Here is a 72,089-nt window from a genome sequence, read left to right on the forward strand (position 1 = left end):
ACTTATCTCATCTCCGCCAAGTATTCTTTACCCTTTAGAAAGAGAAGTTTTATGTCAAATTTCTCAAGTGCTCTTTTCTATATAAGCAAGTTATTTTCTTAGGGTTCATTGTTTCTAGAAAAGGATTAGCTACCAATCTTGAAAAAGTCAAGGCTATCTGTGAGTAGCTTGAACCTAGATTTCTTCAAAAAGTTTTCATGGATTAGCATCTTTCTATAGGCACTTTATTAAGAATTTTAATGCTATTATGAGCCCTATCACCGAATGTCTTAAGAATGATAAATTCCATTAGACCCTTACTACATCACGAGCCTTTTATGAACATTAAACATAAATTATCTAAAGCCCTTATTCTAGCCCTCTATAATTTCTCCAAGTGCTTTAAAGTGGCTTGTGACGCTTCTAGAGTAGGAATTGGAGGCGTCCTCAATCAAGATAGTCATCCTGTAGCTTTCTCTAATGAAAAGCTTAATGAAGCTAAGTAAAAGTATTCCATGTATGATAAGGAATTTTATGCCATAGTAAGATCCTTTGAGTATTGGAAATACTATCTTCTTCCTCAATAATTTGTTGTGTATTCTGACCATCAAGGTCTTAAGTTCATAAACTCTCAACACCATCTAAACCCCAAACATGCCAAATGTGTTAAATTCCTTTAAGAGTTTACTTTTATTGTTAAGCACCATGCAAGAATTGAGAATAAAGTTATAGATGCTCTAAGTCATAGACTTAACTTTTACACACCATAAGTGTCAGTGTTATAGGCTTTGAAAGGTTGAAGGATGACTACAACTTATGCCCTGACTTTAAAGTCATTTATCAAGAAGTTGGTAATGGAGCTCATTATAACCACACATCTTTCCTTATTAAAGATGATTTCCTTTTTCATGTTACTAAGTTGTGTATTCCTCAAACATCTATAAGAGACTTCCTCATTTAAGAACTCTATGCGAGAGGATTAGCTAGCCACTTTGGTAGAGATAAAAATGTCGCTTTAGTTGAGGATAGATTTTATTGGTCTTCTCTTGGACATGACGTTGCTCAAATTTTGTCACAATGTCATACTTGTCACACTTCCAAGGCTAGGAAACAAAATACTAGTTGGTACACTCCTTTACCTATCCCTCATGCACCCTGGAAGGATCTTAGCATGGACTTTGTCCTATGATTTCCCCGCACTGCTTAATAGTATGACTCTATTCTAATTGTCATGGATAGGTTTTCAAAGATGGCCCACTTCATTCCTTTCCATGAAACCACTTATGCTTCCCATTTAGCCAAGCTCTTCTTTAAAGAAGTTGTACGCTTACATGGGTTACCTATTCCATTGTCTCTGATAGATATGTTAAATTTGTTAGCTATTTTTAAAAGACACTTTGAAAACTTTTTAGAACCTAATTAAAATTCTCTTTTTCCTTCCATCGTCAAACTGATGGCTAAATTGAGGTGACTAATCGCAATCTAGGTAACTTACTTCAAAGCTTAATTGGAGATAAGCTAGGGAATTAGGATTTATTCTTACCTACAGCTGAGTTTGCATATAATAGTTCAATTAATCGGTCTAAAAGAAAAAGCCCTTTTGAAATAGTCCATGGTTTTAACCCAAAACAACCTATTGATCTAGTACCCCTTCCTGTAACAACCCATACTTCTAAATCTACAAAATCCCTAACGCAATGCTTTCATGAATTACATGCGAAAATTAAGCGCAAGTTAACACTTAGTAATGATCAATATGAATTATCAGTTGATGCTCATCGTCGCGCTCAAAATTTTAATAAAGGTGACTATGTTATGGCTCGTATTTGCCCTGAGCATTATTCTAAAAATTCTTTGAAAAAGTTGCATGCTCGAGCCTCTGGACCATTTCGCATCCTCAAGAAACTTGGTCCCAATGCTTTTGTACTTGAATTACCTCCTGATATGTCTATTAGTCTAGTTTTTAATTTTAAGGATCTTGTTTCTTATCAAGGCACTTTTGACCCCTTTACTGTTTAGTGATAATTCTGTAGGTACACAGCCTCAAAATGCCCCAATTCCTTTATTGCCAACTGTTCCACCTGCTAAGGACAAGATTGATGTGGTCATGGATGTACAAACTATATTAACTACTAATGGTCCTATACACTGTTACTTTATTCTTTAGAAAGACTTCTTAGACTCAGATGCTACTTGGATTGCTGAAGAGGAGTTTCACCAGATTGATCCCACCTTGCTCAAGTCTTACCTACTCTATACCTTTCCAAAGGAGAGTTCTTTTGAGTCGGGAGGAAATGATGGGAAGAAAATTAAAAAGAAATAAGTGAAAATATTATAAGGATATTGTAGATTTGAAGATCGAAGATATTTTGCTCTCATATTAATTTCGTATATTTTGTTTTAATTTAAATTGATTTGAATTATTATTATCTTTCAACATCTATCATTATCTTTTCAGTTATTGTTATCTTTTTATTTAATTTTAGAATTTCTAGGATTTCATGCACTTATCTCTAGGGTTGGGTTGAGGCCTATAAATAGCATCTCAACTCATTTGATTTGTATGCACATTTGATTAAATAAGAATTACTATTATCTCGACTCTCCTCTGAGTTTTCTTTTCTCTATATTCTCTCTATTAATCCCTTTCTTTCTTTTCTATATTCTCTTCCCCTTCTCCTTCCCCATTCTACATCAATAAAACTCTCTAAAATAATGAATAAATCATTCCCATAAAAATAACCAAAGGACATTGATAGAAAAGGTAGAAAACATGAAAAAAAAACCTTCAAAGAAAATGGATTGAAACGCAATGGCACACTCACGACACAGCAAATGATGGTAGAATCATGGCAGAGGTAAGGGATGACAATCGATTATGGAGATGAAGTCACTTTATGAGTTTACTTGTGATTTCATATGAAAGTGAAGAGAAGAGAGGGAGAGTTCATCGGGTGTGTGAGAGAGAATATGAAATGAAAATGAGATGAACAATTTTAAAATAAGAATAAATGACAAGCTTTTAAAAGCCCATCATTCATTCATATCATATAAAGCGATCCTCATAAATGATAGGTGTTTCAAACACCCATTGTTTATTGTTCAACCATCACTCGCCTCTTTTTTAAATGATGGATTTCCTTAAAACCATTATTTTTAATGGTATCTTATATCAAGAATTTTACAATAGTGATTGTTAAAATAAGAAAGCAAACATAAGATAACAAAAATACTCTTAAACTTTTTATCTATGAGTTTTCTAGTATTTTTAAGTCAACAATGTTGTATAAGTACCTATTAACTTTATAACAGAGGCTATATAGCCAAGCTTGACCTCAACAACTTGGGTTTTTGAGGTTATCAAGTTAGTCTGGATATCTAAATTGTAAAATATTATTTTATTTGTTTCTTTTTTAGTCAATTTCAATTTTTATATGGGAAAATGATAATTAAGGACCTTCTAAGAATGTTAATCTCAATTAAGGACCATAACATTTTGAAATCCTAGCTAAGGACCATGGTCTTTAATTGAGATAAAAAAAATATAGTTTATGAGGTGGGATTTATTAACGCCACTTGAAAATTCACTAACCCAACTTGAAAAAATTGCTAACGTATATTATGAAAACATGAAACTCTACTTAAAAATCGATTGTTTAACAGAAAGTACCACTTGAGAATTCACTAACACAACTTGAAAAAAATTTTAATGTATATTGTGAAAACATGAAACCCACTTAGGAATCGATTGTTTAACAAAAAATTCCAATTTGAACAAGTCACTTTTTGTTAAACAATCGATTCTCAAGTGAGATTTCATTCTTTCAAAATATACATTAGAAAAGGTTTTCAAGTCTGGTTAATGAATGTTCAAGTGGCACTTTTTGTTAAAAAATTAATTTCCAAGTGGAGTTTCATTTTTTCAAAATATACATTAGAAAATTTTTTTAAATCAGGTTAGTGAATTATTAAGTGGTGCTTTTTGTTAAACAATTCATTTTCAAGTGGAGTTTTATATTTTCTCAATATACGTTAGCAATTTTCTCAAGTTGGGTTAGTGATTCATCAAGTGGTGTTAGTGAATCCTACCTCACAAACTATATTTTTTATCCCAATTAAGGACTATGGTCCTTAACTAAGATTTTAAAATGTTATGATTATTAATTAGAATTAATGTTCTTAGAGGGTCCTTAATTGTCATTGTCGCACCCAAAAAAATGTGACGCGGACGGCGCGCAAGCGGAGGTCCCGGCCTTCGCGGTGGGAACCGAATCGAACGAGGAGTCGCCACCAAGATTTTGAGGTAAATCTCGGGAAACCATTTAAAAGGAGGATAAGGGTGGTCTGCAGAATCAGAGAATGGGTTCGGGAGTCGGTTGAGTGTGGGGAAGGTGTTAGGCACCCCACAACACCCATTCGTCAGAATGGTTACCTGAAGTTTGCTGTGCTTTATTAATATGGTTTTATAATTATTTTAATTATTCCTTTTATATTTATGTGTTTGATAAACATGATAAGAATCAGGTGAGAAATATTTATTTATTTACGAGGGAGGACGGACTTGACTCAGAATCTGACTCTGAGGCCTACGTACCCTGTGATGGGGATCAAAGTCCACGTAATTTGGGCTTAAAAGTTTGTTAGCAAAAATGTTTTTTTTTTGAAGAGAAATTAATTAGAAATAATTCATCATTTTGCAAATAAAATAATTTCTAAAATTTTGATATGTCTGTTTTAAATTGCAAAAGATAATTTAATTTTAATTATTTTCTCCATTTTTGAATTTTTGGAATAAAGAAAGAAAAGGGTTTAAAATTATTTTTCTTTATGTTTTATGATTGGGAATTTTAATCGTAGTACCTGTAAAACCTTATTGGTTCATACGATAATGCAATTGCTCTAAATATCTGCGGAGATTCTGAAATCTCACACGATAAAAGAGTTTGGCAATTTAATTTATTTATTTATATTCTCATGTACATTTTTAAGTGTTGATAATAATTTTTTTTAGCATGTAGATACATGTTTTGAAGAATTTTAATCATCATACCTGCATAGCCTTATTGGCTTATACGGTAATATGATTATCTTGAATATCTGCGGAGATTTTAAAATCTCACATGATAAAGGAATCAAATTTAAATACATTTTTAATGTGATTATATTAATATATAATTTATATATATTTTAAAAACTTAATCATTATATCTACAGAGTCTTATTAACTCATACGATAATACGATTATCTTATAAGTCTACGGAGATTCAAAAATCTCACATGACTGAAAGATATAATTGGTAAATATGATTTCCATTTAAATACATTAATTTGGTTAATTAATTTTCTAAATTGTTTATTATATGATTATTTACAAATATCATTTATTATATACATTGAGAACCATTATATCTGCGAGGACTTATTATCCCACACGATAATGTGATTCATTTAAGTCTCTATGAAGATTCTTGAAATCTCATATGGGACTTAAATAAATTATTGATTTAGATTATAAAAGAGAGTTAATATTAATGATGAGCCTTTAAAACTCATATAAATATGTACAAGATTGATCCTCACGCCCGTAAAACCTTGTTGATTCATACGATATGAAATCACTTTAATTAGTCATGGAGACCCATACGATTTTCACACAACCAATTTTTATTTGAGACATTTGAAGCTATGTCTATTAAACATACATGGTTTAACCCATACGATTTTCACACAACCAATTTTTATTTGAGACATTTGAAGCTATGTCTATTAAAAATACATGGTTACATTCATGCATATTTAAATTTTAATTTAAAATGACCTAGCAATTTTTATAATTATAGCTTAAGAAACAACCAAGCGTAATTTAAAAATGCCTTCCCCATAAGTTACCAACAACATAAGCGATATTAATTTAAGCTATCATTGTCAAACATCATAAAGTGAATTTTTTTTTAGGATTAATCACAAAGATTAATTTTTGAATGGTTACAAAACAAGCACATACTTGATTTTTAAAGAGAATAAACTCAAATCACTTTTTACTATCTAGAGCCACATATATGGTAATTAGATTGAAAGGTTTCATGTAAGACACGAACATCAAATGTTTTCAACCATTTAATCCATCCAACTCATGACCAGAGAAGAATAACTACTACAGCCAAGCCATATAAGAACAACATATAAAACCTTTGCAGTGTTCATAAGCAGCAACTAATCCCATATATTTACAAAATGCAAGCTGAAATGAAATCAACTATGAAACATTTCAGATCCAAATGCAAATAAATCCTAAAACCTGTGTAATGGCTCTTCCTCTTTCACTTTTTAAAAATTGTAGGTACGCTTTCAATTCTTTCTTCGTTGATCTCAGGCTCCTTTTTTCAAAACTCCTCCCTCTGATCATACTTGTCTCTCTCTCTCTTCCTCTTTCTCTCTCAGCCTCTTCCTCTTTCTCTCTCAGCCTCTTCCTCTTTCTCTCTCAGTCTCTTTTATTCCCAGAAAACACTCATTATCGTTGCCTCTCGGTTTCTCTCTTTTTTCTCCAGTAAGAGCAGTTCTTTCTCTCTGTTTTTTGTTTCTTTTTTTTAGCCATAACAACCCTCTCCTCTCGATTTCTCCCTCTAGTAAGAACCACTCCTCCTCTCTCGGTCTTGTTTTTTAGAAAACACGCACTCTCCCCCCTCTCCTGCTTGTTTCAATCATAGGCATTATATAGAGTAGTAAGGAAGAATGATTTACCGATTTCTCCTTTGGTCTCAGATTGCCATCCCTTTTTCTCTGATCGCATGCATCTTTTCTTTCATCTTTTCCTCTTCTTCCGTTGTGTGGGTTTCTTCTTCTTCCATCGTTAGTGCTTTCTCTGCCTGTTGAAAGCCTACGTCCGTGCGTATCTCTATTTGTTTTCTAATCTCTGTACACGTTTATGATCTTCTGTATGCTTTTCCCTTGCTCTTTGGCTTTCTCTATTGTATGCTGGTTTGCTGCTCTGGTTTTCTTCTTCTCTCTGCGTCTGAGCCTTTTTCCTTTTCCAGCGCTTCTCTCATCTTTTCTAGCTGCGTGAGTGTTCCTACTGCTGTCTTTCTTTGCTACCTCTAACTTTTCCCTTTGGTGCTTGACCGTGTGTGCTCATTCTGCTTTCTTTCTCTACTTCTGTCATGTCTGCCTTTGTTTCCAGCTAATCTTGCGTGTTCTTATTTCTGCTTCTTCTGTCATGGCCGAAAGTATACGTGCATGTGTGTTCTCCTTTTTGTGTGTGCTTCTGCAGATTTCTTGTTTCTCTCGTGTACTATGTTGGTCTATGTTTCGTCTTTGCTATTTCTATGTTTCTGCATCACTATTTCTGTTACAAGATCGAAAGAGCTGTGTGTGCATACGGCAATCTGTTTCTTTCTCACTTCCTCTCTCTAGCCTATGCAACATGTACGTTCTGCTATCCCCTCTTTTTTTTTTGTTTATTAACTTTAAGAATTAGATTAAAAGGAAGAAGAAAGAAAAGAAATAAGAGAAGAAAAAAAGAAATTAATTTTGAGTTAAACTAGAATATTTCTCTCTCTCTTTTTTGAAAAACAACAAGATTAAAGAGAGAAAAAAAAGATAATAAAAATTAACTCTCAAAAGTTAATTCTGGAATATTTTTGAATGATTGAGATAATTTTAAAAGATTTAAACAAGATTTTTTGATTTTTTTGAAAATATAATACAATCCTAAAAAAGGGTTAAATTTCATTTTTGTATTTTTATATTTTTTGATTATTTTTTATTAAATTAAAAAAAATGCCTGGGCAAAATACGGTGTTTACAGTTGCCCCACTTTAATTGTTTCTTATGTAAGTATATGAAAAGGTGTGTTTTTGAATTCTTACATAAGTGACAAGCAAAGATAGAACACGTATTTTGGACGGCCATGCAATACCTATGAAAAGACCTAATTGCCCTTAACACGAAAAAAATGAACCAAATAACATAAAAGAATAAAAGGCTATTGGATAAAAACACATTAAAATGATGATTTTTTTTATTTAAAAGGCTATTGGATAAAAACACATTAAAATGATGATTTTTTTTTATTTTTTTAGCAATGTGACGCATATCAAAATGACTAAATGATGCAAGACTATTGGATAACAAACACAATGCATAATAATTTTTTGTTTTAGTAATGTGATGCAAATGAAAATAACCAAATGACAACGATCCAAACAAAATATATGTTGACTAGTTGCCCCCTCTTCATTTGATTTCTAAGTGAAAAGTTCATAAGATGATATTTTTACCTTAGAAATGAATGAAGAGAGAAACATGTATTTTGTTTGGAAAGGCAAGACTCTGAGGTACCTACAACTAAACAAAAACAAAAAACAAAACTAAACTAAACTAAATAAAATAAAGGGTTTAAAATGAAATGTGATTTAGGAACTAAACAAAACAAAACCTCAATGGAGATGAATTGACTATGCTCCAAAGTACCTGGTGGATACTTGCCTTTACAATGCTTGGAAGGTGCCTGTCATGACAAGGGTTTAAAGAATTGTGCCAGCCGGTAGTGGGCTGTGGGGTGCTTGTCATGACAGGGCTTTTAAAGAATTGTGCCAGCCAGTACTAGGCTTTGGGGTGCCTGCCGTGATAGGGCTTTTAAAGAATTGTGCCAGCCGTTACAAGGCTTTGGGGTGCCTACCGTTACAGGGCTTTAAAGAATCGTGCCAGCCGGTACTGGGCTTTGGGGTGCCTGCCATAACAGGACTTTAGGGTGCCTGCCGTTACAAGGCTTTAAAGAATCATGCCAGCCGGTACTGGGCTTTGAGGTGCTTGCCATGATAGGGCTTTAAAGAATCGTGCCAATCGGTACTAGTCGTTAGGGTGCCTGCCGTTACAGGGCTTTGAGGTGCCTGCTGTTACAGGCCTTTTAAAGAATTATGCCAGCCGGTACTGGACTTTAGGGTGCCTGCTGTCACAGGACTTTGGGGTGCCTGCCATAACAGGGCTTTGGGATACCTGCTGTTACAGGGCTTTAAAGAATCGTGCCAGTCAGTACTGGGCTTTGGGTTGCCTGCCATAACAGGACTTTGGGGTGCCTGCCGTTACAGGGCTTTAAAGAATCATGCCAGTTGGTACTGGGCTTTGAGGTTCCTGCCGTGATAGAGCTTTAAAGAATCGTGCCAGTCGGTACTAGGCTTTGGGGTGCCTGCCATTATAGGGCTTTGGGTTGCCTGCAGTTACAGGGCTTTTAAAGAATCATGCCAACCGGTACTAGGCTTTGGGGTGCCTGCCGTTACAGGGCTTTAAAGAATCGTGCCAGTTGGTACTGGGCTTTGGGGTGCCTACCGTTACAGGGCTTTTAAAGAATCATGCCAGCCGATACTAGGCTTTGGGGTGCATGACGTGACAGGGCTTTGGGGTGCCTGCCATGACAGGGCTTTAAAGAATCGTGCCAGCCGGTACTAGGCTTTAGGGTGCCTGCCATAACAGGACTTTAGGGATGTGAGAATAGGTTGTATCTCACGTGGAAAATATGAGAAATTCACAAGTGAGGTTTGTTATTTCTTCTCTTACTTACTCAAGTTTTTTTTTTCTTTGCCCCAATCCAAATAAGACATATTTCTATGACAAGGAATGCAATGTAGTAGTGCACCATGTATGATTTTTTTATAAGTGCTAAAAATATGTACAATACACCATAGACGAATGACTTGCAACGTAAAAAGGTTGGAACCTTTGTTTGTCTCAATTTATGAGACTTCTTTTTGCGATATATGCAAAGGGTAAGACGTGCTTATTTGCCCCAATGCAAATGCATGAATAATGCAAATGTATTGTAAAAATTTTTATTGGAAGGCTTGATGTTGACAACTATCTTAATATTTATTCCTTTTTGAAAATTTTGTGCATATTGAATAAATCATTTCGAACACAAGGTAATACCTCCAAGTCTGTTATTTAACCTTTATTCATTACTCGGTGTAGTATCACAATATGCCGTTACCCCTCTTTAGAAAATTCAAACGACCAAATTCTCGTCACTTGATCTTGCCTTCAAGTTAATGAGATCAACTATTATGATTGAATACTGATAGCACACATGCTCTCGTTATCACTTTACACCTATGCGATGATCTTGATACCTCAAGGGCGAAAAGCAAGAATAAAGATACTAACATTCTATGCCAAGCAAATGTATCAATGAATATTGTTCCTTGAATGTGAACCTGTTGTAATATATGAGATATGAATTCAAATATGATAACACGAAAAGAGAAGAGAGATGGTCTCAAAGGAGTAAGGGCGGAAAAATTCATTCTCTGATGCCAAAATTCATAGAGAAATGGGAATATCTTGGTTTATGAGCACAAATGGCCAAAGCACAAATGGGATATATGGATTCACTTAATCACATCTCTCTCCTTTAGCTTTTCAAAACCCCAACAAGTACTTCACTGAGCTACCATTGATATGCATAATATGAGAGACGATGGAGTCAACTTTCCCAAACATAGATACTTAACTTCCGATGCCTTCCTTTTCTTCTCCTAAGACATCTTTTTGTCTTGGTGAACTCTTCTTCTTCTTATCATTGCTTTGCTTGTTCTTTGCTCTAACTTTTGCTTAGGTTGCCTTTACAGGTTTTCAACCCAACGAGCTATTCTTTCCTTTTCATTTTCTATTAGCTCTAACTTTTGCCTAGGTTGCCTTTACAGGTTTTCAACCTAACAAAGCGCTTCATTCTTTTTCATTTTTTGTTTAAGCAAAGTAACGCTTGACAGCATCCGCATTAATGGGCTTTGCTAACTCTTGACCGTCCATGTCAGCTAAGATCAGTGCTCCTCCAGAAAGGCATGTTTAATAACATAAGGTCCCTTATAGGTCGGAGCCCATTTGCCTCTATTATCTTCTTAGTTAGGCAATATTTTCTTGAGTAAAAGATCACCAGCACTGAATTCCCGTGGGCAAAATTTTTTATCAAAAGCTCTTGCCATTCTCTTTTGGTACAATTGTCTATGACACATTACAGTGAGCTTTTTCTCTTCAATCATGTTAAGTTGCTCAAATCGGGTTCGTACCCATTCATTTTCTTCTAAATCTACCTCTGCCAATACTCTTAAGGATGGTATTTCCATCTCAATGGGTGTGACAGCTTCTATTCCATAAACAAGGGAGTATGGGGTTACCCCTATGGATGTGCGTACAGTAGTACGATAACCATGTAAAGCATAAAGAAGCATCTCATGCCAATCCTTATAAGTTCCTATCATTTTTCCAAAGATCTTCTAAATATTTTTATTGGCTGCTTCAACTGCTCCATTCATTTAAGGTCTATATGGGGCTGAATTATGATGCTTGATTTGGAACTTCTCGTAAAAGTTTCTGACTTCTGTTCCATTGAGATTGGGACCATTATCAGTAATGATCCTTTCAGTAATCCCATATCGGCATAAAATATTTGTCTTCATGAATTTAAGAAATGTCTTTTACGTGATGCTAGCAAATGAATTTGCTTCTACCCATTTTGTGAAATAGTCAATCACGACAAGGATGAAGTGATGTCCATTCGAGGCTTTTAGGTTAATAGGACCAATAATATCAATTCCCTACATTGAGAATGGCTAGGGTGATACCAAATTATGTAATGGGATTGGAGGAGCATTTATCCTATTAGCATAAATCTGACATTTGTGGCATTTCTTGACATGCTCAAAGCAATCTTTCTCTATTGTTAACCAGAAGTAGCCACACCTTTGAATCTGTTTGGCCATAGTGTGACCATTCGCATGCGCGCCATATATGCCCTCGTGTACCTCAACCATAATTTTCTTTGCTTCTTCTGAACTCACACAGTAAAGTAAGGTACTATCATAACCCCTCTTGTATAGAACATCTTTACTGATAAAGGATGTCATAGCCAAATGAAGAAGGGTTTTCTTTTCATTCTCAGTCATTCTAGTTGGGTATGATCTCTTAATGATATAGTCCTTAATATCCTGGAACCAAGGATATTCTTCTTGATCTTCTTCAACATTCAGATAGTATGCTGGAAAGCTTCTAGCTTTTACTTGAATGGGTTGGACATGGACTCCACAATCAAGTTGGATCATTGCTGCTAAAGTGGCTAAAGCATCAACGAAACGGTTTTTATCTCGAGTCAAGTGATGAAAGCTAACAACCTTAAATTGCTTAATCAAATCTGTTAGGAGTTCTTGATAAGGAATTAATTTTACATCCTTTGTTCTCCATTCTCCTGTTACTTGATGAATAATGAGTGCTGAATTACCAAATATGTTCAAACACTATATACCAAGGGTAATAGCTGCTCGAAGACCATTAACACAAGCTTCATATTCTGCTATATTGTTAGTATAATCAAATTCTAATTTGATAGCCACTAGAAATTGTTTTCATTCTGATGAAATGATTATCGCTCCTACCCCATTTCCATGCATGTTAGCGGCTCCATCAAAATACATTTCCCATTCTTGCTCTTCATCATTTCCTTCATCACAATGTTCTTTTGTAGTGCATATGCCTTCATCAGGAAATTGAAAATCTAATGGCTAGTCATCCTTTAAAGGATTATCGACCAAGTGATCTACTATCGCACTACCTTTGACTGACTTTTACATCACATGCTTTATATCATATTCAGATAGTACAACTTGCCATTTTAGTGCTCTACCTACAATGTGCGGGCTTTCAAAGATGTACTTGAGTAGGTCCACTAGTGAGATTAGTCAAGTAGTGTAGTAAAGCATATATTGCCTTAGCCTTCTGGTTGCCCATACTAGTACACAACAAGTTTGCTCAATCATTGGATAATGAGCTTCATAGTCATTGAACTTCTTGCTCAAGAAATAAATTGCTCTTTCCTTCTTTCCAAAATCATCACGTTGGCCTAGCATTGCTCTCATTGAGCAAGGTAAAGTTGCCAAGTAAAGGATTAGTAGACGACCTGGTGATAGAGGGACCAAAATTGGGGGATTTAACAAATAATATTTAAGTTTATAAAAGGCCTTTTGACAATCATCATCCCATATCTCCTTGCAGTTTTTCTTTAACAGCTTAAACATTGGTTCGCAAGTAGCTGTTAGATTGGCAATGAATCTAGCAATGTAATTCAATCGTCCCAAGAAACTTCTAACTTCTTTCTCTGTTTGGGGAGATGGCATTTCTTGAATTGCCCTCACTTTATCTGGATCTACTTCTATCCCTTTATGACTCACAATGAATCCCAATAACTTCCTAGAAAGAGCTCTAAAGATGCATTTGTTAGGATTCAATCTTACCCGATATTCAAACAATCTCATAAATAGCTTTTTAAGGACTCCAACATGACTCTCATTCTCTACTGATTTAGTTACCACATCATCTACATATACTTCAATTTCTTTATGCATCATGTCATGGAATAGCATTACCATAGCTCGTTGATTAGTTGCCCCAACATTTTTCAAACCAAAAGGCATCACTCGATAACAATAAGTTCCCCATTGGGTTATAAAGGTTGTTTTCTCTTTATCTCTTTCATGCATAGAGATTTGATTATACCCTGAATAACCATCCATAAAGGAATAGCAAGAGCTTCGAGCAGTATTATCAACCAATACATCAATGTGGGGTAATGGAAAATCATCTTTTAGGCTCGCATTATTTAAATTACGATAATCAACACACATTCGAATTCGACCATCTTTTTTAGAAACAGGAACAATATTTGCCACCTATTGTGGGTAAGTTACTACCTCCAAAAATCCTACTTCTAACTGCTTTATTACTTCTTCTTTTATTTGCAAGGACACCCCCGTATTCATTCTCCTTAACTTCTGTTTCTTAGGCTCAACCTTGGGAAGTAATGGTATTTTATAAGAAGCAATACTTGGGTCTAGCCCAGGCATATCTTTATAAGACCATGCAAATACATCTATCTATTCTTTAAACAACTCAATCATTTGTTCCCTTTTAGGATTATCAACTATTTTGAGCATTCTTTGATCCTCCTCAGTTCCCATATTAACCATCTCAATACTTCTTCATATAGGCATATTCCCTTATCACTCAATTCAAGCATCTTAGAAAAAGTTTGGATTACGTCTTCATCATCAAACTCACAATCATGCATATCAGTGGCAATGAGTGAATCATCTTCATAGGGTTTATTAACTTTTGGGTGAGAGATGGAATCAGAAGAAACAAAATCCCTGGACGATAAATATGGAACGAGATAAAAATAAGGAATAGGAATGAAATGAGGGAAAATGTATTGAAGTAGATAGGGTGGAATAAAGAGATAAACATGAATGCAACTAAAATTCATTTTCATAAATTACGTGCATCAAAAGTTTGCATTAGAGAATACCTAAGATTTATTACTTAAATCTGGGCTCAAAAGTGGATAACAAAATAGGAACAACATAATTGAAACAATTATTCTAAGCTAATGACATCATTGGCCTCTTCAAACTCCCAATTCGCCAGAACTTTGTTGGAATCATTAATTGCAATTGAGGCACTTGTTCCACATACTACATCTTCATTAGAAGAAATCATTGAGATAGTTAGTTCACATATCACCTTGGACGGGCTTGGGAAGGATTCTTTAATCTGTGAAATCTCCAATTTACTAGCCTTTTTGCCTTTCGCCAAACTTGCTTTGTCTTTCATCTGGTCTTCTAGGGTAGGCTCATACCCTAACCCTTAGTAATTACAATTATCCAAAACTTTAGTTGGACACGTAATTCCTTGTAAATGAGAGCTTAAACCTTTCCCTGGCATAAACCCACTCTTCGTCATGATTTTAGCCACAATGGAATTGATGTTATGAGTACTGTCACAAATACCCTCAACCTCTAAGCTTTGAAAGGAAACTCCATGATCTTTCTCTGCAGCCTCAATATAAGAGTCAACCTCTAAGCTTTGAAAGGAAACTCCATGAGCTTGGTTTGCTCACCATGATTTCCTCCTCTCCTTGAACTGCTATAATTCCCCCATCACTAATGAACTTAACCTTTTGGTGTAGGGAAGAAGGAACAGCCTTAGCGGAATGAATCCATGGCCTTCCTAGTAGCATTGTGTAGCTTGGGTCTATGTTCATGAGTTGGAAATCCACCTTAAACCTGCTTGGTCCTATCTCCAAGGAGAGACAAACGGATCCTAATACTTCCTGTCTTGATCTATCGAATACTCTTACCACAATATTGCTTTTGTGTATACTTGAAGCTTCTAGTGATAATGATTTAAATGTGGAGAGCGGCAAGACATTTAATGTTGATCCTCCGTCAATTAATACTCTTGCGACTATGAACCCTTCACATTTTAAAGTGATATGCAAAGCTTTGGTTTGGTGGACAACAGTTTCTGTAACTTCCTCTTCTGAAAAGAAAATGGTAGAAAAGGCCTTTATAACATTCATTACACTTGCCACCTTCTCAGGGGTTATATTAGGCTGCATAAAAGCTTGATTCAACACTTCTTGCAATGCTTGGTGATGTGCTTCGGAATTTAAAATCAAAGAAAGTATTGAGATACGCACTGGAGTTTTCTTTAATTGGTCCACAATGCTGTAATCACTTTGCTTCATAATCAATAAAAACTCATCTTCTAATTTTTTGATTTCTTTAGGATTATCTTCCTTTGAACTGTCCACATTTGCATTTTTCTCTCTTACCATTTTCCTAATATAAGATGGTAAGTATGGTTTTCCACTTCGAGTAACACCCCCTGGGTTTGCTATTTCATGGCTTGTCCTGACAATCAACGTTGGGTTTTTGTGGTTCTCCACAATACTTTGATATCTCCACGGGACTGCTCAATCACTTTCATAGGGAAAGGGATGAGGCGTGCTTATGGTTAATGTTGGTTGTCTTGCGTGAGGTGCATGATCTACAAAGGCTTTGTTGATCACAAACTACCTGGAATTGCTCTTTTGGGCTTGAATTAATGACAAGCTCAATACACTTTTTCTCTACCATGCACACTTTAGTATCTCCCTTCTTTATAGATATAATCCTTAACACCATCATTTTTCTAACAGCTTCTTTATACTATTCACAACTTTTTATATCATGGCCTATTTTCTCCTAATGATATTCACAGTATCCAGGCATTTGATCATCAATATTATCTATGAGGGCATTTCTACTCCTTTAAGTAAGTATAAAGCTCATTCATAGGCATCCTGATCCTTGTAGAGCTTTTGAAACCCGCATCCTCTTCTTCAATAGCGTTGACTCGTTTTTCATGATTTGGAAGTGGATTAGTGGTAATGGTAGAGCTTCCCTCTTCTTTGAACTGGATATGATTAGAATCAACCAGGTCTAGCACATTCCTTTTAAACGTCACACAGTCTTCTATTGAGTGTCCAGGTGCAATATGTGGTACTCACAAATAGTGTTTGGATTATACCATACTAGGTAAGGCGGACCAAGAAGCTTATAAGGTCATGGGCCTAATAATTGGGCTGCCAAAAGTTTATGGTACAATTCAGCATTTATTAATCTAAAATTGGGCCATGGGCGACTATCCCTGGATTGGATGTTTCTCTTCTCTCCATCCTGCCCGTGCTTGTTAGGCCTGAATCCAAATTGTTGTTGTCTTTGATTCCTTCCCTCTATTTGATAAGGGACTTGAGAATTGCTAGCTTCTTGTCTTACAGGTTAAATATAGTTCACATTCCCTTCTTTCTTTTTTTGGTCATAGTTCTTTCATGAACTACTTTCAACTTGAGAAGTGGCTATCTTCCCTTCTCATATGTCTGTGTCAATCCTTTCTCTAATTACCAGTAAATCAGCAAAATCAGTGACATGTGTTCCTATCATGTGTTGGTAAAATGGCTTAGGCAATGCACGGATGAAATACAAGCAATGTTCAGAATTCACCATTGGAGGTTGCACTTATGAAGCCACTATTCTCCATCTTTGAGCATATTCTTTGAATGATTTTGATGATTTCTTGGTTATCGCTTTCAATTATTCTCTGGTCGGAGCAGTATCAAGATTGAACTTGTATTGTCTCATGAAAACATCCACAAGTTCTTTCCATCTTTTAATCTTGGTTTGGTCTAGTTGCATGTACCAAGTCAATGCGGCTCCAGTTAAGCTTTTGGGAAAGAAGTTTATCAGAAACTTCTCATCTTGTGACCATATGGACATCTTTATGCAATAGGCCCCCCAATGATAAATTGGGTTACTTGTACCATCATATTTATCGAAGTTTGGCATCTTGAATTTCTTGGGAACATCAATTTTGGGGTCAAGCATAATTCTTTCAAGTCTAAGGAACCCACGTGTTTGATCCTTGAAGAGCCTTCAATTGATCTTTCATTTCTCCAAGTTCTTCTTTCAACTCATTCTCTTTGTGTAACACTTGTGGGATTTAAAACATGTAGGCATGATCTTCCTCATTTGCTACGATATTCTGTGGTAGATTATTATCACTCCTTCCTTTTAGAGTCTCTGTTAGCAGTTTCATCATGTCGCTTATTTCAGCCATTTTAGACTCTACTACAGACATCCGATCATTTAAGGCCACTGACTCATTCACGTTTGAATTTTCCATTGCACGACTACGCGATCGCGTGTTATATGTTCGAGTGGCGAGAATCTGGTCGGCTGAGTTTTTCTTTTGAGGCGCACTGTTGGCTTACTTGTGTAACATAATAATTAATTTTAATAAGTTTTACCTTTACGTTTGTTTCATAAGATATCCAGTATTGTGTAGACATAAGGGTTTCACGACACTAGCACCCTTTAAATTCCTCCAGAAATTTATTATTTCATAGGGAATTTAAAGTTGACTGTTGAATTAGAAGGACATTGGATCCATTAAAATTCAAGGTTTTAAGCAAACGACGATAGTATAAATCAATCAACAATTTCATAACCACAAAGCGTCATATGGATCCTCATACAATGATTCAAATGTTAATACAGATTTAGAACTTTGTCATGCTATTAGTTCTTTTACAATTTCATAGCACAAATGGAAGAATTCAGCAATCTCTGATGGAGTTCCTCCCAGGAGAACCATACCTTCAGCTTACTTAAATGCTCTTGCAAATTCTGAATTTTGTCGTTAGCCAAATCGATTATCTACCTACATTTCAACATCCATTCTTTGGTTTCTTCTGTTTGATCAAGGCAAAGTGATTTCCACTCCTCTAAGACTTCATTTTGTTAATTAAGACTCTGAACAAAGTTCTGTGCTGTCTCAGTTGTACTTCCTCTCACCCTAGCTAGTTCATTCACCTTCCTTTCTAATTGTCTTGTGAGCCTATTAATTTCTTGCTGCATCTCCTCGACGGACCTAATGTCTTGTAATTCCTTCTTCAATGCATCATTTTCCCTGACTATTTTGATAAGTCTTGCTTTAGTACTTTGAACTTTGTCATCATTGCTTTGACCTTCTCTTTTCAGTTTGGCATTTTCCTTTTTCAATTTCTTAATCTCAGGTGTTTCTTCAAGGTTATGTCTTTCTCTTTCCTTTGCTAGCTTCCTTTGTAACTCAATGCACTCGTTTTGGTATTTTTCCAATTCTTCTTTATTCTTGGACTCTAAGCTAGAAAGCTCTTGTAACTCATTTTCCTTTATCTTCAAACATTTAACCAGCTGCCCATTAATCTCTTTCAAGTCATTGCCTAATAAGGGATTTTGAGGATGGAATAAAGGATTTGCTCCTTGAATCAAACTCTTCAGTCAAATAGTGTATTCTAAACTTGAGTTTACTACACGTATCCCTAGCTCAATCTTTCCTTTGTACCCTATCTTTTGCCATGCTTCTTTAACATTCTGGTTTGACAACTTTGTCCCATCCTCCTCATGTAGAAAGTGTAACTCTTGCACCTCTTCCTTAGAAGGAACATTTTGCTTATAGGCTAGTTGTCTTAATGCTAAGGAAGGGTTATAGTTGTTACACCCTCTAGGTCTTATTAAAGGCACATTCGGAAAGTCACCACAGTGATAAATAACCTCCTCTTTCCACCACCAGTCTAATTTCCATAAGATGGAATTTTTTTTGAGTTCTTTGAAGGTTCTTTTCCAATCCATGTAGCTCATTCCGTCAATCACAAATTGACCCTTAAAAGATATAAGTAGATTACTGTCTGAGTCGTTCTTCTTTCTGAAAGGAAGCATTTTTCCATAAAGGTGGCCAAGCATCCATATATCTAATAATGCAATACAACAATTGACCTTTCCTTTCCTTTTATTATGACATTGTGTTAAGGTCAAGTATGTTTCTGCCAAGATTGCTGGTATCGAATTCACATTATGATACTCTACCATTTGGAATACACTAATGGCTCCTAAATCAATTATGCCAATTGATGATGGAAACAAGATTATTCCATATATGCACAAGGTAAAGACCCTACAAAACATAACCCAATCCTCTTTTTTTGCCAAAACTTTCAAGTGGACTTCTACATCAGCTATTGAGATTCCCTCTGCTTGTCATGGGCAAACCATTCATACTTTTTCCTTAGGAATTTCCAAAATTTTTGCTATCGTACCTCGAGATGGTAAATACCCAGGATAAAGATATACTACCATATTCTCTTTAAGGGGAATTCTTAAAATTTCTCCATATTCTTCCAAAGTCGGTTCCATTTGGAAGTCTTGACATGTGAAACACCTTAACGAGGCATCCCAATATTAGCTTAATTCCATTATTGCATCATTATGTATTGTGACTGACAGAAGATCCAAGATACTTTCATATTTCCTTTTAAAATCTTGCATGATCTTCACTTTGATATGATGACTCAACTCAATTAAGGTTCCCAGCTGCTTTATTTTTACAGATAATTTGATCACTTTTTCCAGATATAACTTTCCAGTGTGATTTAGATTTGCACTACCTTCGAGTGCCATTTATCCCTTATGCCAATTTTATAAAGATTCCGGATAACTCACGATTCCTGTTAATCAAAACAAAGGTTAATGATATGTAATTCTCATAATTTTAGCAAGCTATCTGGCTCCCTTTTTTTTGAAAACCCACTCCTCCAGACACTTATTGCATCATAGGGAGATGGAGTAAACAATTAATCGATAAGAGGCTTAAATCCCCTACATGATTAACGTCGAAAGGTTTAGCCATACAATTTTATTTTTGAGAAAAGAAAAGAAAAAAAATTAAAAAAATTGATTTAGGTGATAGATATACAAGGAGAAAATCCCTTCTCTCCTCAATGTGCTTATTGCCCTATAGGGAGAAAGGGATAAGTTAGCCTATGTGCAGCTAAATCTGACACATGACTAAAGTCCCAACTTTAAAAATGAAATAACTCAATAACAAGAGAAATTATTTAAAAATGCGAATACTTTATGATGACATGCTATGACAATGATGCAATAAAAGATCAATACTCTCATTCTATGTCCTATTCAAAGAGACTTAAGTTCATAATCGAGCGTTCACTAGAATGGTTGGCTACTAGCTTTTGTCTAAAACATGTAACTCAAGGGTAGGTGTATATGCCTAAAAGGCTCCCAAGATGCCCTCACCCGAATGTGAAGACCTTACTTAATAATTTTAGCCCTCCGAGAACATCAGCTCTACAGGGACCAAATTTATTAAGCAAGTAACATCTTGGGTGAGGTATTCATGGTAACCTCCAAGAGTTCAAAAACTCCACAGGGAAACCACTACTAATCTCTACTAACCTATGGTACTCACAGACCCGATATAGGGCCCAAAATATGTGTGTGTCAAATTGTGTAAGTGCACAGTGAGTGTTGAGAGCATACAAGCCTGCCACTTCATTCATATATGCTACCCAACCTTTATCTGTGTATTAGATCAAATAGATAGATAAATATATGTATAAATAAAAGTCATCTATCTTAAGGTGTATTCCACATGTTATCTATCCTAAAAACATGTTATAAAATACAAAAGGAAAGAGAAAAGGGGAAAAAGAGGAAGAAACAAGGGACACATAAATTTAAAGGGATAATAAAGAAAAACCATTATTATTATTATTATTATTATTATTATTATTATTTTGAGCACAACAAACTTATAGGCTTGACTCTCTAACTCTCCCCAGTGGAGTCGCCAACTATCGCACCCGGCAAAATGCGACGTGGACGGCACGCGAGCGGAGGTCCCGGCCTTTGCGGTGGGAACCGAATCGAAAGAAGAGTCGCCACCAAGATTTTGAGGTAAATATCAGGAAACCATTTAAAAGGAGGATAAGGGTGGTCTGTGGAATCAGAGAATGGGTTCAGGAGTCGGTTGAGTGTGGGGAAGATGTTAGGCCCCACACAACACCCGTTCGTCAGAACAGTTACCTAAAGTTTGCTGTGCTTTATTAATATGGTTTTATAATTATTTTAATTATCCCTTTTATATTTATGTGTTTGATAAAAATCATAAGAATTAGGTGAGAAATATTTATTTATTTATGAGGGAGGACAGATTTGACTTAGAATCTGACTCTGAGGCCTACGTACCTTGTGATGGGCATTAAAGTCCATGTAGTTCGGGCTTAAAAATTTGTTAGCGAAAATTTTTTTTTTTGAAGAGAAATTAATTAGAAATAATTCATCATTTTACAAATAAAACAATTTCTGAAATTTTGATATGTGTGTTTTAAATTGCAAAAGGTAATTTAATTTTAATTATTTTCTCCATTTTTAAATTTTTGGAATAAAGAAAGAAAAGGGTTTAAAATTATTTTTCTTTATGTTTTATGATTGGTAATTTTAATCGCAGTACCTGCAGAATCTTATTGGTTAATACGATAATACAATTGCTCTAAATATCTGCGGAGATTCTAAAATCTCACACAATAAAAGAGTTTGGCAATTTAATTTATTTATTTATATTCTCATGTACATTTTTAAGTGTTGATAATAATTTTTTTTTAGCATGTAGATACATGTTTTAAAGAATTTTAATCATCATACCTGCATAGCCTTATTGGCTTATACGGTAATATGATTATCTCGAATATCTGCGGAGATTCTAAAATCTCACATGATAAAGGAATCAAATTTAAATACATTTTTAATGTGATTATATTAATATATAATTTATATATATTTTAAAAACTTAATCATTATATCTACAGAGTCTTATTGACTCATACAATAATACGATTATCTTATAAGTCTACGGAGATTCAAAAATCTCACATGACTGAAAGATATAATTGGTAAATATGATTGCCATTTAAATACATTAATTTGGTTAATTAATTTTCTAAATTGTTTATTATATGATTATTTACAAATATCATTTATTATATATATTGAGAACCACTATATCTGTGAGGACTTATTATCCCACATGATAATATGATTAATTTAAGTCTCTACGAAGATTCTTGAAATCTCACATAGGACTTGAATAAATTATTGATTTAGATTATAAAAGAGAGTTAATATTAATGATGGGCCTTTAAAACTCATATAAATATGTACAAGATTGATCCTCACGCCCGTAAAACCTTGTTGATTCATACGATATGAAATCATTTTAATTAGTCATGGAGACCCATGCGATTTTCACACAACCAATTTTTATTTGAGACATTTGAAGCTATGTCTATTAAAAATACATGGTTACATTCATGCATATTTAAATTTTAATTTAAAATGACCTAGCAATTTTTATAATTATAGCTTAAGAAACAACCTAGCGTAATTTAAAAATGCCTTCCCCATAAGTTACCAACAACATAAGCGATATTAATTGAAGCTATCATTGTCAAACATCATAAAGTGAATTTTTTTTTAGGATTAATCACAAAGATTAATTTTTGAATAGTTGCAAAACAAGCATATTTGATTTTTAAAGAGAATAAACTCAAATCACTTTTTACTATCTAGAGCCACATATATGGTAATTAGATTGAAAGGTTTCACATAAGACACGAACATCAAATGTTTTCAACCATTTAATCCATCCAACTCATGACCAAAGAAGAATAACTGCTACAGCCAAGCCATATAAGAACAACATATATTTACAAAATGCAAGTTGAAATGAAATCAACTATGAAACATTCCAGATCCAAATGCAAATAAATCCTGAAACCTGTGTAATGGCTCTTCCTCTTTAACTTTCTGAAAATCACAAGTACGCTTTCAATTCTTTCTTCATTGATCTCAGGCTCCTTTTTTCAAAACTCCTCCCTCTGATCGTACTCGTCTCTCTCAATCTCTTCCTCTTTCTCTCTCAGTCTCTTTTATTCCTAGAAAACGCTCATTATCATTGCCTCTTGGTTTCTCTCTTTTTTCTCCAGCAAGAGCAGTTCTTTCTCTCTGTTTTTCATTTCTTTTTTTTAGCCAGAATAGCCCTCTCCTCTCAGTTTCTCCCTCTAGCAAGAACCACTCCTCCTCTCTTAGTCTTTTTTTTAGAAAACACGCACTCTCCCTCCTCTCCTGCTTGTTTCAGTCGTAGGCATTATATAGAGTAGTAAGGAAGAATGATTTACCGATTCCTCCTTTGGTCTCGGATTGCCATCCCTTTTTCTCTTATCACGTGCATCTTTTCCTTCATCTTTTCCTCTTCTTCCGCTATGTGGGTTGCTTCTTCTTCCATCGCTGGTGCTTTCTTTGCCCGTCGAAAGCCTACGTGCATGCATATCTCTGTTTCTTTTCTGATCTCTGTACCCATTTCTGATCTTCTATATGCTTTTCCCTTGCTCTTTGGCTTTCTCTGTTGCATGCTAGTTTACTGCTCTGGTTTTCTTCTTCTCTCTGCGTCTGAGCCTTTTTCCTTTTCTAGCGCTTCTCTCATCTTTTCAGGTTGCGTGAGTGTTCCTACTACTGTCTTTCTTTGCTACCTTTGACTATTCCCTTTAGTGCTTGACCGTGTGTGCTCATTTTGATTTCTTTCTCTACTTCTGTCCTGTCTGCCTTTGTTTCCAGCTAATCTTGCGTGTTCTTATTTCTGCTTCTTTTGTCATGGCCGAAAGTATACGTGCATGTGTGTTCTCCTTTCTGTGTTGCGTGTGTGCGCTTCTGCAGATTTCTTATTTCTCTCGTGTACTGTGTTGGTTCGTGTTTTGTCTTTGTTGTTTCTACGTTTCTGCGTCTCTATTTCTATTACAAGGCCAAAAGAGCTGTGTGTGCGTACGACAGTCTGTTTCTTTCTCACTTCCTCTCTCTAGCCTATGCAACATGTACTTTATGCTCTCCCCTCTTTTTTTTTATTTATTAACTTCAAGAATTAGATTAAAAGGAAGAAGAAAGAAAAGAAATAAGAGAAGAAAAAAAAAGAAATTAATTTTGAGATAAACTAAAATATTTCTCTCTCTTTTTTTTTTTGAAAAACAACAAGATTGAAGAGAGTAAAAAAAACAAAAATTAATTCTTAAAAGTTGATTCTCGAATATTTTTGAATAAGTGAGATAATTTTAAAAGATTTAAACAAAATTTTTTGATTTTTTTGAAAATATAATATAATCCTAAAAAAGGGTTAAATTTCATTTTTGTATTTTTATATTTTTTAATTATTTATTATTAAATTAAAAAATGCCCGAGTAAAATACGGTGTTCACAGTCATTTTCTCTTTTTAGATTAAAAAATTATTTTTTTCTATTTTTATTTAATTTTAATTTTATTTTATTAATATTAAAAAAAGAATTTTAGAATTTGAGCTATGTTCATTTTGGTTTGGGCTTGGCCCATATTTCTTCAGGCTTATTTAAGTAGCCTAAATAAGTTTGAAGGAAAGAAAATTTTCTAAACTCTCAAGATTGATACTAAAATTTTTTTGGGCAACCAGCTTATTTAGGTGAGCACATTAGGCTTAACCTAAATTACTAGATCTAACATTTCTTAATCCATTAAAATAACTTGATGTTGATCATGAATTTCTAAGAATAGAACTTAATAGATTAGGGAAGGTTCGGCTATTTTATAAAATTAATGGATATTTATAAACTATTATTGACTTCAAGATACTAGAAGCTGCTAGAGAAAAAGTTTAGAAAAATAACAATTAAGGACCTCATAAGAATATTAATGATAGATTCTGAATTATGACGGATTTAATAATAGACTATGGTCCTTACTTACAATTAAAAAAAATGCAAATAGTCAGTTGAGTAACCAATAAAAAGTACTTGAGATTATTTGTAACGTTAGTTAGAAATGATCTCAATTTTTTTTGTATTAATATACAAATAAACTACTTGAAAAATCAAAAAAATACAATTAGAATTATTTGTAACATTAATTGGGAATTTATTAGAGTCAATTGTGAATCACAAAGCTAATCACCTGTGATTTTTTTTATATCAATATATAGATAAATCACTTGAAAAATTTGCAAAATACACTGATGATTATTTGTAATGTCATTTGAGAATTTATCAAAGTCTGTTGTGAATTACAACCAATCACTTGTATTTTTTTTGGCTATGACTTAGGAAATCAATAAAAGGTACTTGAAAATCTTTTGGGAGTTTACAAAACTCCATAGTAGATTTCGAGACAATCAATAAAAAAAATTATTACAAATAAGGACTATAGTTGAAACATCCAATTTCAGGAACCATTATTCAGTAGCGGAAGCTATGTTAGGTTCTATAAAGACAAGAAGGATTTGAAATTCCAAGCTCAATCTTTATTTTCTTTAACTTGGTATTTCTGGAATTTTTTACTAATTTCAAGAATTCATAACTTATCCTATAAAATTCATTTTCAGCTCATTCATGTCTCCTTTTAATGATAAATGAGTCCTCTATATAGGAAAAATACTAAACTTAAATTTTACTGAGCAATTTAACACAGTTTATTCATTTAGCTAAATTGCTTTGTTTTGCCCTGTCCACCTTTTAGATTTCTTGCCTTAGCTTTGTAAATTCATATCTTGGACTATACTTATCCAAACTAGGTGATCTAGGACTTATTGTAAAGCCCTAGGTGTTCTCTATTAGATAAAAATACAGCTCACAACTTTTACTTCTCCAATTAGTAAAGTTTAATGAATCTTCAAAACTGCATAGTTCTTAATCATACTAAGTCCAGATTAATGTATCCTATTTTATAAAATTCATAACTAGAGACATAGAACTCCAATTGATGTGGTCTTAGACTCTATGGAAACATTCTGGCCTTAACTATATGGGAAAAATATGGAACATAACTTTTCAATTCTCACTTGATACAGTTTTATTAATATTTAAGACTATCTCATATGGACTCTGTTCTGGATCCAGATTTTATGCTCTAACTTGGAAAATACATAACATGAGCTATAGGAACCCAATTAACATATGCATTTTTCGATAATTTAAAATTATTATACAGGATGTTGCGTGTCTCAGTTGACCACATTTTCAATGGTAAAGCCAACTCTGTACACAAGACATTTCACTTACCACTGATTCTCTTCTCCATCTTGCAAAATCCATAACTTAAGTTATGTAATTCCAAATAGCATCACTCCAAGTTCTTATTAATCTTTGACATGTCTAGTTTATCATAAAATTTATCACTGACTTTGGATATCTCTGTTGATATAGAGTTTTGGTCAAATGTTGCTCCCTATTCTCGCACCAACTTTTACCTGTAGTGCTGAACTTGCATGTTTGAAAAATCACATCTTAAGTTCTACTGATTCAAATAAAGTCATGTTGGTGTCCTTTCAAAGCTCTAAACGTGTATTCATGGTTTTCCAGCTCCAACATGAATACGAAACTAACTAGTATGCAAGCATACCTATTAACAATATTTACATAGTCGTTTGGTTATAAATAGGTAGACTTGGCATGTTTTGAGTCATTACATACCACCAAAATAAAACAACTTTGATTCTGAACTACTAACTAACATATTTCCGCAGTAAGTTCCAGAAACTATGCAGCTCCATGTTTGCACTTGTGAAAATATTAATACAAATTCAATACAACAATATTTACCATGGAATCAAATTTCCTAAATTGTCTTGACTTTGTCTTCGCTTGATCTTGATACTTGCATGGTTAATAAAATTTTGGAGGGTGAGATTATAATAATCTCAGTAGCAAAACTTACACTTACACATGATGTACATGGTCAGTTCAAATAAATTAACATGCCTTATAAGCACATAACCATAATCACGGTAAAAGAATCATGAAGAAGAACATTCATCATATTGAATCTTGAGTTCAATTCTGCTTAGACTCATATTAGAGAAACAAACTCTTTCTAAAACAATCAAAGCACATAATCACATCAACACTTACTCAAGCAACCAATACATACAAAAGTGAAGTGCAAGATTGCTACCTTATATGTATTCTAACTTTTCTTTCCTTCTTCTTAGCTTAAATCACTTAGCTTGTTGATCAGTTTCTCCTTTTCTTCCTCCCATAATTCTCCAACTTTCCTCACTCTCTCTTAGTTTTAGGTTGCAGAAGGAAAGAAAAAATGAATGTGTATAAAGCTAATGGGTATATATATAGTTGCATTAGACGGGGAAGGGCAGTGATATATATATATATATATATTTTCCATCGAAAGTGCATCTGAAAAACCCACTTGCTGCCACCTCAACTCTTCTTACTTCATTCTAATCTATCTTCATGCCACCTAACCCAAAGTCATTGTCACCTAATAAAACTTCCACTACCCCACTTTCATATATCTTTGTATAATCTAATGGCTTGTGGAAATAGTACAACTCATTTATAGTTCATTTCTTATTTCATTATCTTTGAAGCTTTGATTTGAGAGTGAGATGACAGCCCACGCACACAAATTGTTCTCTTCCCTCTTCCTCTTTCATTTGTTTTAATAATAAACTTGATGGGAACTAATAATCAATAAATAAAGATGATAGCATAAAGTTGGCGGTTGAATTCTTCTATTGTCATATAATCTTTTTTTTTTTCAATTTTATTATGCCATGATCTAATCCCTTTTCTTGCTCCTAATTTTGTTCAATGCCACACATCTATTCACATTTTAAATAGAGCTAATTTATCTTGGTGACACATAATCCAATTCCTCTTTTATTTAGTCTCATATTTTGAGATCTAATTCCCACTCATTTTCATTTTCCCTTTGAATTATAAGTGGGAAATACTTCTTTTTAATATCTCATATTGGGTTGTTTCTTTTCTCAATCAGATACATGGTAAATGTCAATTACCATAAAATAACCCATTAGACTTGAATAAATATCAATAAATATGTCATCCCTAATTTTGTACTCTCCTTCTTAAAATATTAAATTGATGCCCATTGAATATAACTTAAACTTATTTATTATTATCAGAGTTCTCCATAATCTACCCAATAACCTAAGATGTCTCTTAGTTAAAAACAAAGAATAATCTTTTTATTTAATTCTTACCATCTTTGACTTTCTCTTCTCTAAATTTTCCTTTGTATTCCCAAACATTTCTATATTATAATGGAGAATTCCTTGCTTTTCATAATTTATAATCTAATAAATTATATGTTATGAAATTGGACACAAATAAATTTCCTACAAATTCCTTATCTATAAGGATTTCTTTATTTTCTCTTTCTCATATCTTGAATACATCTTAGATTCCTCACATTTGAGTTCCCATCCAAATTGGAAAATAGCATATGAATCAAAACTTCTTACTCACACTTACAAGCCCTTAGGTTTAAATTTTTGGATGTTACAATAGTCTATTATTGAAATTTTAATAATTTAGAGTCTGTGATTGTCATTAATATTCTTATTAGGTTCCTAATTGTTATTTTCCCAAAAGTTTATGAGTATTTTTACACTTTATGTTTGTTTTTTTTAATGGTCAACATTAACAAATATTAGTTAAATTTAATGGTTTGAGTACTCTTGCCCCCACGTCATGAACATTATAGGCACTCTTGTACCGTCATTCACTTAAAGATACCAAATGCCCTTGGAAAAAAAGTTCATATGTTTTTTTTTTGCCCTTTAACTCTCCATTTTTAAATATTTTTGTTCTCATACAAACTTGAAGAGTCAATTTAAAATATTTTGATATAAGAATTATAGAAAATTCAAGAGGTGGCACAGGACAGTTCATAAATGATATCAAGAAATTCACCTTTAAAATTTCAAAAGTATCGCAGCTTGCGAAGAAGCTGACTTATTCCTGAAAGAACAAGTAATAACTAGTGTTTTTCATAAGTTCATCCATTACTTAATATAGAATGCTCATTAAAAAAAAAAAAACACCAAAAAGCTTAACGCGTAAAACAAGTTTTGTATTCTCAATGCACTCCTACATGCCACCATATTCATCTATTCTAAAGGTGAAGAGATAGAGAGAGGGACCGACAGAGGCCACAGCATTCTTAACTTTTTAATTTTTTTTAGTAAAATATAGAGATTATATATTTTCAGTCTCTTAAGTTAGCACATTATGAAAGTTTTGAGACACTAGATGAAATTCTTATTTCAATTCTTATATATTCTTCTATGGTATATATAGTGCAACTATTTCAAGTAGCTTGAAAATATAGTTGTCATAGGATCTACTTATTTTCAATAAAAAAATGTTACACATACTCTTAAAGTATTGATGTCATTTCATTTTACTTTTATTTAATATTTAATAAAATAAATTATGAGAATTATTATTAGCAAACTTTTAAAAATTTTAAAATATATTGAATGTTACGTGGTTGATATCTATCATAAAATGTGTGTGTGTGTGTGTGTGTATTGAAATATTTATCTTATGTTGGTGAGATATATATATATATATATATATACATATAACTTTTCTTTAATTATCATATATATTTTGTCATCCTGGCTCCACTTGATAAAAAATTTTGGCTCTACCCTTGATCTATTAACATGTATGTAAAATATATACTCTTCAATCTTTATTATAAGGCATACCAAACTATCTCACCATAATCAAGGAGAAAGGTGGTTAAGTTAGTAGTGTTGTCTAAAAATAAAATAAGCTTTTAATTTTACCTCTATTTAAATGAAAATTTTTAAATTTACATTACATTCTCTCACATGGTTAATGAGTTTAAATAGGGATAATTTTGAAATATTGTAATTGATATCTCATCAAGTGCTTTATATTAAGGACTAAAAATTTTTTTAAAAATGTCATATAATAGAGATTGAAAGGAGTTACTTTCTGAAAGAGTTACTTTCTAAAAAAACAAAAGTTATTGAGGTTTTTCTCTCATCTTTCTCCTTTGAACTTCCTTGTTTTTAAAGTCAAGAAATAGATGAGCCGAGCCTATATGGGCCTGGCTCTTATGAGCTCAAGTCCATAAACCCAATTATCTCAAAATTAATCATTGTTTTTTAAGTCTAGCCTTTATTCATAGGGTTTTGGGCTGAGAATATAAAACCATTTTTTTAATTTTTAAAAATTAACATTTTAAATTATAATATTTTATATTTTTTAAAATACAAATTATAATGTTCAAAATTTAAAAATAAATAATAGAAACTCTAATTTTTAAATATAAATATATATTATAAAGTTTAAATTTAATTTAAAATTAAAAAATATTTTATTTTTAGGGGTAAAATATTATAAAGGTTGCTTGACCCTAAGCTTATTTTATCAAGCCTATTAGGTTGCACTTTGAAACATGGTTTCTCCAAAAAAAAATGTCATTTTTTTCAACTTCAAATTCTTATAAAAATGATTTAAATAGGTAGCCTGTTAGGCCAGCCTTTGTTCTTGGTTCTATCTATTTTGCTGACTGACTTATTTTTCCTACGCCTACATCCTTCGCCGCGTCTTAGCTATTATCTTCAGTATTGTTCTTATTGATTCACGTTCAAGAATCTCACAATATAGGATGGCATTCAACTACACAGCTAGTTACAATGATACAGAACATCACTCATGGTGCTATAGACACTATCTTTTTGCAAGAGCGGTGAATAAAAGACGGATTCAGTGTGGAGTTTGCATCATGCAACACTATCGAAATTATTCTGTCCTGTGCTTTCACCCCACTTCAGATCTGAAGCATATGGTTTCTGTAGCTCCTTGGATACTACAAGGCAATTTAACTGTTCTTCAAAGGTGGCATCCTAATATGATCCTAGAAAACATTAAAATTTCTTATGTTCTTGTTTGGATACATGCTACAGGCCTACCCCTGGATTTATATGTGAAAGAAATTTCTTTTTCGCTAGGTCAGTCTCATTAGATTTTTTTTTTTTCCTAGAATTTTGATGAGAAGAGCCCATATATATGTATTGTGGATTGAGATTCCAAGTGTCGTTGAATTTAGAAGAACCACTACTTTTCAATTGCAAATTTCTTTCGTCGTGAATTGGACCCCTATTTAGAGGTTAATGAGGTCTGAGACAGAAAAAGGCTTGTGGGCTTGGGGAAACGCGACTGGGCCATCAAAAAAGTTAATGGGCTAGGGTGTTGTGTGATATATAGGGAAAATTATATCCATGTCTCATATAAAAAAATTAATTACTATAAAATTTAGTGACAACTGAATTAAGAAGATTGACAACTTAGTTGTAATTCTCCCTGATGTTGTATATTGAGAAAGAATGTGCTTCATGAAGGCTATCAAAGAACTTGTGAACTGTAACTTCATCCTTAAGTCTGCTTCTCTTCTCTCTGAATCTTCTAATGATTTTATTGTTAATGCTTTATTTGACTGTAATAAGATTTAGACAAACATGTATATTATCTTATGTTTGTTGATCAATTAGTATTTTCATTGAAATATCATATTCCCTCCTGTATTTTGGGTATTTTTTGTTTATCAAGATTGGTGATAGATACATTTTCCTTCATTATGAAAGGATTGTGCATAAATGGTTTGGATGAGTGTTCTAACTTTAATTGTTTTCAAACCTTTTCTCATTTTTTTTTTTGTTTTTAAAGATAAAAAACATAGAAACATGCTAAAAATGTTGTCATTTTGTTTTTCTTATTTTCAAAATATATTACATTTAATTATCGAAAACTACAGTTACTTTATTAATAATTATTATAAAGTACCACGATAAAGTACCACCATTAATTATCGATAACCATCATTATTGATGATTTTTTAATCCTAAAACTATTTTTATGTTAACACAACTAAATAGATTTCTTTTTTATTTTGTTTTGAAAAACAATTTTAAAAATTATACTCCCTCCATTCAAAAATGTAAGACATTTTTAATCGAATCACACTCCCTAATAAAGTAGTTACCTACTTTCAAACTAACCTTATTTTTTCATATTTACTCCTATTAAACACCCTATTATAAATATAAAGTCAACATTTGGAAAAAAAAAAAAAGGCAATGATTACACCTTAAAAAACTAAAAATGTCTTATATTTTTAAATATCCAACTCCTCAAAAAATGCTTTACATTTTAGAATGGAAGGAGTATTTATATAGTTTTTTAAAAATAAAAAAAAAGAACATAAACTAAACAGACTCTTACTGTCCATAAAAAATGCTCTTGGTTTAAGAATATGTTTTCATATATCTTTCATGGACATGAATTGATTTTCTAAAAAATGGTCTTGCTTTAAAAATATTTAAGTTGATATTTTTTTAAGAAAATAAAAATTTGTTTAAAAATTGTTTGTTTTAATTGTTGCAAAATGGTTTGGATGAGTGTTGTGAATTTAATTATTTTCAAAAATATTCTCATTTTTTAAAAAAAGAAAAAACATTGAACCATGCTAAAGATGTTTTCATTTTATTTTTATTATTTTAAAATATATTATATTTGATTATTAAAAACTACAGTTACCTTTATTAATAATTATCATAAACTACCACTATTAATTATCGGTGACCATCATTACTCACCAATTTTTTAATCCTAAAACTATTTTTACATTAACACAACTAAATATATTTATTTTTTGTTTTGTTTTGAAAAAAAATTTTAAAAATGGTATTGGTATAGTTTTTAAAAATAAAAAATAAGAATAGAAACCTAACAGACTCTTATTGTCCATCAAAAATGCTCTTGGTTTAAGAATATGTTTTCAGATATCTTTCATCGACATGAATTACTTTTTTTAAAAAAATGGTCTTGATTTAAAAAAAATTAAGTTGATATATTTTTTTTATAAAAAAAATGTCATTAAAAATACCTTAGTGGTAAGTGATAAAGAATTACTTTTGTATGTTTTGATAACATTGATAAAACTTTGATACCAATGTAAAAGTTTTGGCGCCACTATTGAAGCTCAGACATCATTGTAAAAGTTCTAAAGCCGTAGAAGAAAAGACAATAATAGAAATTATATGATATATTTAAAATTTAAAATGTTCCCTTTTAGATGACAAAATAAAAGCGTGCTCTATTTAAATAAAAGCTTGCTTTATTAATAGCAATAGTTTACAAGATCGAGCGCTTAAATATAAAAAAAAAAAAAAAGACGTGTTATTCATAATTTTTATAGAGAAAGACTTATGTATTTGACTTTATATATTCAATAAATTAATAATGCACTCTTATCTAATCAAATCAAATGAAGTGAATTTCAATGTGTTAATAATGTTAATATTAATAACAAAAGCTGGCTATAGAATAAATGTGATATAAAAGACATACAAATTACTAACTAAAATTAGCATGAGTAGTAAGGGAACTCATCACTTAACTTTAGGGAGATAATATATTGCTGGCAGAGTCTACTCTTTATGTTATAAAAAAAAAAAAACAATCCACATATCTTAATTTAATTCAAAATAAGTATCTTAAGTATATAAGGCTAAGTATACAATTTTTTTTCTTTTTTATACTCACAATTCTAAAAAATAAAAAGATATTTTATATTTTAAATTTATTTGAGTATAATATTTTATAATCTAAAATAAATTATTGTCTACATTTAAGTGTAACTAAAATAAAAAATTATTAAATAAATAATTTGTTCATGTTTTTAAAAAAAATTGTTTATTTTTATCTTTTAGGGTCCATTTGGTTATTGGAATGGAATGAAAAGAAAATAATGGTGAATAAAATATATTAAAATAAGGTTATGTGTTGATAGAAAGATGAAATTTTAGAAACGTGAGAGCCCAATAGTAACGGAAAGGGGGAAATGAGAATTGATGACTTTGTTTAGGGCAAATGCTCACTCCCGCCCCTTTACCACTTCATAGTTCTAATTTTTCTATTGTCTCCATCTCCTCATCATCCCACAATTTTATTTTAGTTTATTTTATTTTCTATAAATCAGCACATTCCATTCTTCTCCAAGCCCTAATGACTAAAAAATATCCCGCACAAGAAATAAAAACTAGGGTAAGACTGATATATTTAGCCTTGTATTTTTTTTTTAACAAAACTTAGTCTTATATATTTAATTTACTTATATGCTCTTAAAAATTTATTATAGAATAAATAATTTATAAAATTTATAAAATATCTACATGTCTTTAATTGAAAACAAGTATATTAAGTATATAAAGCTAAATATATATGTTTTTTCCTAAAAATTATAGTTATATATGCTATTATTGTTATAGTAATTTATCTAAGTAAAATAAAAAAATATTTTTAACTTTCATTTGTTAATGTTATATTTTTAAAACACACGCAATACAAAATTTAAGAACAAACTATATTATTTAAGTTTTTATGAGGACAATGTTGGACATAATGGCTTATGGTATTATAATTCGCTTAAGTTTTGATTATTACAAATATAGATGAGTTAACTATACTTATGCCTAGTTATTTTCATATATATAGTAGTTAACCGTTATTATATAATAAGTGCTTTAAAGTATTTTTGCCTATATTGTTCTATATTGCATTGAGATTTGGAAAAAATTGTGTTTATCAAAGTTATTTTATATTATCATATTTTTCTTTATCTTAAATTAATTTTATACTTAAGAGTATTCAAAGTGTCATCTTTCATAACTTGAATATATGTATATTAATACTTGGACTAATTATTTTATTCATATCAAATCATTTAAGGTTGTCCAAAGTGAAGATGAGACTGAGCATGAAGAGAAAGTCATTATTTACATGCTATACTTATGATTAAAGAACATAAAGATAAAAAAAAAAAAAGGAAGATCTAAGAATAGCTTAAGAAAAATAAAGACATTCATATGAGTTTGGGCGCACCTTGGAAGTCTTGGACTTGATAGGTATAATATCCTTATGTTAGAAGTCTTTATGTCAAATTCATTAATTTAGCTATATAATATTGGCTTAAGATATTTTAAATCAAAATATGCATTTTAGTTTTAAGAGAAAGAATGAGATAAAATTTTTTATAATTATAGTTTTCATTTTTGATCATATGTATCTCACAAGTTTTGAAATGTTTTGATTACTAACTCCATAAAGTTTTCAAAATCTTTCTATTTACCCCAAATGGAGTTAAGTTGAAGAAAATATGAACACTTGAATTCTAAGCTTTGAAATGAAAATTTTGTTGAAAATTAAATTTGATCTTTGGTCATGTTCTTAGTCATATCTATCACTATAAATATCTTTTTAATGTAAAACAAATCCCATTTGAAAGTAGACTCTATAAAATTTTCAATGATAGTTTATTTATTCAAAATAAAATTCTACTGAAAAAAATATAAATGTTGAGATATTAATTCTAAACAGTATTTAATTTTGATCTTTAGTCATTCTTTTAATTATATCTCAAACATTATAGTGAATTTAAGTATAAAAAATTTTTTTTATTAAAAACTAAACTTCATGATCTTTCCAATAATATATAATTTTTCAGATGTTGAGTTGTATTAAGTGAATTATAAGGCATTATAAGCCTTGCTAAAGTCTAAGCAATGAAGCCTTTCATTTCAAGCATGAATGAAAATTGTATCCACACGTGAAACAACCCTAAAATACTTTAGTGGTCTAATTTAAGTGTGAATCACTTTCCATACATAAGTGAAATAATTTCTAGAGCCTTGTTTTTCACTAAATAACTTATGTGATTCAATTCAAGCTTGAAAACATAGAGCATCCACATGTGAATTGTCACATAAATGAAGAATGGAACTTTTGCATGGCAATCCACACTTGAAAAACAAGAGCATTTATGCGTGATTTGTCATCCCCAATGGATTGGAGTTTTTGCCAACCATTTCATGCTTGAGATTGAAGAGCATTCAAGTTTGATTTTTAATACAAAATGGCATGAAGTTTACACCTTAGAAATCATGCTTGAAAATGTCAGTGTCCATGCTTGAAACGTCACCAATGAACCAAGAGGAAAATATATAGCCAACTCAATTCAAGCATAAATGGGTCCATTTCAAGCTTGAAATGTCATTGACGACTATAATCACTGTACAACGGCTATAAAACTATTATATTATGTCTCTGATACATATTTCACTTCATGGACTATAAATGTAACACTCCAAATTTATCTTAATAAGAGATTTAGCTTGAAAACCATCAAATTATGAAATTTATGTTCATATTGCTCTTACTTTATGAAAATTGTTGTTGAGCCAATATATATATATATATATATATCTTCATTTTTTGATTATTAAAGTTTCATTGTACTCATTCTTGCTCTTAGGGTTTCAATTAAGTGATTTACATATACAAAATCCTTATAAAGGTAAGGGAGATATTTTCCTTATAATTAAGAGAGATTTTTCTCTTGAAAAAAAAGCTCACTAGTATAGTGAGTGATTGTAAAAGCTCATAAGTGATTGGATCAAACTCATAGATTGTAGTGGCTCATGAGTGCCAAGTTCAAACTTGTGGATTATAGTAGAGAAATTTCAAGTGGATTACTTGAGGACTGAATATAGGTTTAAGTAGTAGAGCTAAATTAGAATAAATCATAGTTTTCACTCTCTTTTTCCTCAACTCTTTATATTTCTAGAAACCTTAGTTTATTCTCTATTTTAGTGTATAAAATTGAATTTGATATATTTTTATGCTCTTACTTGAACTTCAACTTAGAAATTGAATTTGATATATTCAGCTTGCAAAAATTAATTTAGCATCCTTGCAATTAAAGTTTTGAACTTAAATTTGCTCAAACTTACTCTCATACTCTATTTTGCTGGAAAAAGTTTCAAAACAAATTGAATTGGTTGTTTATAGAAAATTTTATAAACACCCAATTCATCTCCTCTTGGATGTGTGTTTCCATAGTTAAGAGATAAAAAATTATATATTTTTTATTGAGCATATGTATAATCCTATGGGATTTAAATCTTAATTCACTATGTTGTGAGGGATTAGCCCATTTCAGTGAACTTAACCCCCGGTTGGTAGGATAAAAAAGTGATATTATAGGATGAGTTGTTAGCTATATTTTAGTGTAACATTTTGCCATAGTTTCTGTTTATATATTTTCAGAATTAGCTCTCAATTTTTAATTAACCTATAAAATACAGGGATGGGCAGTAAATTTTGTAATAAAATATATTATTTAAGTATTTTAACATGCATAAAATTAAACAAATTGCAAAATGCAACAAATTATTATTTTAACCTTAACATGCATGAAGTGAAATATTTTTTAATAAGTTAGGTATCATTGCTATCTTATCTTTTAATGGGTAAAAATATCTCGTGCATTGTATAGGAAATAAAAATTCTATTCATGCATACTTTCATGGTTATATAAGACAATAAAATCACTTTTATTTTTTTATTGATAATGTCATAATTATTTTTATATCACATGTTATAGTTATTTATTTGTTATTACTTGTAGAAATAGAACTCTATTTCACTCCTTTTATGGATTAGTATGTTTAAAATTAATTATTACTAAAAAACTTAATCAATATATTATTTCAAATAATTATTTTTATTATAATTGAGCATAAAAAATTTATAATAAAATAAAGTTTTATATTTTTGACACAAACAAGATGGTTCATCATGAATTAATATAAATAGAAATTTATGCTTTTAGTATTACATTTTTTAAGCTGGCAACGAAAAATTCTATCATTTTTTATTTGGAATTGATTATATAATCCTATTTTACACATTCTAAATACTATCACATTTAAAAAATTATTAAATTAATATTTATTTAAATTTACCTTTTTATTTTAAATTTTTCATGCATCACACAGGGTTAAAATCTAGTTACTTGTGTATGCCTGATACTATTGATAAAACTATAGTACCAATGTAAAAGTTTTAGCACCACTATTGAAGCTTTGATATTATTGTAAAAGTTCTAATGCGGTAGAAAAATGGAAATAATAGAAATAATAACAAAATAAAAGCCTGTTCTGTTTGAAAAGCATGCTCGGTTTGCCTATGATCTTTGAAAGAAAAAATAGGGGCAAATAAATTGATATTAATCTCTCTCTAACCTTCCATGCATATAAGGAATTTTAGACATGCTTCTATTTTCCATTCTTTTGGAGCCACCCTTTCTATTGTAGTGGGTACAAAAAAATCCATGGTCCTTGGATAGTTAATTTTCTTTCCTTTTGTTGATCTCACTATGTAACCCAAGTGGTATTATAACAGCTTGTCTTTGTAATAGATAAATATAAAGCAGTCATAATGTAACAAAATGTTTTATATAAATATTACCAATTCGGTCAACGAACTGCGTTTTATATTGTTATATTTACTGTCACATAACAGAACAAATTCCCGTTTCTTCTTAATTGACATTTGTGATGCTCTCACAACTATAGTATTTTGAATTTAATTCAGTTACCAACTGCATCATTGCTTTCCATTGTCGTTACAAGCTCTATTTGTCCTTTTGTAATGGTTTTTATTTATAGGAACTAATGCTTATAACAAATGTAATTATAAGGAGCTGAAAGAAAAAAAAAGAAAAAAAATTGAGGGACCTGATTAAAAATCATGTTTAATTATAGGGACTTCCAGATTAATTTTTCCTTTTTATTAACTATTACTTAAGAAAACTATAAAAGATATTAATTGCACCAAGGTCAATTATCCCAATTAATGAAGGGAAAATGACTATGTCATAAAAGGTGAATACTCTACCAAAGATTGTCTAATTTTGTCCTTGCTTGATTTGTTAAATGAGTTTTAACATGAGAGCATGAAATCCCTCTGTTTTTTCCTGAACAAACAATTCGTACTTTCTTTTTGTGTGTTACCCCTAGAAGTTTCATAATTGTCCCATGGGCATGTAAATACACCCTAATTAACAATATACTTTACTATTCTTCTTAAACTTCTTTATTTAAGACAAAAATTGTGTAAATTCTTTCAAACACAATTGTTTTTAGAAATACATGGAAGTTTGGCCCCATACAATTGATATATCATATGTATTATCAAAGCGATCAAATTTTGTAAGACAGAATCTTGTTAGTGCAACTTTGACCTTGCTGAAGCTTGTTTTGTATATCCCTCAAGTACCTTAATTTCATTTAGAAAAGGAAAAAAAGAAAAAAAAATCTATTATCTATTATATGGTATAAAAGTAGAGTTAGTTTGGATATTATTCCTATGATTCTAAGCCTCAAGATGTCTTCCTTGTGATTATATATTTTGAAAGTCAGATTTGGTAATCATTTTTGATTGATTTAGAGATTTTTATTAATTAAAAAAGTTAAAAAGCGTTTTTATGTCTCAACTATTTTTGATAATCACTTCGTTTTGATGGTAGCCATAGTTGTCCAAAACGTGAATCAACTCATAGAGTTGAGTGAGTTAACGTTTGTATGTATCAAAGAAAAATGAGTTGACTCATACATAAATTCACTTCTATGCAAGCTCCGGGGAAATCATTTGTCACTCACATAGAAATGGTAGAAATGCGTGTCAACATGGTACCCAAGCAATTCATAATTTGAAACTGAGGCAAAATCAATCAACCGTCACACGTTCTGATGCTAAAGCCTTTGTTATCTATGCTACTACCCAGATCTTTTAAAGTTATATCTATTTATATTATAAAAAATGTAAATAATTTTTTCCATAATTCTATATTAAAGTTATCCAAATTTTATTCTATATTTATTATTATTCCACTTAACTTATTCTTATAAAAAACTATATATCTATATGTTAATTGAGGTAAACTTTTACAATTTTATGATGAGTTTATCTTAACTTTGTAAGTTTATTTGAACTCACAAGCTTGATAGCATTGATTTTAGCTACATAAGATATTAATATTATAAAAATGTATTAATTTAAATATTTTGTTTTACATTATTATAACCGTTGAAGTTGTTATAATTAGCAAGCTACATTATGTTTTTTATCTTCTGCCTTTATATAAAGTATCTTTTCATCTATGCTTTGTGTCCTTTAATTTGAATTTGAAGTTAAATTTAAATTATCCTAAGATGATAAATCGACGGCTCAAATTTTAATATATGTATATATATTAATATTAATGATCTTCAATCCAGTTATTGATCAATTATTTTAGTTGGATTTTAGTTTGGATTTGATTTGATTGACAGTTAAAAATTCAATTTATGTATATAAATAGATGTGTGTAGTGCAGATATAGGTTCATTTGTCAATTCTAGATTTTCAAATTCCTTTTCAAACGTATTCAGGTTTCTCTTTCACAATTATCGTCATCAACATTATGGCTCTCCCAATAATTGACGCCGCCAACAAGCGTGTGGACTCATTGTCAAAATTAAATATCAATGATTCATTGTATTTTTATTAAAAGTTTATAGTTTCAGATTCTCATTTTTGACCATTTGATTGAAGTTGTAAATATTGGATAACCAGTAAACTATGACTAAAGTATATATGTACTTAACTTTACACAACGTTTTATTTTAATTTCTTAACTTTATAAAGTGTTTTTTAATTCTTTAACTTTAATATTGTTCGTTTTATCCTAGCAAATTTTTACATTAAATTTTTAAATATTGACAAAATATTTTTAAATGTTAACATATTAAGGTTAATTTTTTTAAAATAACAATGACTAACACCAAAAATTAGCATTTAAAACTAATAATGTTAGGGTTAAAAAACTTAAAAAAAATATTTTATAAAATTAAAGCATCAAATTAAAATTTTATATAAAATTAAAAGATTAAAAGTATACTTTAACTGTCAAATATTTTGTTGAGTGCCTCACATATGCCACGGAGTATCAATATATGACATGTCGTTTTTTCATTAACATATGCCACATAGCATCAATATGTATGACATGTCTTTTTTCCATTAGCAATTTTAACAAAAAGTCAATATTAAATTTTAAATATTAGTAAAGCTTAGGATCCCAAACACTTATAAGCTTATAGTTTATGAGTCAATTTCCTCATTTATCCAAGTTTTATAACCATCAACCTAAAACTCAAGAGTTATGCATTTTTTTCCTCTCCCTTTTTCCCCCCTTTTCACCCTTTCTTCATTGCTGTTTCTTTTGGTATTATAGAATTAATTTCAGAAATATACCCTTCAATATCATATATATTCATTGCCTGGATCTTTTAAAAATAACATTAGTTATGTAATTCTTTTTAACTCACTAACCTTAAGAAAAACATTTTCCTTATTTTTAGCAAGAAAAATAATTAATTACCCAAAAATTCAAATACTGAATTGTGTAAAATAGTTAACACACGTATCCTAAATCATTTAAATTATCCTCCCTCCTGTCCAAAATATAACTATTTCCTTTCATTAATCTTTTTTTAAAATATAAGCAACCTGTAAATGGAAAAAAAAATATCCATTTTACCCTTGTATTTATTTATCTAAATATTTGTGTAAATGTATCTCTCACCATCATAGAGTGCATTGGTAATTGAAACTAGGGGTAAAAAAAAATATTTTTATCGAAATGAAAACTTTATTGGTATGTGAATTTTTCTCAAAAATTGCTTATATTTTAGACTAGAGGGAGTAGTGGTACTTGTAGTCTTGTACATCCAATGAGACACTTGTATATGACATAAGCTAAGTCACATGTAACACTAATAATTGTTGTGAACAGAATAAATCACATGTAACTAATAATTGTAATCAACACACAAGGTTTTGAATGCATGAAACTAATAATTGTTGAATTATGTCTTGGCTAGTACCGTTATTCCAACCGAACAATCTAACTAGTCTAACCATCATCAAGTAACACAAACAGTCCATTTAAATGGTTAAAACCTTTTATGATTTGAGCCGAATTAAGCCACTTCAAACATGCTTTTGAGTCAAAACTTGAATTTGAGCCAGGAATCAAAACAAATTTTAGCAAGTCAAAACAGTTTTTGAGTTCACATTTTCTAATCCCAAAAAAAAAAAAAAAAAAAACTTCTTCAATGCTTCGAACTTCCTTAAGCAAGTGAGCAAAAGCTTCGATTCTACACTTGGTCCCAACTCTCCCATCCCCAAGTTTGATATCTCAGATAATGACGAAGACAATTATGGGGTCTTGAAATCTATTGGTGAAAGGGATTCAAGACTATAGAGACTCTTTTTGAAATTGTTCATATGCTATTTTAATAATCACAAACGACAACCATAATTATCATCCGCTTCAAAGCAAAAGGAGGGCAAAAAGTGGGTTGTTAATTTTCATTTGTTTTGTATGGAGAGGATAACCATAGTGGGTTGTTAAGGGGTCGTTTTTTAGGTTGTTTTAGTTTTCTTGGTGTACTCTCTTTGGTTACTTTCTGTTTGAATGAAGTGTCAAGTACATATTCAAAAAAAAAAATGACCAAGATGATGGAAAATTGTGGCAACTCACTTTCTCTCTCCATATTTGTTTTAAAATTTCTTTTATATTTTCTAGAATTGTCTTCTTTCAAGTAGTCCAAGACCAAGAGCACCAAAAGCCCCATCTATCCATGTGCATATAGTAGCTTAATTTGCGAAAATAAATTGCAAATTCAAAATCAAATTTTGGCAAAAAGAGAAAAATCAAATGGAGAAGAGCAAAATCCTAAAATCAGCGTGGTGAACTTTGTATTTTTGTTTTTTCGCCAACAACTATTTACGTTTATTTTTGTTATTTAACTACTTAATAATTTATTTTTATACATATATTATTGAATATGTATATAATATTATTTTTGTTTAATTATGTCAACGGTTCAATAACCAATATAATTGATTGAACCATAAAAATCATAACCTGCTAGCTTTTTCAACTTAACATCTAGTATAGCTTTTAAAACATTGTTGGCCTTGGCAAATTGTCTAAAAGTTGAATGTGTATTTTTCCCAACATCAAATGCCAGTTTTTGACAAATTGTGAACTAGTGAGCAAATCATGCTTTGGCCAAATCAAATAAAATAAATAGGAAAACCTTGATAGACGAACACATTGAGTACTTGAATACAATACACTCCATTCCATGTCTAACATGAAAAAACAATAGGCCAAAACTGCTAGAATTGCCTCGAGGCAATCCTATATTCTCACCATCCATTTGGTAAAATGCAAAAACAAGGGGAAAAGAAAAGAACAAATATCCTCACGCCACAATTTGCCTAATTTTTATCTTTCAAACTCAAATCTCACTATTGACAAATTACAATATACACATTTTTTGCAGCAAGTATCCCTTACCAATCATAATTATGACTCTGAATTCTCAAAACTGAAGCCAGGGAAGGGTATGAAAAGAAACATGCAAGAATGAATGATGGAAACCATCTTATGGCAAAGAATGAGGAATAAATATTAAGAACACCAAACCAATTCAATAGAGATTCTGTAAATTCCCAATTGCTGCTGGCGCATGCTATGAAGAAAGGATGGATTGTAATGCAAGCTGTTGCTGTGGCTGCAAAGATGAAAAAGTTGCAGCTAGAGCAGAAGGTAAAGTTTGCTGCAGCTGTTTGAGGAGACTTTTCATACGACCGGCAGTTTGTTCGGTTGCAAGATCTTTACCGGCACATAAAACCTGCATTTCCCATCAAATGGTAGCATTATGTGGAAGAACAATTAATGTTACCCAAAAAAAGAGAGAAAAGAAAATACTGCAATGATCATGCATTCTCTCCGTTTTCAAATATGAAAGAAACTACCGTGTGTTTCTGTTTTATTTATAAGCAAAACTATAAATATCAATTAAGTATTTATTACATTATTTCCAAATTGTTCGTTTTAAAGTCAATGTTTATTTTGTTTCATTTAGTACAAGGATAATTTTTCCAAATTTTTAAATTTCAAACATAATTGTACTTAACCAACTTTTTAAAACTACATGAATTGATTATTTTTTTCCTATATTTGAAAAGAGGAGTATCTTGTTCACTGTACACAAAATAGATCATATATGCTTCAAACGTTAATTTAAGCTAAGTCATGAGTTGTATGTTAAAATGAATCTGTTACTTACAACGCTATCTACTAGTTTAAAGACAAATGAACCCACAAGAAAAGTTAAGATAAAAAGTCATAAGAAACGCGTGAAAATATACTCTCATAGGCATTTGGTTTTCATTGGTCTGCCAATAAAAGTCAGGCTCACAATCCTTTCATTTCTTGAAGAACAATAAGTCCTTAAAAATCTATAAAATGTTTAATATTAACATCAACTTAAATTATGAATTTCAATTTTAAGTATAACCAGTAAATTCATGAGATAAAATTACTTAAAAAGTAACCATTTGTGTCTAAATCTTTATATTTATCTTTATACTGTATCTCAATATTGTCTGCTTTCTGTTTTAAGGAGGTTAACTAATTTGATCATTCTTTTTGCCTTTCCACTCCTTTCACTTTAAGGCTTGGTTGGGATGAAGGGAAAAATGGGAAGAAAATAGGGAGGAGAGAAGACTAGGAGGAGAAATTTCCAAAACTATTTTTAGGAGTTCTCTCCTAGTTTTCTTCCCTCTGTTTTTTCTCCACATCCAAACAAAGAGTAATAAAATGTCTCTAGCCAAAAGACAGGTACTAGGTGCCAAATTCATGATGACCACCAAACCTCAGCCAATAAATAAATAAATAAATATATAAATAACAACAACAACAACAACAATGAAACAAAAAACAAAAACAAAAGCTAACCTCAGCAAATACTGCAACAATTTTTGGAAGATGTTGATTGTTCAGACCCAAAAGGTCCCCATCAGATCTGTGAATAAACATGACAGAGCACGGTAAGAAAATTGAAAAGATACACAAGTGTACTGCTCATAAGAAAACAAGTTGAGTTTCTGACCTCTCAACCATTGAACAAAGTTGATCGTGCACAACTTTGGCCTCAATCAAGTCACCTTTTATTGGCAAACAGTTCAACCATGCAGGAACCACCTGCCAACAAGCTCATTCAGGAAAAAAAAATATTCAGAAGTTGCCTAAAACAATACTCTAAAATTTCCATTGACAGAAAGCTCTCAATAGTGACATAATAACAAGCAGAAGCACCAACTGGGTTACTGCATAAAGATGTAATTACCTGGGCAGCATCAATACTGTCACGATGAAATTGACAAATTTTTCCCAAAGCAGAAACAGCATTGTCATATGCCATTAGATTGTCCTGTTGCAATGCATTAGGATGCTGAATCACAGCATTTAACCTTGAAAGAGCCTCTGCCATATGCCACTAACAAAACGTTACTCAAATAAATTTCACCAATTGAATAATTATATCAAGAAGCAGTACCTCCAACCAGAGGTTTAAACACAGATCCCCCAAACTCTGCACAGACACCAAGGCCATAGACAGCAGCCTACAAAAGGAGAACACAAAATCAGACAATTCAAGCAATGAATAGCAACACTAGAGACATTGACCGATAGAGCATATCTAATGCCAACCTGTCTGACATCAGGATTGTCATCATTACATGCCTCCAACAAGAATGGAAGATATGTTTCATAATACCTGCTCAGATGGCATTTAGAGTAATGAAATTAATTAGTTGCTTGCAAATTATCACCGCCTACTGAAGGGAAAACCTTCAAAAGAAAAAGAACTTGCCTTAGAGCTGCTTCATGACACTGTTCTGCCACATCATCAAAGATGCAAATTGCAATCCTTCTCTCTTCTGGTGTTTTATCCCTTCCCTACACCAAACAAAAATAATTCAAAATATCGAAATAAATGATTATCCACATCAAAGTCATTTGTAAGCAGAAGGCATGAGAAAAAAAATAGTTACAAACATTGCAATAAAAAAACAAAAAAAGGTAGAAATCCACTTGACATAGGAGCCCACAAGAAGTACAATCTGTAGCAGAATAAATGCAACAAATTCTAATTTCACTTCTTTTCACAAACAAATGAAAGACTGATTCAACAAAATTACAGGACAATACACGCTAGATAATGAATCTGAATATGTACTCTCAGATAAAATATGTGCAGACAAGATTTTGACGTCAGAAAAATGTGCTTCATTTTAAACTATGACGTTGATGACAAAATGCAGTGCACCATTGCAAAAGGGCTCTTGAAGCCATGGCAAGCAGCACTGCATTACCCATTGCAAAAGTGTACAACAACAAAAACATATCCCTACTAAGTGACACCAGCTACAACGATCATACGACACCATTATATTTTGTCCATAAACCATTAACTAAGATTTTGATTAATTACTTCTTTAAAGCGTCATTAGTCTCTCCCTACTTAATATGGGACTTAGCATCTCATACTACCAACTCTCCACTAATTGGCCCCTCATGAAAAGCCAATGTCCTAGCAGCTACACTCCACTACATTTAACTCATCCTCTCACTAATCAAAACCCTTTGTAGCTAGCCCTCTTTGAAACCACAACCTAGCTCTGATACCAATTAATGGGTACTTAAGTGAAATTGAAAATCCTACCTCAAAAGCTAGCCGTAAAGGTAGAAAAACCAACTTAAATGCTCCATCATGCATCCCATACTATTTAATGCAAGACTTAGCATCTCATTACCAATTCTCCAACAACCCACATCCATCTCAACACCCTCTACTATCCCCATTTTATGCTTATGTTGCTCTTTCATTGCCCAACATTCATTGCCATATAGCATCATTGGCCTTATAGCAGTCCAATAAACATTCCCCCTTGGGCTTGGTAGGAACCTTGCGATCACAAAAACTTCTGATGCCTCCCTCTATTTCATCCACCCTAGTTGTATCCTATCCATAACATCATCAATTTCATTGTCATTGTGTAGAATCGATCCCAAATACCTGATCTTTGTGACTCATGGTATCTTTGCTCTTTGATCTTTACCTTTAAATAATTGACTTGCCTTTAATTAAATTTGAAAGGCATGTATTCCATCTTGCTCCTACTCCAACAGAAGCCCTTTGATTCTAAAGTTTACACTTCGATTTAGAGTTAACCTCTTCTCTCAACCCCACAATCAAGATTCAGGACGATCATCTACAAAGAGCATACACTTGGAGATTTCCTCTTGAATGGGCTCCTTCAAGATGTCTAAAAATAGGTCAAACAAATGCAAACTCAGAAGACAATCTTGAATGTAAACCAATCCCTTTGAGAAGTCCTTCATCTCACCTCAAGACACTCTCACACTAATTAATGTTGCCACCTGCATATCCTTCATAGCTTTGATATAAGCAACACAAACAACTTCGTTTTCTAAAAATTTCCAAAGCCCGTCTCTTGCAAACCAATCATAAGTTTTTTCTCAGGTTAATAAAAACTGGGGAAGTCTTATCCCTTGACCCAACACTCCTCCATCAACCCCCTTAACAGATAAATAGCCTCCATTTTAGATCGTCCTAGCATAAATCCAAATTGGTTCTCAGAGATACTTATCTCCATTCTTGAGTTGTGCTCTATCACTCTTTCTCACAATTTCACATTATGACTCTAGATATCCCTTTTATTCTAATATATAGGTACCAACATACTTTTCGACTCATTTGGCTTTTTTTTTAAAAAAAAAAATGATATCCCATAAAAAATCTGAGTGAGCCAAAGAACAAACTTCTCACGTAAGCACTTCCACGCCTCAATAGGAATACTATCAAAGCCAATGGTTTCACCATTCTCCATATTCTTAAGAGCTTCTCTAACTTCCCCAACCTGAATTTTGCATTAAAAGCCAGATTCTGTTCACTTGCATGGATCATTAAATCTTCCATAACTCTAGTAGTCCTCAATCCATCATTGAAAAAAGTGTAAAAATAGTCTTCCCTCCTATCCTTAATAGCTTCATTTGTGACTACAACATGTCCTTCATCCTTAGTACATCTGACTTGGCACAAATCTCTTGATTTCCTTTCCCTAATCTTAGCAATTTTGTAAATCTCATTCCCCATTCGTCCCTAGATTCTCGCAAAACTCCTCAAATACTTTGGATCTCATCTCACTCACAGCTTTTAGTTTCCCTTCTAGCTATTCAATACCTTTCTCAATTTCCATCATTGTTGCACAAGTGCAAGGCTTTTGAAGCACTCATTTTTTCACCTGACCTTTAAAAAAACATTTTGTGACCCAAGTCACCTTCCTCCAACAACTATTAAATATTTTCCAAAATAACAGTAACACAAATAAAATAACCAATACAAACGAAACTTTAACCTAAAATTATAGGGAGTCCTCGATTCACAGGCCAACTATAAGCAGAGAGAGGGCATTAAAAAGTAAAAAGTAATAACATATAAGACAATGAAGACCCATGATGTGACAACCAGTAGCACCATGACTGCCATTTGCAATTGGGTTTTTTTTTTTTTTTTTGCCAACCATTTGCCATTGGGTTTTGTTTTTCTTATTACATGAAAATGTAGAAGAAACCTATTTTCTAACTCCTTGATGTACAAATATTTATTTCCATTGATCTCTGCCAGTAGTTGTTGACAAATTTCACATATAGTTCAAGCAATCAAGACAAAGAAAATAGAAAAAGACACATAAAGCATCCAGCTTGTCAGCTCCAAGACAAACCAAGTTAAAGTCTTCTTTCATATAAAAGGATTGATCACTAAATGGATCCCTGATATCTAATCACATTCACAACAGGCATGCACAACCAAGAGACTAGAGCAAACATTACATCTTCCCAACATTAAATGCAAAAGACAAACAGGATAGGGAACAGCAGTTAAGGACGATTAGGCCAAGTGATTAAATAACAATAGAATAGCATTAAACAAGGCTAGTAACTTCCAGAAACAACATACCCACATAGGTGTCAGATATGATGACAATCCATCAAAGAAAGGCAAGAAGGAAGCTTTAAAGGTTTTGATCAAAGTACCCAAGATCTCGCCAACCTGGGAAAGTACACAAACGGCATTAAAAGGATGGCCGAGAAGCTGAAGCATAATCTTGACCAAATTAATAGTAGCTCAGTGATTATGATAAACCTATAAATTTTAACTGACATCAAAAGACTAACTTGGTCAAAAACTTCTTCCTCTTGTTCATTTTCTTCTTTAATCAGTTCCCCCTCCTCAGCATCAAAATCTTCAGCTTTAGTCCTCTCTGCTCTCTCTCTCTTTCTACTTGAACTTGCCGTAATCACCTGTTTTATCTCATCCACGACGGATTTGACCTGGCTTTCATTCAAAAGCATCCCAGATATCTACAGAGGAACATAAGATCAGAACACATCGCAAATGGATTTTCACTACATGCAGCAAGCAATGGGGAGATGGATGACGGAAAGAGTAAATTATTTCTAAAATGACCAAGAATTAAACCACTAATACATCATACATCAGTGATACAAATCAAAATATTGTTAGAAACATCCACTTCAGAGATTATAATAAATACAATTAAAGAGATATTGGAGAGTCTTTTTAGACTGTCCTTGTTTAGCATCCTTAGAAAACATCCCAGAAGGTGGCTGCTTTTTAAAACAGAAAGAAAATCCTATGCAAAGTTAAGGCTATAGCTGTTAAAGAGCACCAAAGCCAAAAGGCACATTCCATGATGTGGCCAAAATAAAGTAAAAGCATAAAGGGTGAGAAATTTGAAGTTAACAATAAAAACAACCTATGATGCATGCATACTCAGAAAATTTTTGCAGGGCCCTCTATCCTATAGAAGAGAAAAATACCAAAACACAATATCCAAAAGCAGCCAAATCACATTGAAATATGTAACTCTATTAAGATTTATGGCAGATGGCTAGAATTCGTCTTTTTCCATTTATCATTTATATCTTTGAGAATCAGCAATTATCTCTAAATCCTTAAAATCTGCTGGTACAGAAGCTGTCAGCACTTCCCTTGATTGTAGTTTAGCTTAGACTTTGGCCCATGCATTGCACGGTTCCCAAGGCGCTACACTGCTTTGTGAATAATGCAGCTTCCAGAATTTATATATATTGATTTTATACATATATTTATGATTAATCGCAGATGTCATGGCAATTTGTTCTCTTGTAAGACATACAATGGTGAATTGACCACTTGAATGGTGAAAATGACCCTTTTCCAACAAATTACAACACGCTGCCCTCGTAAATCAACCAGACAGCCATAAGTAATCAATCTGTTTTGTTTTGTTCATATAAGCCAATTGACTATAGAATCCTCCATAGCTAGCATCAACTACAGCACTTTCTTTTAAAACCAAACTTGTCCAGAGGTAATATATCAAATTCTCTTGCAAGCCAATAGAAGAATACGAAGTAACCAATGTAGTTCTCTTTTGTGCCCATAGATTACATAATGGCTAGCACCAATTGTTCATTAACTAACATCAGCAAAGTTCTTTATTAATAATAATGTCAACAAAATTTTACAATGCATATTCGACAGTACTAATTTCATATAATGCAAACGAAATTCTTAAGCACAATATATAGCTGTCACTGGATGATAAAACCAACCTGTAAGCATTCATTTAATGAGTCCAACATGCTTGCACAAATCTCTGTATCTGGTTCCTGCAGGAAATTTGAAACGCAAGAACTTCAGCACTTGAACTATCAATGTGGAGTGTAGTTAAAGGCACTCGCTTCAGCACCAAAGGTGAAAAGGCAAGGCACTAAATAGGGCCACTGCCTCTCTCAGAGGTGATGGGTTAGTTAGGCGTTTGCCTAAGAGAGCCTTGTGCACCCTGCATGAGCAAAAGGCACTCGCCTGAGAGCACCAGGTTGAAGTAGGTTGAAGAATAAGAGAACAAAAGACGAGTAGATGACGATCAATTACTGGGCATTGAAGAAGAGACGAAGATGATCAAACTAGGATTGGGTATTGAAGAAGTGAAGACAATGACTAACCCAGACTGGGCATTGAAGAACAAAAGACAATGACAGCCTGGGCCTGAGTATTGAAGAACGGGAGACGACGATGGGGATGATGCTGACTGGGTATGGAAGAGATGAGGAAGACACCGATGGCTTTAATGGACTGCTATTGAGTAGTGTATTGAAGAAAACGATGTGTTCACTCTTTTTTTTTTAACTAAATAAACCATTAAATTAAAATGTGATATAAAATATGAAAAGTTAAATGATATAAAAAATTGGAAAGATTTAATTTAAAATAAGAGGACAATTACATGGTAGAAAGGATTTTAAATTATCACAAGAAATAATCTTTGATTGAAATTTTAAACATGATAGAGGAATTATTATGACCCTTGGAAAAATTGTTAGGGAAGTTTAACCCCCACTTATACATTTTAGGTTATAAAAGAGAACCTATCAATTAACATAGCCCCTTAGAAGTTTGGATCATAGCAGCAACACCTAGAAGTTACAGCACACGGTAGTGCCTTGCTTCATTTAGGCGCGTGCCTTTCTAGCACCTTGCACCTAATGCATTTACCAAGCCTCGCACATTGAGTGTGCCTTTTGCCTTTAACAACCTTTAGACACTGCTTAGCCAAGCAAGGTGAAATAGTTATTCATCCAAGCTTCTCTTTTCATTTGGAAAAAGAAACAAGTAGGAAAAGGCCTAAATCATCAGGAAGCGCATGGTCAGATCCAATGACATGACAGAGAACTTAAGAGCCCAGGCTAATTCCTTCAAATAATCGCATATTTATTCACCAACAGCCTCTCAAGACAAATTTCAGATTAGCACAACCAAGATTGGATGAACTGGAACTCTAGTTACCTTATGCAATGCTTCCACCAGAGCTGGGATAATACTGTCTGTCAAAAACTTTAAATAGGATGCATCCCGACCTTGCGATTGCCCTTTCTCTATGGCTAACTTTGCAGAACGCAGTAGCTCGGGCATTGCTAAAAATGTGTAAAGGAAATGTCAAATATCAGGACAAACAAGGAAATGAGCCAAATGATACAAAGAACATTCATTGTACAAGAAAAAGTAGCCATTGGCAGCAAACTGCATAAAATAGTTTAACACCTGAAACAGCTGCTTTTCTAACCTCCTCATGGAAGTAAAACTTTAGGAGTGGAACTAAAGTTCCCGCAACCTGCATGCAGAAAAATCATCAAGAAAAAGAAAATGCTGATTAAACCTTCAGCAAGCCTTGGTATAAGAAGGGATTTTATAGCCCTCAGAATCTGACCTGATCAATCCATGGAAAGAATCCTTCCTTCAATTCATCAGCATAGCAACAAAGCATGTTACAAGCTGTAGCTTTCTCCTCCAGGACACTAGTTTTGATTCCAATTCTTTTGTCCCCAAGAGTGATGGTCTCCATACTGAAATATATAAAATAGAACTTAGATGGGAGGTGCAATTGTATTGATTTGTGCTGCCAATTTCAGTCAAATAATCATGAAGTAAAATCAACGAATATATTTGCTTTCAATCCAATGCAGATAAAGTAACTGCAACAGAAAAGTGTTTAAATTCAAGTTTAAACATATGATTCTAACAGAAAAGTAACGAAAAATGAGTCATCATATCATAAGATCAATAAAGCAGCACGTATCAAAAGAGACCTAAGGCCCAAACAGCAAAAATTACAGCAAAATAACAAGAGCAATGCAATTAGTACACTATGACCTGCAACTGCAGCTGAATATTATTAAAATTTAATGAAGAAAATGACAAAACTGAAACCTTTCATCATCAGAATCTTCAATGTCATTGTCTGAGTCTGCTGATGTAATGGTTACATCAGGCTTAAGTGAAGCAGACCGAAGTAATGGGGGCATGACAAACTGCATATAAGGTAGGAAATCTTGTCCCAGACACTTGCAGAGTCTAGCCCATGCCTACAACAGATGAAGTGATTGTAACAGAGCAGAGTCTGATAGGCATTCTCTATGCTAGACATCAATTCAAAAATAAAATGCATACCTGAAGCATGTAACTAGTTGTTGGGTCATCAGCCTCCATTTGAGATACTTGCAAAGACATCAGCACCTCCATAACCTAAAAGTAACATGTTTCACACATTCATATAAAGTAAAATACAATCATCCCAGTTGTTATCATTTAAGATAACAACCTATCGCAAAAACACAAAGCAAGAAGTTACATACAGAATAGATAATATTCCATTCCAAATTCATTTAAAAAACAAATAACTTACTATTTTTCCATTGTAAACATTACTTTGAATAATAGGAAGCATGTAAGTTGTCTTGAAAAAGGTATAAATTAAAAATGACGGAAAATGTTGATTAGATACAAAGTTACAACATATCAATTTCAAATACTTCTATGGAAACTAGAAAATGAAATGAAAGAAACATAACAGAGTACCTGCTTAGCGTCATCCCTAAACTTATCCTTCCCAACAGCCATTCCAACCAAACTTATACACTCCATAGACTTGGCACGAAGCATGCGATTAGACTTGTCAGTTGCATTAACCAATATAGCCTTCAGGTACGGCATGACTGCATCATAGTACTTTTGGAAGTGCTCCTAATTTACATGATGGCTTTAATCAAGTTATGATTTACTGCAAGAAATCAGAACTGTTGAAGAAAACAGGTTATACAAAGATACCTGGGATGAATCTGCAACTGATGCTAAAGCAGTCAAGGCACCCTCTTGCACCATTTGCTTCCCATTCTGCCAAACATTTTGAACATAATTAAGGTAGTGATAAAGATAATCACATGAAGATTCAGAAAAATGATCACATCAGTATTTCTTAGAACAATATGTCTGCTAAAATACCTGAAGAAGCACCAACAGTTTGCTAACTATTCCATCCAAGTAAGGCGTTAAAATATCAGGAGTACAGTTCTCACTGAAATTGAGCACTGCTGAAGCAGCATGAGCCTGCAAAGACAACAGCAAGATAAGATAAATTCATACCTATAATGCACATATAGTTCATAAATAGAGCTCCGTGTGCATGTCCAACGTATATAGGACATTCATTTTAGACATAACACTATGTCACACTTCAAAATTTGTCATGTCATCATGCCTGTTCTGTATCCTGTTTCAAGTCCAGGTCAGTGCCTTCTCTTCCACGCTTCATAATGATAAATCAATTGAACCATTAAAAGAAAAGAATCTTACGACCCATGAACAGAGGAATCCTACAATTTATATTGAAAGGAAGAACAGGCAATTCAAACTGAAGTAGATTCCTCTTCCCAAATATTATTCCTAGGAAGCTCGTAAATTAAGTTAACCGATCATGTAGTTTTTTATGCAATATAGTTTACACTTCCTTGTTATTGCCAAATTAACTGATTAGCCATAGTGGATTCACATCTCAATTTTAATTAAATTAATGACCAAAACATTAAAGAAGAAACACCTCCATTGTTCATTATCGTGTCACCAATATATGCAGTTTCAATTTTAAAACACAACATTTAATCCCAAGAATAGACATAAAAGACAATAAAGATGTCCAAAGTACATTTGTAACTAACTTTTGACCAATAGGTGATATTAGAGTCTTATTCAGGGCTGAATGATCCAAGCTTAAATCCCAGCCAAAGTCAAAATTAACTAGGAAAGAAGTGAAACATACTTTCAACAAGAAATTTAAGCATCATTTTGACATTTCAGTGATCTTGTAAAGTAAAACTAAGACCCAAAAAAAAAGCCACAAGATCGTGCAGTGGCAGAGCGAGTCACAAAAGAGTTTAACAATACACATTGAACAACAAGAGGGTACCCTGATTACATGTCAAACAAAACAAGCATCCCAATTCTAGAACTAGTTCATTGCTTATATTTTCTGCTCTTACTATCTAATCATTTCATAATTTTAAAGCCATCATTGCTTACTCCAGAATATAGATAAACCAAATGCTCATCGGCAAAATAACACTATTTTTCAATGCATAACCAAATACTTAAAAGGCAAAAGCTAACCTGCACACGAGGATTCTGAAAATCATCCATAGCAGCAGCTAGTGCTGGCAACACCCGTTGATGATATTGGGTTTGTAAATCTGGACCCAAATCAGTAGACAATTGCCCAATTGCATTAATAGCAGCCCACCTCACCCGGGGATGTTGATCTTGGAAGGAGTTCAATACCATCGCCACCACTTGCTCCAAAGTTTTAGTCATAACCTGAAGTAATTGGAAGGTGGGGAAATATCATAAGGGAGGGGGAAAAAAACCTTTGCAGCTCAAATAAACATCATAAAAAGACCCAAAAGCAGGGGGGGAACTCCCTTCAGCGCCTTAGACCATAGAAACCTGATATTGCACCAAATTTTACACTAGGCAATGTTCAATACTGAAGAACTATGTAACAGATGAAATCCAAAAGGATAGGAAGAGTAAGTAGAAAGTGAAAAGAATAAAGTTGCAGTTGCAACATACTGTGAGTAGAGGAAAATTATCTATAGCAGTCAAACAAGACATGTAAAACAACCGATAACGTAAGGAATGCAGGCATTTTCACTACCTTTACACAACCCTCAGCTATTTGAGCCAACGCAATCAAGGCAGCATGACGTTTTTGCCACTCAGCAGCAGCTAAGTATGCAGGTAATTGTTCAGACGCAACAGGAACAATGGTGTTGCCACCCAATGATATAGACAGCCTATCCAAGCACTCTTGGCCCACACTGTAATTGCTTGTTTCACCAGCATCCTCATCTTCAGTCTCTGCACTATGCCACGCTGGATCATCCTCAATATCCAAAAGCATTTTCATCAATATAGCAAACAATCTGCTAATGAACTGTGGCAACTTCCTCATCATCCCTGGCGCCCGCTCCCTGGCCTCTGCAAGTGTGATCACGAACTCAACTGCCAAATGCCTCGTCCCTTCTTCCAATGATTCTGCCTCTGCTATCTGCAACATTGCCCCGACTACGTCGACCAATTGCCTCCTCAAGAATCTGGGCTCAGTTCCAGCCAATTCAATCAGTAATTCAAGTGCCTCCTGGGCCGTAGCTTCCTGCCCGCTATTCAACGCCTCGGTCAAAGTGCGCATCATTGCAGGTAATAAATCCTGAAACCTATCACGATCAGTAGAACTCGACAGACACTGGATAAAATTGATGACCGCATTCAATGCAGCAATCTTGACGTCAGAATTGGCTGTCGACGATGTCAAACACTGCAAGAACACACCATGCAGATGCTTGATATGAGGAGTAAGGGAATCACCGATGTACTGGGACAACTGGGCAAAGATCAAAAACGCAGATTCCTGCAGTCTAGGTGAGTCCGATGATACACACTGAAACATAAACGGCAATAATTCGGGCCAACCGTTATCGGGAAGAATCCCAGAAGCTAGCTCGGAAATTGTATCGCATAATTTCTTAGAAATCGATTTCGGTTGGTCAATTTGAATACAGGTAAGAAGAATAGATTTAAGCGATGACTGAGTAGAAGGAGTAAGATGAGGCCATAAATAAGCATCATCGCGAGTAAGCTGCTTGCGGAGGAGAATTGCAGACATGGCACGAGCCTCAAGATGCTGGGAAAACTGAAGCAGATGAGCGAGTTTCAGGGAAAGAGAATCAGGATCGGTCTGCCTGCAGAGGTTGAAGAGAAGCTCAGCTTGAGACCGCTGTTCATTGGAAGACGACATGAGGTGTGATATTAGGGTCTCGAAAGGGCCAAGATCGGGACCAAGAATGGCGGCCACCTGAGCTTGCTGGAGCTGAGTTGACTCGGAATTCATGGCGGCTTACTCAGCTAGCGACCTAGTTAGGGTTTGATGATGAAGTCTCTCTCTATGTGCCGCTCTCTCTCTCTCTCTCTCTCTCTCTCACCCCAACGAAGAGAAGTAAGGTTTTATATTGATGCACAGAGTGAGTTACAGTGAGCGAGGAAGAGCGGGCATGGGAGTGATGAGAGAAAAGGAGAGAGTGGGAAAAGGTTAGATAGACGATAAAAAAGCCAAAAGACGGAGGTGAGATAGATGGAATGGAACGGAGGGCTAATTAGGGCAAAGATCAAGTTGTAAACGTGAATGAATGTTTTGAGGGCCAAAAGAAGCCTTTTTCATGTTTTATGCAGCTTCAGTTGAATTTAGCTGTATTTAGTTTTACCATGTCATCATTACGTTCGGTACCTTTTTCTTCTTTTTGTAACCGTTTCTTAGTATGTGGTAACATTACATGCTTGGATTCATTGTAATTGTAAGTTCACTAATATATGCTCCATCTATTTTTTATTATGACATACTTTTAATTCTAATTACCTCATTGTAATTAGAAGAAATAATTAAATTATTAATTTTATCTAAAAATATAATAAATTTTTACTTTACTAAATAAAATTTATATTTATATTTATATTTATATACATATCTAATGAATTTAAATAAAATTAATATTGAAAAAGCATAATTAATACTCTACCAAATGCCTTATGCTAAAGACTAAATAATTCTTTAAGAAAACGCCCTATAATAAAAGTTAGAGGGAATATATTCCTCCAGTATCTATTATAAAACACTTTTAATTATTTTATTGAAACCAAAAATAAAAATGGTGAAATTGTTGAATTTGTTTAAAAATATAATAAATTTTCAATTTTATCTATATTTAAATAAAAATTTTTTAAATTTAGATCATATTCACTCTTATAGTTAATGAATTTAAGTAGAGGTAATATTGGTAAAATGTAATTACTACTCTATCAAGTGTTCTATAATTAAAGAGCCAAAAATCCTTCTAAAAGATGCCCTATAATAGAGACAAGATGGAGTAAAGAGAAATATTTAAATAGATTAGGTGTGCCACGTTATTTATAATTCGTCTAATTAAAATACTTCAAGTAATCTGAATAACATTTTATGTAACATTTTTTAATTGATTTAAATAGAATAAATTTTTAATTTTACGTATATTTAAATGAAAAGTTTTTAAATTTAGATTATATTCTCTCTTATAGTTAATGAATTTAAGTAAAGGTAATATTGGTAAAATATAATTAATACCCTATTAAGTGTTCTATAATTAAAGAGCCAAAAATATTTCTAAAAGATGCCCTATAATAGAGATGAGATGGAGTAAAGAGAAATATCTAGATAGATTAGATGTATCATGTCATTTATAATCTGTTTAATTAAAATTAAAATACTTCAGTAATCTGAATAAAATTTTATGTGACATTTTTTTAATTGATTTTATTCTTATAACAGAATCTACATTTGATTTATTATCTTTTATCTCTCTACTATTATTAATATTAGAATCAATTTATATTTAATGCTATCTAAATATCATATTTTTATTAGATAAACTATAAATAATGTGGTGTACCCAGTTTATTTAAAAATTTCTTTGGAGTATACATACACACAATTAAAATTGATAATTATTACTACAAAAACTACTTACACTTTTGATAATTATGTGGATCCTAATAAATACATATGATTTGAAGTAAATCATATTATTTATGAATATTAGATAGATTGGATTGGCGAGATTGAAATGAGCAGGCAAACTAGATCATAATCTAGATTGAAATATTTTGAACATTGAAATTGATTGAAACATTAAAAAAAAATTAAATATTTGTGTAATTAAAATGAGCATTTGTTAGCAAAAAAAGGGAAAATGACAACAAAATTTTCTTAAATTATGTAAATGACACTGTAGTCCCTTAAAATGTCATAATTCTATTGAAGTCCTTATAGACTTCTATGTCAATAAATTTAAAGTAAAAAAATTATTTTATTCTTATTAAAAATAAACAAGCCCCAATTACAAATTTTGCTTACGGAATAACAATTTTTATTTTGTGAATCCCAAGAGTTGGACAAGAAAATAGAACTTATCAAGTGTAATTTTTATTATTAAAAAACAAATATCAATTACAACTTTTGCTTAAGAAATAACAACTATTGTTTTGTAAATCGCAAAAGTTGAATAAGATCACAAGTTATCAAGTATATTTTTTTATTATTGAAAAATAATTTCTCAAAATAACAAGCCCAAATCACAACTTTTATTCAAAAAATTACAAGAATTAAAGAAAAAATTACAATTTATTAATAAAGGTAAAATTATTTTTTTTCAATTTAAAATTTATTGGTACAAAAATCTTTAAAGATTTTAATAAAATTATGACATTTCGAGTGATCAAATTATTATATATAATTTGAGAGATTTTATTATTGTTTCTTAAAAAATAAGTATTTATTTTAGAATTTTTATATAAAAAATTATACTTATCAAGATAATGATAACATTTTAGGAGGCATATAATTCCTCAAGATTGCTTTTACACTATATTTAGTTGGAGAAAAGATAAAGGAAGGGGGTAGAAGGGGACAGGAGGGAGAGGAAAAATCCCTTCCCAATCCCCCCAATTAGAGAGGAGGGTTAAGAGGGGAGGAGTACCAAATAAGAGGGTGAGTTATTTTACTAGTTACTAATTACTAATAATAATTTAAAGTAATGTTATGAACCTTGAATTAGATTGGCCATTTCAAAATAGGCTAGTATATAGAATTTTATCTTAGACTAATATATTCTAAGTTTCTAATAGTCTAACAATTGGATAAAATTATAACACATATAATTAAAATTTATAATTTCTTTTTTACTCATAAAAAATTGATAATTTCTATAAAAAAAATACTTTGCACATATCATAATGATGGTGGATCTTAGTAGGCCCAGAAAATTTGAAATGAATCACAGTATTTATGACTTATGAATAATAAGGCTTACTTTACATTACATATATTCATCATTAAAATTCATACAAATAAACTAGGTACTTCTAGTTATTTGAGTACACTCATTTATTAATCATTGGAATGCATACAAGTAGACTAGTTACTACTAATTATTTTAGTACACTATAAGTTAATCATTAGAATGCATACAAGTAGACTAGGTATTTTTGTACATTTTAAAGCAATGCTATGAAAAATAGATTGAATTGGGCAATTGAACTTGAACTAGAAACTAGATGTTAACTGTAACATCCCGAAACTTTAAGATTCGGATTTATAAAAATAAAATAAAATAAAATATCTATAATTAAATTAAAATTTAGAACAATTTGATAGAGGTCCAGAGTTTAAATTTTTCTAAGCAAAAGTTTAGTTTTATTTGATTTTTAACATTTTTCCCAAAGTTGACCCGGGCTTTCGTGCAATAATAAAAAATATTGGGCCATTTCTTGTAATTTTTCCCAAACTTTTAGATAAGCTTTTATAAGGGAAAAGAGACCAAGAAACGCAGAGAAAGAAAAGAAGAACAAAACGCAGAGAGAGAGAGAGAGAGAGAGAGAGGAAGAAGAGAAGAGAAAGGGAGGGAGTTAGGCTTGGATCTAGGAGTCTTTGCGACCGTTGCAAGCTCGGCTACACGATAGGTAAACTCCTTACTTCAATCCTCTTCTCTTTCTCTTGATTTTCTTCAATTTTTGGAAGAGGAGATTTTTGGATTTTGATTCCAAAGACTTTATTCTTGTAAGCTTTTGTTTCTTTGGATCCTAGGGAGCATGTTTTGAGTTTCTATATAGTGATCTAATATTTTGAATGGATAATTAGATGAAAAGAGGTGTTTTGGGCATAAAATAAATCCTGAAAAATTGGGTTTTTGCTCTTCAATGGTTTAAGCTTATTGATTTAGTTATAATTTTGCTGTTTGAGCCCAATAAGATTTAAATTAAGGTTTGGTTTTCATTATAAGGGCTAATGGTGAAAGTTGGTGGCACTAAGTAAAGATTTTTAATTGATTAAAAATTTTATATAAATTAGAAATTTAGCCTAGTGATGGCTAATAAATGGTTTTGGTAGTTAAGTGATACTATGTGAATGGTTGGTTAAATATATGGACCATTGGGATGGATTATGGCTCATAGATCCAAGTTGTGTGGTATGAGTTATAATCTTCATTGATGCTATTTGTCATAATAAGTGATGTGGATCACTTATATGTTGTAGAAAATTGTTGGTGGAACTTATTGAGAAGTAAGGAACAAGCCGAGCCTTATTTTGTACAAGGGGAACCCTTTTGGTACCAAAGGGTTGAGGTAACAGGGGAATTTATATTTTTTATTACTTTGTTTTAGCTATTTTTGAATAAATATTACTAGTTATCATGCATTACATGTTTTAAAAGATTAAATGTGCTTTATAAGGGGTTATGGGGTACTACTTTGATTATAGTGCCAATATGTTTTCTAATTGTTTAATAACAATGTTTTTATGGAAATGAGATTTATAAATATTATATTACTTTAGAGTGTTGAATGGTCAATACTCAGGAAAGGTAGACAAGAGTAAAAGGCATGATCTCGGTGGGAGTTCACTAATGAGAAGGTGTGGATTTTTGATATTCTATGGCACACTGTCAGTACTCAGTGTTGTCTTACGTATTGTGGACTCAGTGCACTAAAGTGGTTAGTGTATTAAGTGTTCGACACCTCTCAGTGGGGGAGGGAATCCAACATATGAAGTGTGAGGTTGAGTGCCTAGACCAAGGTAGCCCTCACATGGAAAGTAAGTTGGGCTGGCTCTGGGAGGGAGTTAACTTTAACTGCTTAGGATTCACGTCGAAGGGGCATAGGAGGTTCGGTGGATTAGATCATGCCTTAGATTATGTTTTGTGCCTGTGAAGGTACAAGTAGGTATAAGGTTTACCTGCGAGTTAAAGAGTACCAGGAGGCATTCTGTTGGTCATAAAAGGCCATACCGGCCTAAGTCATATATTCATGCATTTTAAATGGCTAAATTATATACTATGTTGAATTTATTATTCATTTATTTGATTATGGCTTACTTTATAATAATCAATGTAGATTTCATTGTTACTGAGACTGTGGTTGTCTCACCCCTTTCTTTTCAATATTCTAGGTCCAGGTGAAGGATCCAGTGGTGGACGGGGAAAGGAGCAAAGCTAGGGGTTTGCTTGTGATTTATAAAGAACTGCAACCCTTTTCTTTTGAGCAAATATATTGTAATGTATTTAAGATTAGGGTGCCAGTAGGATATGATTATGTATGTGTGTGTGAATATGTGTGGATTGTGTGCTTGTGTATGAATTTTTGTCTGTTTGCAGACTTGTGGCTAGGAAACTTGGTTATGATGTGTGGTTTTGATGGATTTACTTAGTAGACCAAGTTTCTATTACAAGTAGATCTTTATTTTGATATATATGTGATTTTATAAGCAAATGCAAAGTGGTTGCATTGCAAATAGTGTGCTATGGGCAAACATACACCTCAGATAGAGAGAGTGGGTGCGTGGGCCCCATAAGGAGCTCTGAGCCAAGTGAAAATGTTTAGCATATGTATTTATATAAATACATGGTATTTGGATTGATTTGTGACCACTCTTGTATGATTTGTGCATTTTGGGGGTCTAGGGTCCATTTTGGGAAATAGCACCCGGGTGGTCAAATTTTGATGTATAGAGGTTTTCCATCATTTGAATGTTCTATCAGGTGTTTTTAATCTTATTTGATGTGTCCAAAGTGTTCCCACAGGTTTGTAACCATTAGGATAAGATTTAGACAATTTTGAAAATGTTTTTTTTTACCAAAAAGCTACACTTTTGCATCCGGGTGTCCAAATCTTAATCCGACCGTTGGATTTCTCTAAAATTTGGGTCACAAGTAAAACCTTTTATAAGCTTCATGTGGGCTTTAGAATCATGTCGATCAGATATCGGATGGAGAAACGATGCACTTCAGAATTTGGTCTGGAGGTGCTGTCATGACAGCATTAAATTGCTGTCATGACAACTACAGTATTGATATTGTAACCTACATAAAATTCAATCCGTCCGTTGGATCTTTTCAAAATTTAGTATGCTAATAGTATTCTTTAAAAGTGACATGTGGGCTTTGGAATCACTCCGATCGGAGATCAGATGATGAAATGGTGCACTCCGGAAGTTGGTCTGGAACTGCTGTCATGACAGCAAAAATAACCAATTTTTTAACATGTCTAATCTTCAATCCAACCGTTGGATCTTTTTGAAATTTGGTATACTTATAGTACCCTTTGAATGTGACGTGTGAGCTTTAAAATCACTTCGATCGGAGGTCGAATGACGAAACTGTGTCTCTCGGAAGTTGGCCTAGGAGGGCTGTCATGACAGCAATTTAATGCTGTCATGATAGCATCTTTTTATTTCACTTTCGTCTAGCTTGCTTCCACATGCTATAGGTAGAACCTATAAATTTTTTTTAAAGGCTTTAAATGGTTTGTTTCCTAAGTTGATTTTAGGATTAATTCCTTAACCACACTTAGTTTATTTGAATTGTGTGATTTTTGGATAACATTCGGGATAAGTGTTACATTAACCCTAAGTTTTTTTTTTAAAAAAACCCAAACGTTAAAATCACTATGCACTTGTCAATCCTAAATATAAAAGCAAGTTAACTAGTTCATGTTGAAACTTTATGCTCAGAAAGTATGGCCGAAATTTTTGAAAATTTAGGAGTGTATCAGTTCATGTTGATATACAAGAGGTTTATCATTAAAAATTTAAAAATTTACAAGAAATTTATTATTGATACACAAAAGTATATCATTGACAAATATAATAAATTAGCCATAATATAAAAATATAATAAATGTTGAGCTATTTGCTTGGTTTGCTCCTATAACATGAGTTATATCTATAAAAGCCTCATAACTTTTGTTAGAGGCTCGCAATTCATGAAATAACATTGTAAATTTAAAAGCATTTCAAGTTATTTTAATAGTTTAAGGTAGATATAATAATTGTAACCTTTGCCTATATCCACTAGATATAGAAAAGAATTAACTTAATCATCACTGCATATACCCTATGGATTAAGATTTACGTAAAATCACTACAATTTCAACAATTGTAACTCAAAATATGCATGCAAGTCTTACGGCAACTTATATATATAACATTCTTAAGGTTTAAGTTCATTACACAGACTATACAATCACACGGCTTTAACAACTCTAAGCTGGTCCTCACTCCTTTCCCTTGCCTAGTTCACTACTCTGTCCTGTAAAATGTAACCACGAGGTGAGATAATAATCTTAATAACAAAATAACTCTCTATTATCGACTATCACATGAAACTATATGAAAGTATAGCATAATATACTATTAAACATAGCATATAACACATATTTTACTTAAATCACATCAACATATCGTTTTGTCGCTTTTACAACTTTGTACACCTCAATTCACCACTTTTCACCATATATCTAACATATAGCATAATTACAACTGACCATACCTCTAAATCACCCTAACTCAAAACATAGGCTCGCCTTAGACCAATATACACTCTCATTGGCCATGAGCTCACATTTAGTGGTAGAATCACCCGGCCAAAGGTGTTCTATTTCACTTTCGAACTATGGTTTCTCCCAATACATATAATAGGGTGTCGTTGACTCCAACACTGCATCACATCCATACTAAGGAGTCTAAATCTCCAACACCACACCTCAATAGGTACTAAAGAAATAATCCCCAACACCAAACCTCAAAAGGCACTAAGGAGATACAATTCTCCAACACCGTGCCCTGTCAGATACTAAGGAGAATAATGCCATATGGTCTTTTTTTACATCTCTATACAGGTGAAGTCCCACTTCTATGATCATGCTTTCTGAACCAATCATAGGTTCTTAATCACTACTATACACATATATACATATATAATACTATCACACAATTCTTTTCTTATTGTTTGGGTCAAAACTCACTTTTATGCAAAGACACAAATCATACTCAATTTAAAATAGTTTCAAGTATTAATTAGCATACTTACACATAGTTATAATAAATAGTCAAACAAAGAAAGTTATTCGATTACCTCAATCCTTTTGTCACTAGAAAGGTTATCCGTGATACTTTATCAATCACTACTCACCTCTATCAAGTTCTCCTTACTCTATGAGAAGATTATGCCAATCTACACATAATTGGCATTATTAATCAATTGGTTCAATTGATCAAAAATACTAAATTACTACTTACAATTATACTTAACATTCATTACTCTCCACTTAGTCCACTTAAGTCAATTACTATCCAATTATCACTTTACATCATTTCAAACAATCCTATTCTGCTCAAACATGATTTTCACTCCTAATTTCCGTTGAATTAGGGCCAAAATGAGCTCTTAAGTTCAAAGCTCTATTGTTCAACTCTAAATCAGTTACAAAGCTTTAACTTAACTCCTGAAAACCTTTCTATTGCTATAAGATAAAAAACAAACTCCTTAAATTATATTAGTTCAATTTCTCTATAACTCATTCTAAGAGAAATTGTAGTAGAATCAGAGATAAGGGTTGTATGAAGATTACCTCGATAAGTTACTGATCAACATTGCCTTCTAATGCTCCAAAAATGCTTGTCCTAGCTAACCCTTACTTCCTCTCTTCTCCCTTTTGTGTTTTCTAATTTTTCTTTTCTATAACTTAAGCCAAATCATGACTTATTAGGTCATTTTCTAGTACATATGCCGTGGCGCAAGCAGCATTAGCTACAACGCATGGCACATTAAGGAGAATTCTCACCATGCACACACACTTTGCCCCGAAACACAGTTCTTTCACCTGTACTTGTCCATTCAATATCCCAATGAGTCAAAATATCAAACAACCATCCAAACTTTCAATCATTTACCAATTACTAATTCACCTCTGATTAATAGATAATCACAAAATTAGAAAATTAGGATGTTACAATAATTCAATATAGTTTAAATTGGCTTGAAAAAACTTTAGGATTATATTTAGGAAAATGTTTCTATTTTTTACAATTGAGATTATTAACTCGAATAAACAAAAAAAAAATTAGTCAAAATTTCTATTTTTTATTTATATGATACATATTAAATATTAATTAATTTCTTAAAACTTAGTTCATTCCATATATGCATGCATATTTAAGTTTATTGATATAGATATTTTCTTAAAAAATTTTAAAAAATTCACATTGCAACATTTTTTATTAGTTGTAACATCCTAATTTTTTATTTGAGGATTCAATTGAGAAATATTGCTAATTTGAGGTTTAGTGAGGTCATTTAAATAATTAGGCATGTGCTTGTGACTTAGATTAAGCCTAAGGTTGTTAATTGGGGTGTTTGGGGTCCTAAATAGGGTTTAGGCTAGATTTAGGCCCAACATTATAGCCCTAAACAGATGCTTCTTAACATATAACAAACTTGCACCAGTATTTTGATCCTAAATAGATGCTTCTTAGCACATAACACAAACCCCTAGCATGAAAATTACAACCAATCAAAGTAATCATGCAATTAGCACAAGTATATTAAAATGTGATCCTAGTTGGCAATTTCAATTACAATACACATATTTAAATCAAAAAGCCAGAGGCTTGTAGTAGGAAACAAGATTCCTAAAACATTATAATTAAGGTAGTCTAGATTATGCACATGCAAGTCAATTGACTATAGAAATGCAAAGTGGGCAATTATAGAAACAATATCCACTATGTTATGGTAGCAAATTTATCAATCATGTGACAATTTATCAATGAGATGCATGATTCATAACCTCCCTTATAACCTCTTAGTACCTTCGACTAAGACCATAGGCCATTAAATCAAATAGGGTTGCATCTATATCAATGGGCTAACCCAAGCTCACCAATAATCATCAATGGGCTATTAAATCAAATGGTTACATTAGCTCCTTTTAACTTCCTTAAGCTTAACTACCATTATTAATAGCCCCTAACTACTATAATTCATCATTTAATACCCCATTTTCTTCCAAAAACGAAGACCCATACACATTGGTGCATAAAATCATCAATCATATGAGTAAATAGCTTATATAACTCTCATTAGTTTCATTTATACTAATAAGTTTGGGCCCAAAGCCTTTAAGGTGTAAAAATCAACTTCCCACTACAAATCCTAACTCAGAAATTGAGTAGAAAAGAAGAGGAAACATATATGGAAGCTTACTAAGGTATAAAGAAGCTTGAATCACTCCCAAGAGCTCCAAAAGTCAAGCCCTAGACAACTCTATACCCAATCCAAAGGTTGTAGACACAACCTAACAAGTCTATTAACCCCCTCTAACCATCATCAAATCCATTTATGCCTAAATTTTTCCTAATTATCCTCTATTAACATAATTAATCAAGGAATTGATTTTCATAATGTTACGACTTTCCTCTCCTTTTAGAGTCAGGAATAAGAGCTGAGCTTGGAGAATCTGCTTAGATAAGGGTTTGGGCTTAAAAAATTAGTAGTTTTTTAGGAAATCAGGCTTTTAAGCCCAATCGTAATAGGCACTAAAAAAAGGGCTTGGGCTTGGGCTACCCTCTAAGCCCTATTCCTCAAAAGATCGGTGATTTTTCAAATATTACGTTGTCAAAATAATTGATATTGGTTCATTTGCCATTTATTTCAACATAATGTTGATTTTTTTATTAATTTCTTAAACACGATTACTTTGTAAGGTCTATTTCTTGGTTTTGATTAATGTTGTACTCTATGATACTGTAACATCCCGAAAATTTTAAGACTCAAATTTATTTTAAAAATAAAATAAAATATTTATAATCAAATTAAAATTTAGAATAATTTGATAAAAGTTCAGAGTTTGAGTTTTACTCAGCAAAAGTTTAGTTTTATTTTATTTTTAACTATGGAAAAATTATCAAAGTTGACCCGGGCTTTTGTGCTATAATAAAAAATATTGGGCCCTTTCTTGTAATTTTCTCCAAAGTCTTATATCAGCATTTTAAGAGCAAAATAGAACGCAGAAATGAAAAAAAAAGAAAGAAGGAAAGAAACACACAGATGAGACGGAAGAGAGAAGAAGAGAGGAGGAAGAGAGGGAGTTAGACTTAGATTTAGGAGGCTTTGCGACCGTTGCGAGCTCGGCTACACGATAGGTAAACTCCCTACTTTAATCCTCTTCCTTTTCTCTTGATTTTCTTCAATTTTTGGAAGAAAGAATTTTTAGATTTTCATCCCAAAGGCTTTATTCTTATAAGCTTTAGTTTCCTTGGGTCCTTGGGAGGATGTTTTGAGTTTCTATATAGTAGTCTAATGTTTTGAGTGGATAATTGAATGAAAAGAGGTGTTTTGGGCATAAATTAAACCCTGAGAGATTGGGTTTTACTCCTCAATAGTTTAAGCTTATTGATTTAATTATAATTTTATTATTTGAGCCTAATAAGATTTAAATTAAGGTTTGGTTTTCATTATAACGGCTAATGGTAAAAGTTGGTGACACTAAGTAAAGGTTTTTAATTGATTAAAAATTATATGAATTGAAAATTAGCCTAGTGATAGCTAATAAATGGTTTTGGTGGTTAAGTAGTATTATATGAATGGTTGGTTTAATATATGGACTATTAGGATGGATTATGACTCATTAATTTAAGTTGTGTGGTATGAATTATAGTCTTCGTTAATGCTATTTGTTATGATAAGTGATGTGGATCACTTATATATTGTAGGGAGTTGTTGATGGAACTTATTGAGAAGTTAACGAATAAAGCCAAGTCCTATTTTGTACAAGAGGAACCCTTCTAGTACCAAAGGGTTGATGTAACAGGGAAATTTATATTTTTTATTACTTTGTTTAGCTATTTTTGAGTACATAATATTGTCTAGCATGCATTACATGTTTTAAACAATTGAATGCAAATAAAATGTTTTTTAGAAGGGTTTATGGGGTATTTTTTTAATAATAATATATTTATATTTACTATCTATTTAATAATAATGTTATTTATGGAAATAAGATTATTAGCATGCATTATGATCATAAAAAAACTAGGAGTTGCACTTAAGGAAATGTAACTAGTTTTGGTACCTTAGATAGGTTAAGGAACGCTTAAGGGATGAATTATAAGTGTGATACTACCTTGAGTGTTGAAGTGGTCAATACTCGGGAAAGGTAGAAAAAGGGTAAGAGGCATGATCTCAGAGGGAGTTCACCAATGGGGAGATGTGGTCTTGTGATATTCTTTGGCTCATTGTCATTACTTGTTAACCTCTAAAAGTTCATGTTATTTCATCACATTTTCCTTAGATTCTAGTCCATTTTGGTTTAATTGTATATGTTTTTATTGGTCAATTTAGGAAAATGTGCATTTTATTTTGGGCTTGTGTTCTTGGCTTTAATTTGATATTTTTACCTTAATTTCATATTATTTTGATTAGAAACATTTCTGGAGCTTTGTGGATGTTTTTGGAAGGCTTTTGGATAAAGAAATCAAGAGCTAAATGAATGATTTTCGTTAGCTGTAAAAATAGTGCAAAACTGTCAAAGTCGTGACTTTCATTCGCGACTTTCACCGCTGTCAAAAAACGCTGCATTTCATTTATCAGAAATTAGTTGGCTAGGATACATATAAGCTGAGAACTCGACCCAGAATGAATTCTTGAGACTTTTAGACACTTTTAGAGCTTGGTTGTGCTAGGGTTTGGGCATTGGAAGAGTTGGGATCAAGAGATTGAAGCTTTGAAGACATTTGGAGCTCATTTTTTTTGGTTTTTCTATTCCTTTTCCCTTTCCTCTCTTGTAATCTGAAATGGGTCCACTTATTTTGTATATTTGTAGCTTGTGGATGATTATGAGTAGCTAAACCTTTTGTTCTAGGATTATTTGGAACCCTTGTATGGATTAACACTATATTTCTCCTCTCTTTTTGTGATTAATGATATATATGTGTTTATTTTACTCTTTACTTAATGCTTCTACTTGATTGGCCACCATTTAGATGTTGGATTCACTTAATTGATACTTGAGATGGCTAGGTTAAGTGTAGAACTTGGGTAAAATTGTGTAAGAACTTGATATTTGCATGTTGAATGGATAGTTTTGCTAGTAAGATAGAGATATACTTGCTAGCCTTATATAGCCACATTAGGGTTAGTGTCTAAAATTAAGTTTTATTAATTGTAACAAGAGATTGGGCAATTAATTTAACTAAACACTTGTTCATGACTTGAGAGAGCTTGTCCAAGTATTTTTAGAACCCTTGGTGTTATGAAATGCAAGGGGGATAAATAATCTTAGGTCCTAAATTGTGTTGGAAGTTTATGAATCACTCACTTTTCTTTATTTTCTAAACTTAATTTCATTTGCAAAATTATTTTCACCTAACTTTGTGTAGCTCAACTTGATTAAATTTACTTAGTCTTTTGCTTGATCATTGTTTTTGAACAAATCCTCAAGGGAATGATACTTTACTTTCATTATATTACTTGCTATGATCCGTACACTTGCGGTAAGCAACAGTACTCAGTATTGACTTTTGTATTGTGGGCTCAGTACACTAAAGTGGTTAGTAGATTGAGTATTCAACACCTCTCAGAGGGAGAGAGAATCTGACATATAAAGTGTGAGGTTGAGTGCTTAGACTAAGGTAGCCCTCATATAAAGAGTAAGTCGGGTTGGCTCTGGGAGAGAGTTAGCTTTGACTTCTCAGGATTCACGTCGAAGGGGCACAGGCAATTCGGTGGATCAGATCATACCTTAGTTTATATGTTGTGCCTGTGGAGGTACAATGGGTACAAGGTTTACCTACAAGCTAAAGAGTGCCAGGGGGTATTCTATTAGTCAGGAAAGGCTATATTGGCCTATTTCATGCATTCAAGCATTTTAATTGATTAATTATATGTTATTTTGAATCTATTATTTATTTATTAACTATGGCCTTCCTTGAAACAAGGAATATTGATTTCTCTATTACTGAGACTATGGTTGTCTCACCCCTTTCCTTTCAATATTTTTAGGTCCAGGCGAAAGAACCGGTGAAAGACAAGGAATGGAGCAGAGATAGGGGTTGTTTGTAAATTGTAAAGAACTATAACCCCTTTCTTTTGAGCAAATTTATTATAATGTATTTAGGATTAGGGTGCCAGTAGGATGTGATTATGTATATGTGTGTGAGTATGTGTGGATTGTATGGCTTGTGTATGAATTTTTGTTTGCTTGTAGACTTGTAGCTAGAAAACTTGGCTATGGTGTGTGGTTTTTATGGATTTATTTAGTAGACCAAGTTTTCACTACAAGCAAATATTTATTTTGATATATATATATATATGTGATTCCATAAGCAAATGTAAAGTAGTTGCATTGAAAATGGTGTGCTATGGGTAAACATACACCTTGGATAGAAAGAGTGGGTGCGTGGGCCTATAAAGATCTCTGAGCCAAGTGAAAATGTTTAGCATGTGTATTCATATGTGTATATGATATTTGGAATAGTTTTTGGCCACTCATATATGCATTTTGGAAATTTAGGATTCATTTTAAAAAATGGCACCCGGGTGGTCAAATTTTAGTATAAAGGGTTTTTCTATCATTTAAATGTTCTATCAGGTGTTTTTAGTCCTATTTGACATGTCCAAAGTGTTCCCACATGTTTGTGACCATTAGGATGAGATTTGGACAATTTTAAAAATGGTTTTTACTAAAAAACTGTACTTTTTCATCTGGGTGTCCAAATCTTAATCTGACCGTTGGATTTCTCTAAACTTTGGATCACAAGTAAAACAATTTATAAGCTTCGTGTGGGCTTTAGAATCACGTCAAACGAATATTGGACGGAGAAATGGCGCACTCTGAAATTTGGTCTGGAGGAGCTGTCATGATAGCAACAATGATAATGTTGCAACATGCACGCAATCCAATCCGTCTGTTGGATATTTTCAAAATTTGGTATGTTAATAGTACTATTCAAAAGTGACATGTGGACTTTAGAATTGCTCCAATCGGAGGTCAAATGATGAAATGGTGCACTCCGGAAGTTAGTCCAGAGGTGCTATCATGACAGCAAAACTGACCAAACTTGTAACATGTCTAATTTTTAATTGGACCGTTGGATCTTTTTGAAATTTGTATACTTATATTACCCTTTGAATGTGATGTGTAAGTTTTAAAATTACTTCAATTGGGGATCGGATGAGAAAATTTTGCCTCTCGAAAGTTGGCCTGGGAGGGCTGTCATGACAGCAATTTAATGCTGTTATGACAGCATCTTTTCCCCCACTTTCACCTAGCTTGCTTCCGTGCGCTATAGGTAAAACATATAAATTATTTATTTAAAAAAAGTTTTAAATGTTTATTTTGCAA

The 72,089-nt window shown here is 32.4% G+C and overlaps 1 protein-coding gene across 2 annotated transcripts; it reads right to left on the minus strand.

The window, feature by feature from the left end:
• Nucleotides 1-43,076: 43,076 nt before the first annotated feature.
• LOC129320151 (uncharacterized) lies at nucleotides 43,077-56,993 on the minus strand. Of its 2 annotated transcripts, XM_054965379.1 has the most exons (20): nucleotides 55,486-56,990; nucleotides 54,942-55,145; nucleotides 53,781-53,885; nucleotides 53,607-53,672; nucleotides 53,358-53,522; nucleotides 52,950-53,024; nucleotides 52,710-52,864; nucleotides 52,210-52,345; nucleotides 52,044-52,113; nucleotides 51,789-51,916; nucleotides 50,555-50,611; nucleotides 49,112-49,297; nucleotides 48,894-48,986; nucleotides 45,723-45,808; nucleotides 45,560-45,626; nucleotides 45,405-45,471; nucleotides 45,195-45,331; nucleotides 44,958-45,049; nucleotides 44,804-44,870; nucleotides 43,077-43,694 (listed from the first exon to the last, which is right to left on the minus strand). In XM_054965379.1, the coding sequence occupies exons 1-20, from the start codon at nucleotides 56,716-56,718 to the stop codon at nucleotides 43,533-43,535; spliced, it is 3,351 nt and encodes a 1,116-aa protein (XP_054821354.1). In that variant the 5' UTR covers nucleotides 56,719-56,990; the 3' UTR covers nucleotides 43,077-43,532. The 2 variants fall into 2 exon arrangements, 1 of the variants encoding a protein (XP_054821354.1); XR_008595680.1 differs by lacking the exons at nucleotides 43,077-43,694; nucleotides 44,804-44,870 and having other exon boundaries at nucleotides 45,195-45,344; nucleotides 55,486-56,993.
• Between the last annotated feature and the right edge of the window lie 15,096 nt (nucleotides 56,994-72,089).

This window comes from Prosopis cineraria, unplaced genomic scaffold (assembly GCF_029017545.1).
Source record: "Prosopis cineraria cultivar Desert tree isolate PC_DT_omini unplaced genomic scaffold, ASM2901754v1 PC9, whole genome shotgun sequence".
Lineage (NCBI taxonomy): Eukaryota > Viridiplantae > Streptophyta > Magnoliopsida > Fabales > Fabaceae > Prosopis > Prosopis cineraria.

Excerpts from the sequence above, each read along its gene's own strand:
- LOC129320151 (XM_054965379.1), bottom strand. The coding sequence starts at position 56,718 with ATGAATTCCGAGTCAACTCAGCTCCAGCAAGCTCAGGTGGCCGCCATT. Across the intron at positions 53,523-53,606 it reads CAGTTGCAGATTCATCCCAG|GAGCACTTCCAAAAGTACTA; the intron begins GTATCTTTGTAT and ends CATGTAAATTAG. Across the intron at positions 53,025-53,357 it reads TTAGGGATGACGCTAAGCAG|GTTATGGAGGTGCTGATGTC; the intron begins GTACTCTGTTAT and ends TGTTACTTTTAG.